General features: G+C 44.3%; 3 protein-coding genes and 1 long non-coding RNA gene across 5 annotated transcripts; 1 reads left to right on the top strand and 3 right to left on the bottom strand.

Annotated features, from left to right (window-relative positions):
• The first annotated feature begins 4,304 nt into the window (after positions 1–4,304).
• Positions 4,305–15,622, top strand: LOC108927935 (uncharacterized). Of its 2 annotated transcripts, none has more exons than XM_018741600.1 (9): positions 4,305–4,378; positions 5,411–5,466; positions 6,521–6,638; positions 9,769–9,842; positions 10,521–10,718; positions 10,903–11,040; positions 11,199–11,288; positions 11,384–11,527; positions 14,221–15,622. In XM_018741600.1, the coding sequence occupies exons 2-9, from the start codon at positions 5,419–5,421 to the stop codon at positions 14,347–14,349; spliced, it is 939 nt and encodes a 312-aa protein (XP_018597116.1). In that variant the 5' UTR covers positions 4,305–4,378; positions 5,411–5,418; the 3' UTR covers positions 14,350–15,622. The 2 variants fall into 2 exon arrangements, with proteins under 2 accessions (XP_018597116.1, XP_018597125.1); XM_018741609.1 differs by having other exon boundaries at positions 4,319–4,577.
• Positions 15,623–18,356: 2,734 nt separating this feature from the next.
• LOC108930862 (uncharacterized) lies at positions 18,357–29,177 on the bottom strand. Its single transcript, XM_018746342.2, has 9 exons — positions 28,990–29,177; positions 27,224–27,369; positions 26,763–26,844; positions 26,461–26,596; positions 26,048–26,250; positions 25,435–25,571; positions 24,780–24,921; positions 21,056–24,515; positions 18,357–20,741 (listed from the first exon to the last, which is right to left on the bottom strand). The coding sequence occupies exons 1-9, from the start codon at positions 29,113–29,115 to the stop codon at positions 20,731–20,733; spliced, it is 4,443 nt and encodes a 1,480-aa protein (XP_018601858.2). The 5' UTR covers positions 29,116–29,177; the 3' UTR covers positions 18,357–20,730.
• A 4,948-nt stretch (positions 29,178–34,125) lies between these two features.
• Positions 34,126–35,568, bottom strand: LOC108929075 (5-hydroxytryptamine receptor 1F-like). The gene has a single exon (XM_018743393.1). The coding sequence runs from the start codon at positions 35,498–35,500 to the stop codon at positions 34,370–34,372; it is 1,131 nt and encodes a 376-aa protein (XP_018598909.1). The 5' UTR covers positions 35,501–35,568; the 3' UTR covers positions 34,126–34,369.
• Positions 35,569–35,577: 9 nt separating this feature from the next.
• LOC108929080 (uncharacterized) lies at positions 35,578–48,118 on the bottom strand. The gene is made up of 3 exons (XR_001965722.1): positions 47,936–48,118; positions 45,386–45,441; positions 35,578–36,048 (listed from the first exon to the last, which is right to left on the bottom strand). It is a non-coding gene; the product is annotated as an uncharacterized LOC108929080 (long non-coding RNA).
• Between the last annotated feature and the right edge of the window lie 23,971 nt (positions 48,119–72,089).

Consider the following 72,089-nt stretch of genomic DNA (forward strand, 5'->3'; position numbering starts at 1 on the left):
CTTGTTAAATTATAGAAACGTGTGGGGGGTGTTTTGTTCAGAAGTATTCTCGAGACTTCACCCAAAAAATATGGTATCAGCGGTGGGTCGCTTCAAAGCCGAATGTCCGGGAATGAAGTGGAGCCTTGACTCTAACGGAGTTTTTTACGCTGTGGAACTAAATAAGTATTTTTATAGCCCTTGAGCAACATGCTTAAATTTGGTCATCCAGGAATTAAGATCAGAACTGGGCCCTTTATGAGAAACACACTGCTAAAGGAAAAGGATCACAGATCAGCAGACGCCAGCTAACGGTATTTCTGAACCTGTGCGTCACATTTGCTGCCGCTGCCAAACCGCTTATTAAAAAGAGGGAAGCCAAGTGCTATAAAGACAGGAGTCTGGTAGCTTGTTATTTTTCTTTCTACGAAGTGAACAGAAAAAGATCAATGGAGGGGGGGTGGCACCACTTGCCACAGCTATGGCGCGCCGAAGCGCTGGAGGGGAAAAAAATAAGTTCCTCGTAATTTGTGGAGCTTTGAGTGAAGCGCCAAGAATAATTTCCCACATGTAACGTATCCTGCCAAAACCGCAAGGGCACCGCATTGTTCTGTCCACCACTCGGCGAAACCCGTCCTCTCCATTAACCCGACGCTCCCTTTATGAACAATAGTGTAATGCCATGTCCATTTACCCTGCTGTACAAATGGGTAACTCATTGGTTATGATAGAACACAACACTGTAAATTGGGATGGATGGATGGACTTGCAAAAACATTTAAATCCCTTAAGTGATCAATATTATCTGGATTTCAAATCACAGTCAAACACATTTTTCCAATGGGTATTTTTATTCTGAACTCATATTCTCTGACACTAAACTGTACAAGCCAAAATACATTATGTTCACAGATATTTTAAAAACAATAAAAACCAAAAATTGTTTCTTCTATAAGCATTCACAGATCTATACTTAGATGGAAGAATGACAGAAAATAGTGAAGGTTACTATAGAACAGGTAACACTGTAAATTGACATAGATATAGATATGCAAAAATATTAAAAACCCCTTTAAAAGTGATCAACATTCATTCATAAACAGACAAATACATGGATATATGCATGTGTGTGTATATAATATATATATATATATACTTATATACATACACAGACATACAGATGGAAGAATGGGAGAAAATAGAGAAGGTAGAGGAGGGGAATTGTGAATTTCCTCTTAATTAAAAGCTGAACAGCACATTGCAACCGCCTGGCGACACCTCTGACAAATTTTCAGCACGAATGTGTTTCTAATAATTGAACAGCCACAACTGAGAGTGCGGCGGCCCGACCCACCAGTGTGTGATAACATTAGAAAGTCTCCTAGAGCGATTTCTTAAAGCTTAATAATATCACTTTAGCCCACCCAGAGGAAATCTGACCAAATCTTATTCTTCACTTTATTATTAACACATTTTCCACAGAGATTTCTTAAAACTAACAGTGAAATCCATACAGAGGAAATCTGACTAATCTCTCGCTCTCCACTTTATTATTAACACATTCACTGTGCGCAGATGACTGAGTGGGAGGCTGTTTGAAGGGCTTAGATAAAACAAAAGATTGGACCAGTATCATCTCTCTATAAAATTTTTCAACAGCCTCATGAGCAGGAGATGAATTGCCGAGGCCAGAAATACTCTGGTGCTGAGAAATGCGGTAGAGAACAAAATACATTCTTCTACTGTGAGAAAGAAATAACAGAAACCTCAGAGGAACAAAAATTAAGTTTCAGATGTGATCTGAACTGGGTCTCTTTTCATTTTCAAGCTTACAAAATCCTTTCAGGCTTGTCTTTGTGTACAATTTTAGTCCTTTCAAATTTTACAGCTTTCATTTTGGTCTTTATTTTTTTATTTTTTTTTTTTAAATTCCACGTGTTTGTTTTAGGGTTTCTTGTAAAGGACATGTGTAATCTTACAGAGCAAGAAGTCAATTACCCTTTGAAGGGGCAGAAAATGTTTACAAAAAAAAATGAGACTCCATCGTTCAACCCTGACTTGTAATACAGCAAATTGATCCATATCAGTAGCTGCTTTTCCAATGCAGGGTCCCAGTGGCCTGGAGCCTATCCCAGAAGCACAGGGTGTTGGGCAGGGTATACCCTGGATGGGACACCAGTCAACTGGAATGCAATCTCTCACATACACACACACACACACACACACACACACACACACACACACACACACAAGAAAGCCAATATAGAGTCACCAATTCACCTGAAACATGTCCTAGGACTGTGGGAGGAAACCAGAGTACCCAGAGGAAAAGAACGCAAAAACAGGGAGCACATGCAAGATCTGCACAGTCTAAGCTGGATTTGAACCCAAAATCTTGGAGCTGCAAAACACCAGCACTATCCATTGTGCCACCCTTAAAAAACTTTGAATTTTCCCCATGTGTTGTGCTTAAAACCTGCAAGTCCAAAAAAATTATGTATACACATACTGTATGATCCATGACAGCATACCATAAATGGTTCTGCTCATCTCAGTGTCGGCTCAGTATGCGTTCAGCTTAACAGGCCCAAGTCTCAAGTGATCCTGTTTCAGAAGGTAACTTGATCCTGACAGTGAGTTCTTGGCCAACCTGAAATATGTTTTTTTTTTTTTTTTTTTTTTCTGGCTGTTTCTAGACTCTGGTCCAAAGGATCCATTGTGTCCAGTGTTGCTTTACTCCAAATGAGCTCTTGATTCTCCACATTCATCATGTTCTCTCATTTTTCCTGTCTTTCTGTTTTGGTCAGTAACTCTCATTTCTTTCTGCTGCTCATTTGTAGACGGAATACGATTGCAAATGGGAAACAGCTGCTTGTCTCAAACTGACAGGCGCATTTTTTTTAACAAACGTTTCATAAATCGAAGGGATTTAGAAATCATACATTTGCATTGTTCCGCCGGGATTGTGGAGCAGCACGCTTAATGCAAAGAATGGGAGGAAAGGTGTTTTCTTGGCTCTTTTCTTAATACGTTCAATAGGACCTCTGGGAAATTATTACAGACTGGATTTACCGCAGAAAGAATGTCTTTGTCCGGGGGTAGAATACAGCTGCACCGAAAACCACCGCGGAGTTCCTCTAAAAACTCGACGTAGTCCTACCAGCAGGAATCGTGGCCTCGCTTAAAACTTCTTCAGGTATCAGGAAACCCCGTTGATTGATTCAACTTTATTTCGTGTCAACAGGCAAAGCAGGGAGAGGGCACAGGAAATAAGTCATTTTTTTTTAGTCACACTTTTTCGTCAGGTTTCTGAAGGCCGCTTGTAACAGCAGCAGCTTTTATGGCACTACGCTGGATTTCCCAGGCAGATTATGATATATGAGCACTGAAACTAAAATACACGTTCACTTAAAATAACCTCTGTAAAATAATTACATTTTTTATTATTTTACATCGAACGTGCTTTGATATTCCAAAGTGTTTGTATTGGTGCAGGTGGCGAGCAATAATACTGAATGCAAACTAATATACAGTAATTGGTGTACTGACACTTAGAAGGAAAATTGTCTTTGTATAAAAGTCAAGTAAGCGGTTTTCTCGCCATGTATACTTTAAAAATCTACATGTTTAAATCTGATGTGAATTTTGCAGACAAACAAGTCAGGAAAATTGTACCCCGCCACCCACATGTTATCAGGCGGTGTTAAACAAGAGGGCCCAAAAGAATTACTGTGAAAAATACATTAACCTCATTTTGCAAACTAGGCAGATGGCAACTAAACACAGTTGATCATGTTAAAAAGTAAAATATAAAATCATGAATGTACATTTCGTTGTTCAAATAATGTGTATGTGGCCTGTGTGAGAGCGGCAGTTGAACTCAATGTTAGGCAAGGAGCAGGATTGCGTTTGATTTATTTTGATTATATAAAGCAGCTTCAAAATTATTTACTTTGCTGACACTTTTACACAAACGGACAATTTGTCAAGAGAATTTTAACGGGACCAATTCAGTAGCCTACAAGGACTTTGCCGGAGGGTACTGAGGAAAATGGAAAGAAACTTAAGGATGGAAAGAGGAGTGGCACCATAAATGTGTGTGTGAATATTCGAAATATTATTGCAAGTGTGTTTTTACATAATTTATATATCATCTTAAATAGCACTAATATAACCGGTATTAGTGAACGCATGAACTCAGTCCAGTTTTATTATCATTATTATTATTATTATTCCTGCAGGTAGAAAGAGGGTAGTGTGGCAAACTGCCACGCTGCAGCAACGCAGCAATATCGCTGCGCGGGCGACTCTCAAGAACTTCACATGTTTTGCTCTACAAACGGCCGCGCGCTGCAGTCACGATGTGGTGAAGTTCATCATGCGCGCGCATAGAGTGCAGGTATTTAATTAATCTCATAGATTAATAATAGTAAGAAAAAATACTGCATGCCTTTTCCCCCCGTCAGATAGCGACATCGAGCGATTAGGTAAAAAATACACATATTTGCCAGCGTGTCGTGTGTGCGGCGTTTTTCTCGAACGGAGCGAGGTAAATTAACTAGCAAGTTTACAAAAATGAATGTGAAGTGAAATTACGGGTAAGTTACTCATTACATTTCTTTCAGCATTTACTGCATTTGTGTCCGTTCATCTGTATTAAGCGACATTATTGCTTCCACACAGCGCTCAAGTAAGGTTTTTGTATTTTCTCGGATCTGTAATAATAATTTATATTCTTGACGGATTTTCCAAGGTCATGCTGCTGGTACTACCGCTCGGTGATGACCGACTGTTACGTAGTGTGTCCTGGCTGTAATCCTTACATGAAATCTTTCTTTTTTATTCGGGACATGACTCATGAACCTAACGATCGGGAGAGATGCGGCAGAGAGGCGCGCGAGCTCCTCCGCAGTGCGAGTCCCGCGCGCGCAGCCCGCTTCCTCTGCGCTTCGGCGCGAGCCGTGTTCGTCAGGGTCTGCGATGAAAATCGGCAAAATCGTCACTAGTCTAAAGTTACACTGATTCACACGGGTGTAGGTTAGTAGCCGTCCCGGCTGAAGAAAACCGATGTTTTTACGGCATAATGAGATGATAATCGTGACAGGGTGCAGTGGAACTGTTTATTTTTTGTTCCTCCCTGTTTTCCTCGTCAGCAGAGTAGTAGAACAGCCGGTGTACTACTGTACTCCACTGTTTCAGTGATTCTTCACAAATGGCGTCTCCCCCTTCATATTTAATTTTTAAAACTTTATTTTCGTGTTTGTTGCTTTCCGTGCTCCCTTAAGACGTTGTATTGTATTATGAGTTACTCGGGCTCAGATGTCTGACACACAATTCGAATTCCACAGCAAAGCAATAGAAAGTTTACTGTTTTCTTTACCGTTGTACAGTATGTAGCACAGTAGCCTATGTGTTTATTTGTCCTTTCCAGTTTTCCTGATGGATCGAACCAGGAAGGGGGGACTGGGGCCGCTGATTTCCAGCAAGGTGAGTGTAATGGTTCACCTGGGATTGGGCTGCTGCAGTGGATTCAGTTTCTGGTCAAAATCAGAATTTTATGGTGGCACGGTGGGGTAGCACTGGTGTGGCATGCAATCCAGAATATTCTGCGTCAAATTTTCATGTTCTCCCCATGGGTTTCCTCCAAGTGCTCTGGTTTCCTCCCACAAGCCAAAGATGTGGTTTTAGGTGGCCTGCTGACTCATGATTGCCCTTATTGTGTGTGTCAGTGAATGAGTGTGTGTAATTGCTCTGGGATGGACTGTATCCTGCCCCCTGTTTCAACACCCTATGCTTCTGGGATCGGCTCTGGACTACCGCAGTCCTGCATTTTACAATCAGTTATTGATGATGGATGGATGAATAGAGTGGGGTGTTATAATTTTACCATGTTGCGTTTGCTGTGGAAATACCTTTCACTTAATGAACATAAACATCAGTTTTGAAAAGAAGAAGGCTGAAATTGAGCCTCTGACTCTAAGACTTGCCATGGCCCCCAGAAGGACCATTAGTCACTCTTACTTGTCATATTAAGGTTTGAGATTAGTCATCAACATCTTATTACTGTTATTGTTAGTTTTCCACCTCTGGCAAAGGCAACTTACAACATCAGATAACTATACAATAATTTACCTATTAGTATAGGTGGGTAACTTTTGTGCTTCGTCAATTAAGTATGCTCATCTAGGGTGCTACAGCGGGAATAGGATTTGAACCAGAAACTTGGATTACAAAACAAAACTCCTAAACACTACACCACCTGCTGGTCCACAAAAATACCTTCCAGCAAAGAACGAGCACACACACACATACAGATGACAACCGCTTGTCTCAAGCAGGATCACGGAGAACCAGAGTCTAACCTGGCAACACAGGGCACAAGGCTGAAGGGGGAGGGAACACACTCCAGGTGGGACGCCAGTCTGCCACAAGGCCCCACATGCAGGATTTGAACCCCAAACCCACCCAGCAAGAAACAGTTTCATGGTTTCCTGGTGACGGGTGACATTATTAGTTGACTTTCTGTATTCCTTTTTACAAGGTGCCAGATAAGCTGCAGTGTTCCATGCGAATGGTGAAGGAGGGACCTGATGACACAGATGTCCCCCCGCTACCACACAATAACCACTTAAATGGGGAACCAGGGAACCAAGGAGGAGGTCAGTATCAAGAGAATTTTCAAACTCTTTATGAAGTATCCATCCATTATCAAGAATAACAAAGTAAAACATCTATATACTGTAGCATAGCCTTGAGAGTTGTACTTCTCTTTTCTGATATTAGACATATCCACATTGGTCCTCTGGTAGTTGGATTCCTAGATGTTTATTTTTTTCCCTTTGGTTGTAATTAGGAGTTCTTGTTTTTTTCTCTGCTGTTGCTAGCTGACTTACTCTGGTATTTATGTTATAACAAATTTTGGATTATTATCAGTAACCTTATTTCAGAAAAATTGGTTTTGAGGCGAGGGGGGCGCGGTGGCGCAGTGGGTTGGACGACAGTCCTGCTCTCCGGTGGGTCTGGGGTTCGAGTCCCGCTTGGGGTGCCTTGCGACGGACTGGCGTCCCGTCCTGGGTGTGTGTGTGTGTGTGTCCCGTCCCCCCCCCCCCCCGGCCTTACGCCCTGTGTTGCCAGGTAGGCTCCGGTTCCCCGCGACCCCGTATGGGACAAGTGGTTCCGAAAATGTGTGTGTGTGTGTGGTTTTGAGGCAAGGTACACACATATGCTCATTCATTCATATTCACACACAGCGGGCAATTTAGAGTTACCATTTCACCACAGATGCATGTCTTTGGAGTAAGGGAGAACACCAGAGCACACAGAAAATACAAACAGCCACAAGGCACCAATACTGCACCACCATGCATCTATTTACTGTTTGTAGAGTTTTGAAGCCCTCCCTCTTTAAGTGTTATGAGTAAAGATCCATAAATAATTTAAGCATGTGTGGTGCATAAGAAAAATGCTAATGAATAAAAGTTTTTCTTATGTCCACTGTGAGTTTACAGTTCATTCAAGCCCAAATGAGAGTAAATTCCTCATTTAATCATTTTGAACAGGTTTATATGTAGATCTTTTTTTGGTGTGTGCCCTTTTTATTATTTTTGTGGAATGGCTGGGCTCCATACATGTTCCAGCATCTACATGGGACATTTATGTGCTCAGCGGAGCAGGTGTCAGTAATAGTGGAAACCTGGGCAGCCTTGTTCTCACCATCGCAGTGGTGTCGCTCTTATCTGTAGACTTTACATTGTGTAACTTACCAACACAATTTGGACCAGCAGTCCTTGTAGCTCATGTCATTTGTCACTTCAAATTCACTCATATCCATTATTTATTAAAGTGAAATAATAAAGATATCCCTTACCAATTAGATTCTGAAATAATTTAGGTATAGCTAACACATGAAAAACTTTGTAAGACTTCTTTGAACAAAGTTTAAGCAGCGGTAAAATTAAAATTTAAAAATGACTGAAAACAAAAGTATGTTCTTAAATTCCTGTTTAATGCCAAATGTTGACAGATTCATCTAGTAGTTATATAATGCTCTTCATCTTCTTATTGATCACAGGTGCTCAGGAACATTGTACACAAACTGTAAAAACAGGGAGTGAGCTGAATTCTGGGAGTTTGAATCTGTCTCAGTGTGATGGAGTTGCTCCACACATGCATAAAAGGTTATGTTGCTTATGAGAATATGTAAAATTAAAGAAAATATTATGGGAAATAGGTAATGCCATTACATTACCCAATATGTATGTTGTAACTGAAAATGTCTGGAAATGTTTTTTTTTTTTTCCCCAGAGAGAAACAAACTCATGCCTTACATTAGGTGAAGTGGAAGCAAAGGGTATGATGGCAAAAGAGGAATGATGAGAAACTGAGTCATTTAAGTACTGACTAGAAAAGTTCATTTGGAAATTGATAATGGGAAGAGATACATTGTTTCCTCTTACCTGAATTAAGTATCTATAAAATACTGTTGCTAAAGTGTTACATTATTCAGCTGTTGTTTTGTGGTATTTTAAATGTAAGGGGATATTTGTTAACATTAACTAGTCAATGGAATGGCTGAGAATGGAACCTGTTGTATATAGTGGCTTCAGCTGAGAGGTGGGGGGGGGGGGGGGGGGGCAGAGGAGATGGGGGGGACTATTGCTGTTAATATTCTTGGTCTTCAGTAGTGGAAGTCTTAAGTTTGTATATAGTGATTCGTGGGATTTTTGGACTTGTAAATGAAGTACTGGGAAGTTGTTGAAGAAAATAAATCTTTGTGGATTCGCACCAACCTCACATTCATCTCATTTATTGGCCAACTGGGCCCTATTCAGTGAATCTGAGGTGCCAAGGAGAGCAGTGCATTCCGTGTAGATCACTCTGACATTTGAAAGGCTTTTTTTGTTTGAGCTGAGGTGGACATCAGGACACAGTTCAAACAGAGTGGGGTGATTGGCAGCAACAGGTGGGGTCTCAGGCTGTTCGTATATAGTTTTGCAGGAATAGAGCTGATGGAGTTGCTGAAGAGAGAGACAGAAGGGCTTGTGTGTGTGTTTGTGTGTCCCTCAGGTCTCTACCAGGATACAAGCCATGGGAGCCATGTCCACCTACCTTCTGTCACTTCTCACATCTTGTGTAGATCTACTGTGTTTACTGTGCAGGTGTAAACCTACTAGAGATTTTAACACTATGTGTATCAGTTACTGCAACATGTAAATAATTTACTACTTCATTTGCATGCAGTAGCAGTCAAAAGTTTGAGGGTACTTGCATAAAAACCAGACTTGTCCTCTGTGCCAAAAAACACAAAAACAAGATTTTGAGGTGCATAAGGTAGTCTTGTGGACCAGTGAGTGAACATTTTAAATATTTGCATCAACCAAATACATTTAGAACAGGACCTAAACCAGAGCTTTTTCACAGAGATGTTTTATGGCGTGGACCTCTAATGGACCAGGGTCTGTATGCAGTAGGCATCTTCTGTCGACATTGGCTACAACCCAACACCCAACACCTCAGCAATAAGAATGCTCCTAATGCCTGTGCATCTAAGCTCAAGTGTTTTTGAGGGAGCATCCTTCTTGTGGTGAGGGGTAAACAGGAGCTTTCAGAAGGTTATTCTTCTTCCTTTTGCTGCTGTTCCATCACATCCAAGAGGGTATTCAGACTTTGTTTTGCTCCCTGGCTATGGGCACAGTGTGTTTTAGTCTGAATCGCTGCAGCACAACAGCATCCTTGTGGATGTGCCTCTGATGTTTGTTCATGTCTCGTGTGTTTGGCTCTTGCATACAGCTGAGCCCCTCTCCGAGGTCCTACAGAACACGGTGCTGAGGCTGTACTCTGACCACCTCTCCCCCGATGGCAAGGTATTGCAGTACTCCAGTCTCTTTTAAAATTCTTTTTTTGGATTCCGTTTAAGTCGGTCATGTATCTGGAACCTGTACTAACAGCGGTCCCATCTGGAATTTTATTAGAGCAATTGCATTTATGTTCCAAACCCACTGGGAGGAAAAAAATTGCTGTGTTCTGGATGCTGTCTCAACTTTTATTTCACTATTCTACTTTCCCTACTGTAGTTCTTTTCAGAACCATCAGATGCAGGCACTTGTTGCAGATACTGAACTCAACATGGAAAAATTCAATAAATATTACTGTATATTCAGTGGGTGTGCGGTGGTACAGCGGGTTTGGCCTGGGTCTGCTGTGTGGTGGGTCTGGGGTTTAAGTCCTGCTTGGGGTGCCTTGTGGCAGACTGGCGTCCAGTCGGGGGTGTGTACCATCCCCCTCCAGCCTTGTGCCCTGTGTTGCTGGGGTAGGCTCCAATTTGCCATGACCTCGCTTGGGACAAGCAGTTGTAGACATTGTGTGTGTATATTCAATGACTTAGAAGCAAATTGTTTAAAGTATAAAAGTTTTTAAAAATTTGTAGTTTTGGCTAAAGATATCTGCTAAGTATGTTATTAATATAATACATGTGGTGAAGCTGTCGCATGTTTTATGTCTTGTTACATGACCGTGCACCCCTCACACCTCCACCCCTCCAGTCAGTGGATTACCGGGGCATGTCCTGCAGCTCGGCTTTCAGGAGATACTGTGAGCTGACTGTGCAGTTCCAGAGAGTTCGTCTGGGTTCGCTGAGTCGGGAGGAGACACTGGCCTTCTTCATCAATATCTACAACACCCTGGTTATCCATGGCACCCTACTCTTGGGCACACCCAAGAACCTCTGGCAGAGATACCGGGTAAGGGCACACTGGTATTCCGATTACATGATTCAGAGAAGTATCTCAATTGCATTGTTCCCTGCTGCATTCCTGGAATGTAACTCAAAGCAGTGTTTTACCCATCTAAATAGGTAATGATATATTACACAAAGTATGCTAAAATTACACATTGCTCACTTATTGCCTATTGTGTGTTCTGCAGTTTTTTACCTATGTAAGCTACATCATCGGGGGTGAGGTGTTCACACTACAGGATATTGAGAATGGGGTGCTGAGGGGGAACAGAAGGGGTATGACACAGCTCCTAAAGCCCTTCTCCAAGGACGACCCACGTCTCCAGGTGATTTTAAAACACCAGCTTATCTCTTCTGTATAGGTTTTACTCATTTCTATGATTCATGTCTTTTTCCTGCAGTTCAAAATTAACAGGTGTATCTAGTTTTAAAATGGCTATAGTAGCATTTAATCTCATTGGCTTTGGCTTCATTTCTCCACTAGGCAGCGCTTCCTGATGCTGAACCACTGGTTCATTTTGCCTTGAACTGTGGCACAAAGAGTTGCCCTCCAATCAAAACCTACTCAGCCAAGGTGTGGGTCAAATGGACATGTTGACATTGCTCTCTTGCACTGTTGTGTTGTGCTCGAACCTGTGCATGAGTACTGACACAGACTTTTTTTTACAGGACATTGACATACAGTTGTGCACCGCTGCACAAGCCTTCCTGGAGACTGACAACAGCTGCATGGTGGACGTTGTGAAAGGGGAGGTCAGGCTCAGCCAGATCTTCAGGTGGTACAAGGAGGACTTTGGTGGCACAGACATGAAGGTACTATAATTCGTTTTGTGGCAAGTGTAGAGCTTCGGAGAGAATATGCCATCATCTCTGCTCACATGCATATACAGTATCCATCCATCCATCCATCTTCCTCCGCTTATCCGGGACCGGGTCGCGGGGGCCGTAGTCCAAGCAGAGCCCCCCAGACTTCCCTCTCCCCGCACACCTCCTCCAGCTCCTCTGGGGGAACCCCGAGGCATTCCCAGGCCAGCTGGGAGATGTGGTCTCTCCAACGTGTCCTGGGTCTGCCCCGAGGCCTCCTCCCAGTGGGACATGCCCGGAACACCTCCCCAGGGAGGCGTCCAGGAGGCATCCAGAACAGATGCCCAAGCCACCTCAACTGGCTCCTCACGATGTGGAGGAGCAGCGGCTCTACTCCGAGCTCCTCCCGGGTGACTGAGCTCCTCACCCTATCCCTAAGGGTGCGCCCAGCCACTCCACGGAGGAAACTCATTTCTGCCGCTTGTATCCGCGATCTCATTCTTTTGGTCATGATCCAAAGTTCATGACCATAGGTGAGGGTAGGAAGGTAGATCGACCGGTAAATTGAGAGCTTTGCCTTACGACTCAGCTCCTTCTTCACCACAGCAGACCGGTACAATGACCACATTACTGCGGACGCCGCATGGATCCGTCCGTCAGCCTGCCACTCCATTTTTCCCTCACTCATGAACAAGACCCCGAGATACTTAAACTCCTCCACTTGAGGGAGCAACTCCCCCCTAACCCGGAGGGGGCAATCCACCTTTTTCCGACTGAGAACCATGGCCTCGGATTTGGAGGTGCTGAAGACCAGGAACAGGTCTGACTTACTGCCGGAATTGCAAACCAAGCTCCTGCTCCGGTCATACAGGGAACGAACAACCCCATAATCCCGAAGTACCTCCCACAGGATGCCACGAGGGACACGGTCGAATGCCTTCTCCAGGTCCATAAAACACATATGGACTGGTTGGGCAAACTCCCATGAACCCTCCAACACCCTAGTGAGGGTATAGAGCTGGTCCAGTGTTCCACAGCCAGGGCGAAAACTGCACTGCTCCTCCTGAATCCGAGGTTCGACTATCGGTCGGATTCTCCTCTCCAGTACCTGTCAGCTGCTTCAGCAGTCTCATGAGCCAGCCAGGCCCGATAGAACTCCTCCTTCAGCTTGATGGCATCCCTTACCTCCGGTGTCCACCACCGTGTTCGGGGATTGCCTCCACGAAAGGCGCCGGAGACTTTATGGCCGCAGCTCCGAACCGCCGCCCCAACAATGGAGGTGTGGAACGTAGTCCATTCGGACTCAATGTCTCCAGTCTCCCTCGGGACCTGGCTGAAGCTCTATCGGAGGTGGGAGTTGAAGACCTCTCTGACAGGGGCCTCCGCCAAGCGTTCCCAACAGATCCTCACTATGCGTTTGGGCCTGCCGGGTCTGTCCAGTTTTTTCCCCCGCCATCGAATCCAATTCACCACCAGGTGGTGATCATTTGACAGCTCAGCCCCTCTCTTCACCCGAGTGTCCAAGACATATGGCCGAAGATCAGAAGAAACGACTACAAATTTGATCATCGACCTCCGACCTAGGGTGTCCTGGTGCCAAGTGCACTGATGGACACCCTTATGCATGAACATGGTGTTTGTTATGGACAAACCGTGACTAGCACAGAAATCCAATAACAACTCACCATTTGGGTTCAGATCAGGGAGGCCGTTCGTCCCAATCACACCCCTCCAGGTGTCACTGTCGCTGCCCACGTGGGCATTAAAGTCCCCCAATAGAACGACAGAGTCCCCAGTGGGAGCGCTTTCCAGCACACCCCCCAGGGACTCTAAAAAGGCCAGGTACTCTGCACTGCCGCTAGGCGCATAAGCACAAACGACAGTGAGTGATAGTTCCCTGACCCGAAGGCGCAGGGAGATGACCCTCTCATTCACCGGGGTAGACTCCCAACACATGGCGGCTGAACTGGGGGGCTATTAATAGCCCACACCTGCCCGCCGCCTCTCACCCTGGGCAATGCCAGAATAGTGGAGAGTCCACCCTTGGTCGAGAAGAGTGGTTCCAGAACCCAAGCTGTGAGTGGAAGTGAGCCTGATTATATCTAGACGGTATCTTTCAACCTTGTGCACTAGCTCAGGCTCCTTCCCCGCCAGTGAGGTAACATTCCAAGTCCCAAAAGCCAGAGTTGGCGCCCGAGGTTTGGGTCGGCCGGGCGCTTGGCCCCGACCACCGCCCAAATCACAACGCACCGGCCCCTTACGGCCTCTCCGGCAGGTGGTGAGCCCACCGAAGAGCGGCTTCACATCTTGGCTTCGGGCTAAGCCTGGCCAGGCCCCGTGGGCATAGACCTGGCCACCAGGCGCTCGCATGCGAGCCCCCCCGACGCCTGGCTCCAGGGTGGGACCCCGGTGACCCCATACCGGGCGGGGTAAACGAGAACCTTGATTTAATGGTCATCATAAGGGGGTTTTGAACCGCGCTTTGTCTCGTCTGTCACCCAGGACCTGTTTGCCATGGGAGACCCTACCAGGGGCATATAGCCCCAGGCAACATAGCTCCTGAGATCATTCAGGCACTCAAACCCCTCCACCACGTTAAGGTGGCGGTTCTAGGAGGGGGCATATACAGTATAACTACAATAACTCGGATCAGTATTTGAAAGTGGAAAAAACTTTAATTTTACTTGATGTTGATCCTGCAGGTGCTCAGCTGGATTGTGACTCACATGAATGAGTCCCCAAAGAAATCCAGTCTACAGGCTCTCCTGGCAACAACCAACTACAAAGTGAACTACCTGCCATATGACTGGTCCACAAACAGTATGGATTGAAGCTACAAAACTAGTGCTGTGTTGCTATGAATGCGGTCCCCCTACACAAAGACTTTTTATTGATTGGTTCCCAGGGAAAAAGCACAGTGAAAGAGGTAAGTGAGTGCACGCCTTCCTCTGAGCACGTTTCTTTCATAAATAGGTGTTAAGTTCCTGTTATCCATTTTGTCCGCACACTGGGTAACACCTCAGCTGTTACTACTCTAAACAGATGGAGGATGACCGTATTTACTGGATAGTCCTTTAACAGTCCACATGAATTCTAATGCTTTGAAATAAGGGACCTTTTTGTCTATATTTTTATTTATATTTCATCTAGCAGGCACTTTTCTCCAAAGCAACTTACAATTCAGGGTATACAGAGGTCTTTCAATGAATTTAGTGGTATTGACATGCATTTTCTACTGGTTGCATAATACATTGGACTCTTCAGAATTTGCTTTTCACTTTCACACTCTGTATGATTTTGTGACTCACCAAAAATATGAAATTCAAACAATTATATCCTGTGAGACAAGAGTGGAATGGCTCGGTTGCTAGTGAGGTAGCTGCTTCTAATGCTATAATAGTTCAGTGCAGTAATGAATACAGGAATGTGCCACAGGGATCAAGGGCAAATTCACCCTTTGACTTAAGACTCAAAGCAGGAACTTGGGCAAAAAGCTTACTTTTCATACCTTTTTCTTAACAGTGTCCCACACAGCTTATGAAACTACACTTCCTTTTTTCATCATGTGGGCTTTTTATTCTTTTACTAGAGCATTTTTACCAGTTACAGTTATTTCACATCAACAGGGGGTACTTTATTCTGTGCAATGTTTGTATCAGACATTTGTACCAGACATTTTGGAATATAAACACACACTTGGTTTCAAATTAAAAAGGTTTTTGTCCCTCAGCGGCATCACGCTGCACATTTTCTGGCTAAATGTAATCTATTACTTTCTACATTACCACGGAGATAATGGCCATTGTCACAAATAAAGCCTTAATCCAGCATTCAAGTGAAGATCATCTAATGTCAGACATTTGTTAGTAATGTTACAGAGCATCCAAGTGTTTTCGTGCTTTGCAAAATGATAGCCATGGCCATGTGAACATAATTTCTTTTAATGCAACAAACATCCGTGAGCCAAATGATGAAAATGTCTTCAAAAACAACGGCCGAAAGGAAAACGCAAAATTCGGTGGGAAAGGCTGCAATGGCAGAGCAAGGTAAATTGAAACAAAAATATAATATTGAAAGATGTTAAAAATAATTTTTTTTTTTTTTTTTTTTTTCAGAAGAAATGATAGTATATGGTAATGGACAGGTTTATATTCATACATGTATTTTATAGGAATTGACCCAGTTCCCAACTAAAGGAAAACCACTTGAAATTTCTTTTCCCGTCCACTGTTTGTTTGGATCCTGGTCATTTTTTAAGAGGAAGATACATTTTATTATAAAACTATGCACTCTTGTTGAACCCTTTGTGGGTGACAACAAATTAATATTCATCTTAATGTGAATATAGTTTCATAAATTTGAATAATACATGTTGTTTTATCATTTTATTTTGTTGTCTAATAACTTATCTAATCTTATACAAACATTGTCTAAACACTGATAGAATATCTGTGTGTTAACTTCTGGAGCATCCATGCACTATGAGCACAAGTACTGTAAAAAAATACTGACTAGATTCCCTGAGTACCAAGCAGATTGGTAATCTAGCAAAATGCCCATTATCACAAGATGTTTAAATAATAACTAACTTTCATTATTCCAGTTTACATCCAGATTATGCTAATTGATTTACAAAATTCAAAAAGGCACTTTGTTTCTTACTATCAGTTCGTACTTAAAATGAAAAATTTGTAAAAAAAAAAAAAAAAAAAAAAAAAAAAAATTGGGAATTGCACTACTGATGAAATGGGTTGTGCAGACAGGCTTGATATGCAGTTGTCAAAAAACCATTTGGAATTATCTGGATTTCAGTATGAAGGGCTCTTAAATACATGATAATCTAAATCATAATAATAAAGTTTTATTTGTGCATGTCTTTTTTTGTATGGTAGGGCAGGTCAGAACCACACCTGCATTGACCTGAATACATCTCCGATTACTCTCTTTCCAAGATTTTATCCTAGAGGTTTACATACTTTTTCCATCAATGACCGTGACTTTCAGCTATTTGTTCAATAAAGATATGGTAATCTTAAATGTTCTGTGTTTGTTAAATAAGACGGTCTTTATTACTGCAACGTTGATGAAGATGAAGATCACAATTTAGGAGCCATTTATGCAAAAATCCAGGTAACTTTTTTCACAGCTTTATTTATTTTGCTATTTTTTTCAGTTAACATTGCAGACTGAAAATAGCTCATCTGTTAGTGTCGACACACTGAGTATAAACCTTACATGTTGTATTAATGTGAGTTTACTGTACAGTCTGTAATGAGGCATGCAAAGCACAGTGCAAACTAGAAGAAAATGCTGACCTGTCCTAACGCCTGAACATAAAATTTCCTGGGCACGGTCATCCGGTAGGTCTTTAGGATTTTGCACTTCGACCCGTTCATATAAGTAGACTGACTTGCATGTCTAGCTCTGACTGGCAGTTGTATGTTGCATGTTATGACCTGCACTGTGGTTCAGACTTTGACCTTTGCGGGATCTCAGACCTGTTTACCAGTTTGTCGAACAGTGCCTTTAAACCCTGCATGACCAGAGCATACCTCAGTAGCCCTCACCTTGTTAACGGTTATGCCACTTGGTTACTTGTTCTATTTCCAGCGATGTCTTGTATTAGCCCTCGCTGATATTTTCAAGAACTATAAGGTTTTGGCTATTTCACACCATGGGTAATTGCATTAACTGATGAGAAAATAAATTCCTGTACTTTGCAATAATATTCAATGTTTACCTCATTTGTATTCTTTTATCAGGAAAAAGTGATGCAAACCTTTTAAAAAAAAATGTATAAAACTCAAAACATGCACTTGCATGGACTTTATCTTGTAACTCCCGAGCAATATTTTTATGCCTCCCTGGAAATGTAGAAATATACACTGAATATCTAGAAATAAATACTGGTTTGATCAGTGGGGATGTATCCATTATTTGGTGTGTGTGTGTGCGTGCATGCGCGCTTACATGTAAACAGCAATCCAGTAGTCCTTGTTTAGTTGTGGCAGGTGCTGGTTCGATCACAGTACTGTACTCCTTTTCATCTTAGTTTAGACAAACACGGAGTCGCTGGTGTTTTGGATGCTACAGCACACAGCCAAGGAGTTCTGAATTGTAGGTGTTGTGAAACTGTAACCACAACATTAAAAATGCAGTAACCTGAAATACTGTAGGGGGAGAGGTCTGTTACTTTGGTTACACTGGACAAAGGAGTCAGTCATCTTTTGCACAAAGGATAAGTAGATTTTTTTTAAAACATAAGAATGTAAAAACTTACTAGTTTTCCTGTGTAGAAAAACAGAAGATGTGCTCAAAATAGTGTAAGAATCCAGTTAAGAGACTGGGTGCTCAGAACCTCATGGTGTGTATGAAACGGAAGCAAAGATGGGAAAGCGCACACAAGATTACCAAAACAGCCATATTTCTACATCAGAGACATCCCAGCAATCACAAGAAATACAGTATGATTATTTTGGTAAGCTTGTGTGTCCTCTGCTGTCCTTGCTCCTATACTTCATGTGCGCAACCTTGATACTGTACAGAAGCCCTGCTGAAAAGCATAGAATATGTACAAATCCATTTTTAATGAAAGTCCTGAATCCACAGCTGAAAACCTTTTATTAAATGCAGTGAAATACAAAACCAGTTTTTTGTTGTAAAATGCATGGATTTTACTTTTTTAAATCATACTGCAATCGTATTGCAAGTCAATGGCTCAGTCTCAATTTAGTGCTAGGACAAAACATCTGAAAAAATATTTTAAGGAAGCACAAAGCCTAATTTCTCCAGAGACAGCGTGATAAACTGGGGGGGGGAAAAAAAAAAAAAAAAGACCACACATAACTCTGCTTGAAGAGCAACTGACTGTCATAACATTCAGGAGGGAATAAATCTTTATTTCACAGCCAATTACAAGTGCTGTTCACATTTTTGTCTTCCTTGAAGTTATTCAGCAATGTCAATATTCTTCATTTCTTTCAGCTTACAAAAACAGCTTAAAAACATTTCTCTGTAAGAAAAAAAAAATACAGAGGTGTATGATCCATCCATCTGAAATATAAAACAAATAAATATAGGATATTCTATGTACAAACTTGCACAAGTGCACACCTTTATACAAAGCCGCTACGCCACAAATCGCAGCCTTAGGTTATACTCCACCAGTTTATACGCTGATCCATGGGACCCGTCCCAACACCATTTACACCCAGGAGCAAAAAGGCCAGCGACATGGGCTCTAGATACAGTTCATTTACAAGCACCATCCAAGGCCTGTCACACAAACACCCCATTAAGCAAACAAATGTTGACAACAAAAAAAAGTTATTGCTGGAACTAAAACAAAACAACAGTACACAGAAGGGGACATATGGAGTAACAGAAAATACCAGTACAACTAGAAGTTTTAGACCTCCAGTCATTGGCTAATTGCACAGCCACCCCTATACACTTTTAATAAACATTTGAAATACAGTGAGCTATGAATAATGCTTTATTTCTCAAATAGGCAGAGCTCACCAAAAGTCTGCAGAATTACTCATTTCATTACTAATGCTTTTTCCAAAGCTACTTACGATGATTTACCCATTTATACAGCTGGGTAATTTTTACTGTGTCAATTCAGGGTAAGTACCTTTATCAAGGTAATATGGCAGTTAACAGGGTAGACTCTGAACCGACAACATTCCGGTTACAAATCCAAGTCCTTAACTGCTACACAACATGGGTCTTTTAATTGCAAGGCAGTGGCTTTAACCCCTACGCCACTAGCCACATGCACAAAATACACACAACCTTTCAGCAGCAGTTTTATTTAATGCTTGAATAGTCTCAGGAAAATCTAAACAGCCATTTTTCATTGTAACGTATAACTCCAAAATGTGGCATTCAGTGGAAACATGAGTGTTTTGTTCTAAAATAAACAATTATAGTGATTAATCATAAATCACTGCTTCGCTGATGTTTTTTTTCCAACGCAACTTACAATATCTCACCCATTTCTTCAGCTGGGTAAATTTTATTCATCTATCCAGGGCAGCTACCTTGGTCAAAGAGAATAAAGTAATAAGGGGTAGGCTTTGAACTGACAACCGTCAGGTTACAAAAGCCATGTCTTCAACTGCCACACAGCTAGTTAGAGTAATCTATTTTTCCCCCACACCCTTTCTATAGCAAGACTAATACAGTTGTGAAGGAACATATTCAGTTTGTTTTTATGCCTGTTTAAAGACATTTAAAAGGATGAAATCAATCATTTAGAAAGACAATACTTACTATAGTTAAGTACGAGGAAACCCTCATCCCATTTAATGCATAGGCCCTTCTGCAATACTTAAACTGCTTTCATTTCCTGCATATCTGCATCGCAGTCCCACTTGGACCAATAGGCCTCGACATGTGGCGCTCTTTTTACAGTCAAAATTGAACGGTGACTCAAACATGACAAAAGGATGATGAGATTAGGATGGCTGTGTTGAGTACTGGACCATTTACAGTGCCATTTGTGTGGGGAAAAGGGAATTACTGTACATGCACACTATGTTACCATAGGGCTAAAATGCCTTTGTTTTTACTGCCCTTAGTAAATTAGTTTACATTTTAGCAATTAAAAGTCTAAAGGCAAGTATGTCACCTATAAGCAGTTCTGAAGGTGAAAACATTATTAGCACTAAGTGAGTGAAGTCTGCAAAAAATTTACACATATCAAAGCAGAAAAGTGAAATTCTTTGATTCCACTGATTACAAAAAGTAAAATTAAAAATATAAAGTCTGTATAAAACTGCCCAATTGTCTTTACAAGTGAGTCACCACAGCTTCTCAAACGAATCGATGACTCGTTGACCTGGCCGCATTCAAAAACATTTACAAAGACGAGCTGCGAAGGTGAACATTTGGGTCCAGGCACTTGTTAGGATGGCCTTGTGTCCCAAGTGGAAGTCGCTGAGCCAACACAGAGGACATGTTCCTCCAACACTCCGCTAAAAAAAACCAGATCACGTGTGTAACGGGCCACACGGCAAGTCACATCATACTTCTGGGTTCCCCTCCTGTCTATACACTCTCACAGTGAACCTTGTTCTCTCTGTTCCACTGAACAGAAGTGCTCCTTAGTTGTTTCTTCTTTGAAGGATATCGGGCGGGAAAATGTCCCATCATCAGCGAGCTCAGTCTCCATGGCTTTTTTTTCTTCTTCTTCTTCTTTCTCTTTTCTACCAGGCACCTGTAAAAAAAAAACCAACAAACAAGTTCTTTATCTCCCAAGTCTTTCACACATTATTAGCCTTCTACCCTAGTCTACTTTCATTGATTACTCATTTATACAGCCGGGCAGTTCCCAGCAGCAATACTCTAAGTACTGTGAACAACAATAATATAAAGATCAAACCCAGTCCTTTTAAGTACAAAGTGGTGATACTCACTCGTTCACTACTGACTATTCAGTTTTTATATCATTTCCAGTTGCAGAGGCTGCATCAACTCAAGTCGACAGGCACCAGCTAAATAACCACCCGGCAAGAAGCTGAAACGACGTACCTTCTTCATCCGAATCGAAGAGGGACATGCACTTGTTGGAGGAGAGGTGCTTCTGCAGTTCCTCCGTGCTGCCGAAGGAGCAGAAGCACTTAGTGCACCGCTGTCTCTGGGTTCCGGCATGCGGCTCCTTCTGCTCTGCTGGAGCTGGGCTGGGATCTGCCGAGGGCTTCCTGCGCTTGGGCATGCTGATGTACTTCTCATCCAGGTAGGCAGAGGGTGACAGACGCAGGAACGGTTTGTTGGACGTCCCACCATACGGAGGCCGTTCCTCTTCCCTGGCTGCTTTGTGCCCCTGGGCAGCAGATCGCCTTTGGCCTGTGCTGCTTGCAGGTGTGACTCTCATTTCCAAATCCGTCACGCCTGCTTTAGTTTCCTCTTCATCTTTTTGTGGACTTCCAGACTCAACAGAAGCTGAGATAACCAGACCTCCCTCATGTTTACTATGTCCATTGACTAGCTGCCTGTCAGAGAAACACGATTCTGCAGAGTTTGCACATTCAGCAGGTTCAGGTCCCAATCCTGCATCTGCTGCTGGAGAAACTTGTTGTTCACTGTTCGATGCAGCAGAGTTTGTGGTCCCTTTACCACCCCCACTTAGCACGTAGGTCTTATGGTCTGATTTTTCCCTCCAAACGAAGCTGTCGTCATCCTGATCATCTTCCTGGTCCTGTCGTCCTGGACTGCCCTGAACCTCCGAGTCCCTCTTCACGGAAGAGCTCTTTGCCTCGGGTGTCAGGTAGTGGCTGCTCTCATGGCTGAAAAGCTGACCAAGGTGGTTAAAGCGCTGGTGACAGCCAGCAAAGCTGCACTTGGCTTGGAAATGCTCGTGGTTCCTCATGTGACCCCTGAGCTCCGTCTGGGTCTTGAAGCGCCTTTTGCAGTCATGATGGAGGCAGGGGTGCTTGAGTGGATGGTTGTGTTCCAGGACATGGTCCTTGTAGTGTGGCAGACTGAGGAACACCCTCTTGCAGAAGTGGCACTTTCCTTTTCTCCAGTCGAAGGCATATTCCTGGACTTTTGCATCATCAGGATGGGATTTCATGGCATGCCTGATGAGGGACAGCTCCCTGCGGGGAAACACCATATCGCAACCATCTGCAGGACAACAATATCCCTCCTTTCCACTCGGAAGCTGTCCTGCCTCTATAAACCCGTTAGCTTTCAGCTTAGCTCTTCTTGACTCAGTCATTTTTTCCTCTTCTGCATGATGCACATCTTTTGGCTTATTGTTTATCTTCCTATTGCTAGAAATCGTGTCCCCAGCACCGACTCTTAGTGCCTTTTTATCCTCATCATCCGCAAGTGACAAATTCGCATGGTCCAAAGCCTCACAACTTCCACTTTCCCGGGTGCTGTTGCTAATAAGGCTATTCCTCATTTTAATTTTTTCTATATGTTTGGTCAGGTGCCTCTCTGCTATATGACGGCGCTTAAATACTTTTCCGCAGAAAATACACTTGAACTTATCCTTCTGAAGATGAGCTACTGCATGGCGCATAATATTGCCACCGCGGAACTCCTTGCTGCATTGTCTGCAACGATACTTGAGAACAGAGCTCTCAATTTTAGGAGGGGCACCAGGCAAATATCCTGCTGAAATATCATCTGAGCCTTCAGTCTGTAACAACACAGCAGGCTGCTCCTCGTCCAAACTAGAGTCCCAGCCACACACTATGACATCAGAGACAGCGGTGACGTTTCGTGAAACACAACCAGTACCATCAGCAGAATTCGCTGTGATGTGTTTGGATGCACCAATTGCATCCTCAGAAATGTCCATGTTATGTGGAGAAATGATCGCAATCTGAAGATGACTGTTCAAACCGTTTGGAGCGTGAGCCTTCTGCTCAGAACCGCTAGTGCAGTTATGAGGAACACTTGCGTCTAAAGGAATACAAAATTTATGCGGGTGTCTCGACTGGCGAACCTCGTTTTTAGTTTCTACTACAGTGATCTGAGATGTTTTATCTGGCTTTGTAGCATCAGCTGGAGAAAGTGTATTGTGCTCCCCTGAGGGACTTTGCTTTGACTCTTTAATTTCACACTGATTCTCCTTTTGCATAGGGGGTTCTAGTTCCAGCACTGACCCTGAGGACTGAGGATCCATTTCTGTGTTGTCCACAAAAATTTTACAATAGTTGTGCAGTTCATGTATGTTGGTGCTGCGGATCTGGATGGTCAACTCCCCACAGGTCTCAGCAGACGAATGGGCAGAGGACTCAGATTCATTTTGTAACTCAAGAGCAGTATGAGTTTCCTTCTCGAAAGGTTTGATAAAGGGGTATTCCAAAGGAACGTCCTGGAGACCAGTAGTCTCCTCCTGATTCTGCAGCACCCTGTGCACCTGCAGTCCCATATCATGCTCTGCGGAGAATGAATCCATGACCTCGTTGTCTGGGAGGGAAATTTCAAGCAGGACACCAGTGACAGCAGTGACCTGTGGGTCTAGGAGGGGTAAGGAAGGCATGGCAGAAACTGCCTCCTGAGATACTACATCCTCAGTTTCTGTATCTACTACTGCCAGACGGGATACTGGAGTGTCATCACTTCTGTGCTCTGAAGACATCTTACATCTTTCTTCTGTCTCTTGGCCAGTATCACATTCAGGCAATGTCATCTCTGTAGGAAGATGCTGCGCCTTCTTCCCAAAATGTCTCATTTGTTTGGGGGCGCCGCTGTCCTCCTGCCTAGCTGTGTCCTGCAGCAGCCACCGCGGTTTCCTGCCGCGCCGTTTTAGAGTCTTTTTCTCCACCTGTCTAGCCAGATGTCTCTGCTGCCTGCTGCCACGTTGCCTGTTTGAACTCTCCTGAGCCATGTCCAACTGTCTGAAAGAGCGCCTCAACTGGCAGGTACCAGCTACCTTCGGAAAACGTGTCCCGGGTTTCCTCCCCCTTCTTCTGGCAGGGGGCGTCGCATTTGCCTCAAGTGCTACGCCACCGCATTTGGCTTCTGGTTTATTTGCATCTTTTCTATTGTGTGTCGCTGCTTGGTTTGCACTGCAGTCTGAGTGAAATTTGTATGGCTCTTTCATGCAGTAATTTGGTATCCATTTATCCTCCTCCATGATTTCATTTAGAGCAGCTTTCATAACTTTTTCATTCATCAACTTCAGACAGTTTCTCCTCAAAGTGATAAGGTTCCAAAACTCGGGATCAAAAAAGAGTCCCTTTTTTAAAATCTGGAGGATCTCGAAGCGAATGTCATTCTTGATCAAGCTGGAGTCCACGTGGTACTCTTGGTCGGGGTGAGTGTAGAGAAGGTACACAGTTTTGTAGGACTCCACGGTGCGCTCCAGGAAGAACACCAGCAGAGCACAAGCACGACACACCTCCAGGTCGTTGGGCAGCAGGAAGGCGATGGTCTTATAGATGAGTGATTTGGTGACAGGATCATGATGGAGGTCCATCTGGAGAGCACGAGCACACAGCTCCACACAGAACTGCAGGCCTTCGTTCCCCATCTGTCAAAAACCAAAGCACAAAGCATTCAACTCAGCTGCCTGTACATCACAGAAGAAACGACAGCTCAACTACCAAAATGCGCAAGCAATAAAACCAAAGGTAAATTGATCTGTCCTTCAAAATAATAACAGAACATAAGCAACATGTAATTCATCAGTCAACAACATTTTAAGTTGTGTCAGAACATATCCAATGGTTTGGTCAAATTGGTGTGACCTTGAATCCCATCAGTAAAACTCAGGAATATTAAGAACCATACTCACTTCATCAATGATAATTTTCATGAAAGGAAAGATTGACTTGACGTTGTTGGCGCACATCATCAACTGATGACATTCTTCCATGAAGTCCTGCTTGGATGGGTTTGCCCTGAGGTGCAGCTTGCTCCAAATGAAGACCAGATCCCTGAAGAAGACAAAATTGATTCATATTCTTGAACACAGTGGATATACTAATTTGACAGATGAATTGCTCACAGGCCAATAAGATTTCAAATGGAATTACATTACATATTTACAATTTCATTACATGGAATTCTTAAAAATGTCTGGAGGAAGTCCCGGCTCAGTGGTTGCAAGAGTTGATGGGTTAACTAGCATTTCAAAGCCCTACACAAAAAGACCGCAATCAAACAACATCATTACATGTGTGAATGAAAGTTTCAGCCAGAACAAAAAAATCCTGTTAGGAAAAAAATGGAGAAAAGCATCTGCTGAATAAATAAATGTAAATGACACAAGCAGTATTTTGAGAGCATCTGTAAAACAACCCAGAGCACAGAAGGAGATAATGCATATTTTTCCTCATCTGGACTCCATCCCACATACTATAGCTGTCAAAATTCAATGCAAGTCATCTGCATAAATGACACAGAACATCTTTTCATATCAAACAGAAGCATCTGCACTTCCAACTCACCACATGCAGTACATATCTCCACTCTGCAGCTGCTGTGTGAGGAACTCCTTGCTGAAAGCCAAGAGCAGGTCATCCTTCTCCTCCCTCTCAGTGTTGCAAAGAATTTCCACAGCGTCTCTGCCGTCAATCACAGCCATCTGTGAGAAATCAAAAGCACCCACAGAGCAATTACAGGAGACATGTGGGACATTTTCAGATGTAGTACAATGGAAGGACATCCTTCTATCCATTAATCCTCTCTTCTGCTCGTTCAGTTGACAATCTTAGTGGAGGGTCAAATTTAAAGTTCTGCAGAGTTATTTTATCTATCCAGCCATTCATTATCAATGACTACTTGTCGAACGCAAGGTCACGGTGGTCTGGAGCTTATTTCAGAAGTGCAGGATGTGTGCAGGGTGCACTCTAGACAGGATACCAGCCTGTCATAGGCCAGCCACATATTCACATTCTCTCACACACACACACACACACACACACACTTGAGGCAGTTAACCTGAAACGCATCTTTGGACTGTGAGAAGAAACCAGAGTACCTGGAGGAAACACACACAAACTCAGGTTCATGTTAGCTTAATGTCTTTTCAGTCAACACCAGGTAGTAGTGTCTTCTCACCTCCTTCCGCAGAAGATCGAACAGGGATGCTTTCCACAGACACGTGAGGTAGACCTGATGGAAGTACAGGTGTCTCCTGGCCTCAGGGTGCTCTATGCAGGTCTTAGCCAGAGCTACGGCTTCCTGAATGCGCTCACAGGCCAACAAGTAGCGAATCCTCAGTTCAAAGAAAACAGGTACTTCCGAGCTCAAATACTGTTTGACTGTTGAAAAAGTTTTTAAAAAAAAATGACCGTTATTGTTAACTGTTGAGACACAAATGTACAAGTTCAAGTCTCCAAAAGAATCAGCAAAGACAGTTTCAACTACTCAGAGCTGAAAGTATTCATAAATATATAACTTTTTTTGCATAAAGGACAGGCGGTAATGGTGCGTGAACTAAGTGAACAAGCTCTGTACATTTCCATGCCAACCTTCATCCTGTGACTGAGCAGACTCCTTCAGGATCGCCTGCAGGATGGGGTTCTCCCACGGCCCGCCATCTTGGACTATCTGGTTTACCAGCTGGAGGTGCATGTTCTTGTGCCTCCCCAGGCACAGAAAGCAGTCCTGAATGTGAGAAGGGGAACAGGCCACGTTACCTGGGGCAGTTTGCAATATTCCAATTAACTAGTCACTAAAGTAAAAACAATGGCACACAGATAGCAGCCACCTCCACTTTGGAAGTCATTGAAAAATGAAAAAAACTGACATTGTATTGTTACTGCAGGCTCACCTGGAAAGAGAGAAGTATGTCTTTCAACGGGTCCTCCAGGAACTCATCTTTACCAAAAAAGAGGAGGAGTTCAAAAAAGCTCCTGCAGGGAAAAAGATATTCTCATATGACCGTAAGCTTCAGCTCAACTGAGCAGAAAAATACAGATGCAGTGTCATATTGTATTTTTAAAGGAATTCCGAGTTAGAGAATTACAGTCACATGAGAAAAAAAAAAATAAAAACAATCCAAACATAAGACTGTTTGCCATATACACAATCACACTGACCATAAACTCACTAAATATTTATCTATCAAACAGACATTATGCTTATTTATAGGAAGTGTATAAATTATTTATCATTATATAAATACAGTAAATTATTTACATAAAGAAGCAACTTTCAGCTAAGTGCCTTTATCTCTGCTGTACCAAGATACCAAACAACTGCACCATCATAAACAGGGATACAATGACGTACAAGGCGAGGCTGCTGAGGGCGTACTGCACGTGTTCACAGCCACAGGGGAAGGACGCCGTGCTGTGGGTGAAGTAGCAGAGCGCCGTCCGAAGAACTTGTAGCTGGGGCAGCGGCACCTGCCATCGCGCAGTGTGTTCCTCCACCAACTTTAAACAACACAAACAAACAATTTACCAAACACCACCCAATCAAGATATTAAAGTAGGGCATAATTATATGTCGGAGGGTGCGGTGGCGCAGCAGGTTTGGCCGGGTCCCACTCTCTGGCGGGTCTGGGGTTCGAGTCCTGCTTGGGCTGCCTTGTGACGGACTGGCGTCCCATCTTGGGTGTGTCCCCTCCCCCTACAGCCTTGCGCCCCGTGTTGCCGGGCTAGGCTCTGGTTTGCCACGACCCCACTTGGGACAAGCGGTGTCAGACAGCGTCTGTCTGTGTGTGAGATAATTATATGTAATCATAAATTTCCAGTAAAATCCCTCCTGTTCCACATCACACAATGTTGGTGTGCAGCGCGTACGACGAAAAATGCACGTGAAAAAGGCAGGGCGGGCCTAAAAGCAGAGACGGAAAGCACGCGTCCCTCAGCTCATCTCTGCCCACTTCCAAGACAAGAACCGGTCCTCGTGCTCAGCGGCGCAGCAGAAACTTGGAGGTTGTGCAAGTGACAATACATTTACATTTATTCATTTAGCTGACACTTTTTTCCAAGGAGACATACAATGTTAAGCTACATACAATTATTTACCCATTTATACAGCTGAGCAATTTAGGGTCGGTACCTTGCTCAAGGGTACTAAGCCAGAGGTGGGATTGGAACCTGCAACCTTTGGGTCCAGAGGCAGCACCTCTAACTACTACACTACCAGCTGTCCCCCAAAAATGGTCTGTATGTAGAAATGAGCCATAAGTTTATCGATCTCTTGCCAATGAAACAATCACTCTGAGACCATAACCACATTAAATGCGAAATGCGCTACGATGTACCAATATTATACCAGTGTATGTACCAATACCAATTACTTTTATACTTCACACACATAAAAACAGCATCGATGCTGTCAGGAAAGTGTTTATATCACAGGTACCGAAAGAATCTTAGAGAGATGCCAACTGACTGCTTATTTGTGACAATGTAACCCTCCAAACAAGCGATGGATGGAAGCAGACAGATGATCACATAAGCAACGGTAACAAAATACACTCACTGGTGCTGCTGTAAAATAAGTGCTCAGTTTCAACATGACGCCTGAATAATTAAATAACAGCTTCCTCCGGCCAGACAGCAGCAACAGCAGCAGCACCTTTTTTGTTACACGAGCTGTGGCCCACGGAAAAGCTCGTATGAATTTACAAAGAGAGTGGAAATAAACACTAATTAATTACGAATGCTAGTACTAGCAGTAATAACACTAACTAACAAGCCTGAACATCCCGTCCCTGAGTGAGACACTCTGTCTGAGTCTGACTCTCTGCCTGCGCCGGTGGCTGATCATCATCATGATGCTGCTGAAAAACGCGACCTCCTCTTCTTCGTAAACAAACAGAGGGGGGGGGACTGGTGTGGCGAGTCCTTGTGCGTTTACACACATTCGGGTGGGGAAACGAGACGGTTAAGGAAAGTAAACAGTGCTCGTACGGCAGGGGCTGCTCACACAGGAGATGGTGGTGGTGGTGGTGGGAATAGTCAATAGAATAGCTAGCTAACAGGCTAGCATCCATACACACACTCCTCTTTCTACACCGCTCCCCTTCCAGCACCCCCGCTCACCTCGCAAAACCTGGAACAGTAAATCTTGCTCTTCACGCCGTGCTGGTCGGTCCTGGTGAGGTCCCACAAGCTCTCCAATTCTTCCTTGAGCCTCTCTGACTCCAAGTCGCTCTCCTCTTCCGCCATACTGCCTGCCTTACCGTGCGCGTACGACCGACACTAGCAGGCCCCCAGTGACGCTCACTTCCTGCACGCCCCGCTGTCCCGAATCTGATTGGATGACAGCATGTCAATCGTCCTGTTCGTCCGCGAACTGGGCCTTCTTATTGGCCAAACAAAACATCAATCACAAGCGTAAGGAGGACTTTTGCACATGTTTATCTTCCCTCTATCTGATTGGACACATAGAATCCCGTAGGTGGAGAACAGTTAAATGGAAACGCCAATCGTAGCTGGCTCCCTTGGTACTAGATTTCAATTAAGCCAATTAAGGCATAATTGACATTGATTGTCCAATCATGCTCTATCTGCATATTAATTTCTCCGCCGCAATATTTATAGTTGGTAATTGATCTCACTTTTTGGAGCTAATTCAAGTGATAAATTCTGATACAGCCCAGGAACAAATGTTGTTAAACTGAAGGAAATTGACTTTAAATAACTACAGTAGAACACGTTTTAATTAAAAATTTTGGGTGAAATTCTGATTCAGACGCAACACAGACTTGGTACATCACCAATATTGAAGTAAATGTGAATTATTACCTCACTAGGTAGTTTTACAACGGTGTTTACTGTGTCTCCGTATATTTATAAAGAACAGTAAAATAAAACGTATACAGTAGTGTTTCGCGTTGGTTTTTATAATGTGCTCTAATTATAATGGCGTTTTCGTTCTTATAAAAATTCATACCGCATCACAGGGTTAAAGATGGAAGAAATTCTGCACCTTTCTACTGGAACTCGTGGTCAGGGTCTTCCGGGTGAAGCTCTTCATTTGGGAGGGCAGGACAGGTGTAACTTCACACCTGGGGGGGGTGTATTGTTTATTTTATTTTATTTTAAATAAAATCAATAAACATTTTGAACCTGTCTTTTAAAGTGCAGTTAAATTCAAGTTAATTTTAAATTAGATTATAAACTCTGTATTTGGAAAGCAAAGTAGTTTACTATGATTTTGGTAGCTTTTCATTGTAATTTCTTAAGCGTGTAGAAAGTGTGTGAGTGTGTGAAAGAGAGAGAGCTATAATGTTATGCGGTGTGAAAATAAGCACCGCGTTCTTCATATCTATTTTCCAGATTTGCACTGGAGCCCCTCCCTGATCATGGTGTCCACGGGGCTGCGGGTCGGACTGGATGTACCGGGTTTACTGGGAGCCGTTGTGTCCGGTGCTCTGCTTCCCCGTCCTGTCACAGCCTTCCTGGGAAACCACATTGTGACCATGCACATTTTGTGGGAAAGCCTGTGGCTGAGGTGCAGGGTGCAGAGCATGGGACAGGTGCGTTGCAAAGTGTACAGCTCCACGCTGGCCCTGACCCATGCCCTCCTGGTGGTCGGTGTCCTGCTCACCATCGCCGCCCTGCTGGCCAAGGTGTTGGAGGGCAAGTGCACCAACTTTGTGGAGCCAGGCTGGGCCAAGGCTCAGATCACAGTGACAGCCGGAACTCTGTTGGTCTCCGCCGGGTTCCTCTGCCTTATACCCCGCCCCAGCTGGGCAGCCCGTGTGGTCGTGCAGTATCAGAGCTGGCATGTTATGGACAGAAGGTGGCAGTATTCGCAAATATTCACGGCTGAAACAAGTCTGCTTTACAGCGTAGTAATAATAATAGTATTGAATCCCACCACATGGGAGTGTTGAGTGTTTCCGTCCAAGTGAATGTGAAGAGTGTGGCTCCTGTGTTCCGCTCTAAAAGTGAACATCGATGGGTTCGCACTATGAGTTTTCTCCAAAGATAGCGGCGGAGCAGAACTCACCAGGTTACGACGCTTGGTCATCCTCCAGATTCATGTGCCGTAGCTGATGACGTTCTCTGAAATGTTTTACCGCTTCATACAGCTGGATAATTTGTACTGCATTAATTCGGGCTGGGGGGGGTGCGGTGGCGCAGTGGGTTGGACTGCAGTCCTGCTCTCCGGTGGGTCTGGGGTTCGAGTCCCACTTGGGGTGCCTTGTGACGGACTGGCGTCCCGTCCTGGGTGTGTCCCCTTCCCCCTCCGGCCTTACGCCCTGTGTTGCCGGGTAGGCTCCGGTTCCCCACGACCCTGTATGGGACAAGCAGTTCTGAAAATGTGTGTGTAATTCGGGCTGAAGCATTTTCCTTTAATTGTTATCACATTTTTCACTTGCGTTTCAGCTGCTATGTATATTAGTTGGTTTTGTCCAAAGACACTTCCAACGATACATAATCAGCTTTATAATGATTTATCCATTTATATAGCACTCCCAATGCAGGGTAAGTTCCTTGACTAAGTGTACCACAGCAGGACTGGTATTTGACCTAGCAATGTTCTGTTAGTTGTTAAATTTATCGAGTCACATGACAGAGAATGTGCCTGGATGGACAAGGGTGGGACTGTATGTATTGTAATATTTCAGTATTTTAATAGACCAGTGCAACCATATCGCCTTATGACATGTATGAACGAACCCTAAGAACATTGTGTCCTGTGATCGCCCTGCTATTATTTTCACAAACAAAACATTTTGTGTTACAACACGTTTAAGAAGTTTTAGCTGCATGCATTAATTTTTGGAGAAATGCTCTTCTATTTAGAGATAGATGGAATCTAGATTCTATCTAGAGATACGGGAATCGTACGAGCCGACTCCACCAGACTGCGCAACAGCTTTTTCCATCAAGCTGTCAGGATCCTGAACTCTCTGCACCACCTTTAACCACCAATTACATACCAAAATCCTGCTGTATTTCTTTAGTACATTCCACATCGACCTGCGTTAGGTCACACTAATCCTCTTTTCCAAACAATTATTGCACAAAAAACTCACTCTGTTTACACTACCACCTTTAAATCTGTTTACATTTCTGTTTATTGTACCGGCCACACCACTGCACTTCATTCCATTGTGTTCTTGCTCCATAGTGTCATCCCATTGTGTTCTTAGTTTAGTAGTTAGTGATTGTGAATTACACTATGGTAATAATAGTATATGTTGTATATGTTGTCCTCTATGTCACACCGTGGTCCAGCAAAAATGCTATTTTACTCCCATGTGTGTTCTAAACATATTGTGGAAGTGACAATGAAGTTGACTTTGACTTTTCTCACACCCCCTCCCACACACACACACACACACACACACTGGCTGAAACCACTCATCCCATGCAGGGATGCGGGGAGTCAGAGCCTAGCCCGGCAACACAGGGCGTAGGGCTGATGGGGGAGGGGACGCACCCAGGATGGGATGCCAGTCCATCACAAGGCACCCCAAGCAAGACTTGAACCCCAGGCCCACCGGAGAGCAGGACCCAGTCAAACCCACTCCGCCACCGCCCCCCACACTCCCTCCCAACAAAAAAAAAAAAAAACATTGTTATTAGGGACTTCTGGGACTTCCTTTGTCAGCACTGTACTAAGCATTTAATATCCTGTGTCATTTTTTCCATTCCATTACCTCATTGCAAATGTTAGAGTGGCACAATTACATAATCAAAGGAAGATGGGACTGATAAAATGTCTATCATATCATACCTTCAGGCTCCAGTTTTATTTATATAGCTGTTCACATCTGGGAGGAATAATTTGCTTAGAGATGGTATCTCTGCTATTAAAGATTTACTCATTATTGTACTTGTCATCTAATACAACATATAAACTCCCATGGAAGATTAAAACATCTTTAAGAACGTAAGTACAGATTATTAATACTAAGATTACCAAAATATTGTATTTGTAATATTTCTCTAAAATAGCATGACATATATTGCCAGTTTTCTGTTCCTTCTTCTAGCAGTGCATTCATTTGCATATACAGCTTTTCCTACTAAACGTACAGTATATGCCATTTATAATCTTGTTAAACGTAAGTTTTAGACAAAATACATCTCTATACATCTTGCATTTTATTAATTCAGCTCATAGACCATTTCAAAAAAGGTGTTACTATTATATACACATGTAGACAAAACAAAGTTAATACATGATCTGAAATTCAGCTCATGTTGTGCTTTACACTAAAAAATAGTAACACTGATAGCAGTAATTCTCAAAATTAACCACATTTCACTGGAGCTCTGTAAGTTGCAAATACTTCCTTAACTCAAACCACGAAGCGGAAAGACACGAACCCATATATTTTATAAACATACGTTACAAAGAGATCATAGCAACGGTAACACAGCCCATCCTTGCTAATTTGGACCTCTTTTATTAGGTGATCTGTAGCAGCCCAAAGAGATATCAACAATATAGTACAGCATTATGTCATTTTATAACATTGTTTTATTACTATCATGTATTAATTAATAATAACAAATACATGTGTTTGCATTTATTAGCCAATAAGAAAAATTGAATGAATACAGAAGCTTGAAAAAAGGCTTACAATGGCTAAAGTGTGTTATAACGGTAGAAAAATAAAACAGCAGTGCGTGAATAGAAAAAAAAAAAACAAAATGTTCTTCACACTTTACCACAAGTGGCCTCTATGAGACAGGATGAATATAAATACCCCAAAATTTGCATTCACTTTCATTACCCACTTTTCTGTATTACTGTACAGAATGTGATGGAAAGAATGTCTACAGTTTTTTTTTTATTTATTTCAATTTCGTTTTCATTGCAGTTTTTTAAGCTATATTCCATTTTTGTACAAATGACATAATTATGGTTGTATTTATGTATTCTATAGTGATATTGCCGTTCTTTACAGAGTTACATGCACATTTGAAATTGGAAACTGCACATAACTACTATATTATGAAAAACAATAAGTTTCACTATCAGATGTATCAGACCCCTTCCCTGTGAAACAGTCCAAAGTAGCAAGGATCAACTGTACAACTAACATGTTCGAAAAGTCATTTTGATTTGGCAAAAGTAAAAAATTATATGTTGCATATTATTGGATACTTACAATACAGTTAACAAGGGAAGGTTTCAGTGTGATACCATTCAATGTGAAATCAGAAAGCTAATCACACATCAGCTTGTTGAAAAACTTTTAATACCCTGCATACTATTATTATTTTTTATTTTAATTTTTTTATTAAATAAGTTGTGTTTCCGCATCAGTGCAGAGGACATGACAACACATTTTGATAAGTTGATATTCCAGCCTTGGTTCAAAGTGCATGTTGAGCACATGAACTTTTTAACTGTGTCAAATATAATATGAATTTTGATTCAGTTGCTGGTTCATTAGGGCAGTTCCTTGTGGGATCAAAAACATTATTGTCTCTCTTCAGTTCTCACATTCCATCACATATAATGTCCACATTTGATCAGTTTTTTGAAGGCCTTCTTGAAGTCCTCGTTGAAGATGGTGTATATGAGCGGGTTGATGAGGGAGTTGAGATACCCCAACCAGGTGAGGAAGTCCGCCACAGCCGCAGATGTCCCGCAGGTGGCGCAGGTGTTGACGATCACCTCCTTCAGAAAGAAGGGCAGCCAGCAGATGACGAAAGCCCCCAGGATGAGGCCCAGCGTGGTGGCTGCTTTCTTCTCCCTGTTGCCGGAGATGCGTTGCTTCCTGCTGGACCGCTCTCGGCGAGACCCCTCCTGAGGGCTCTTATTTGTAATGCGCACGCGATCCCCTTCCGTGGAAAGGTCAGAAAATGATTTCTCCGGCGGGCTGAGAGTATCTGGGCTCTGGGGGTCCCTGTCGGAGCACAGGGGCAGCATGGTGCCATTCATAGTTTGCTTGCTGAGCTGGCTGGCACCTCGCTTGACATAGAGACTCTTGGCAGCCCGGTAGATCTTGTAGTAGAGGATGAGGATGAGTGCAAGGGGAATGTAGAAGGCCCCAAAGGTGGAGTATATGGTGAAGGCAATGTGGTCGTGCTTGATGAGACACCCCTCGTCATCACTTGCTTGGTGGTGCCTCCACAGCAGCGGGGGAAGGGAGATGAAGATTGAGATGACCCAAACGGCTACGATCATGATGGCTGCGCGACGGGACGTCCGCTTGCGGGCGTACTCCACCGCGTCGGTGATGGCCCGGTAACGGTCCAGGGCGATGGCGGCCAGGTGGAGGATAGAGCAAGTGCAACAGGTGATGTCTACGCTCAGCCACATGTTGCACACCACCTGGCCCATAACCCAGGCCTCCTTGATGATGTAGACGATGCTGAAAGGCATCACCAGGATGGCCACCAGCAGGTCGGTGAAGGCCAGCGAGCAGATGAGGTAATTAGCAGGATGGTGCAGTTTGCGTGTGACGATGATAGCCGTGATGACCATGGAGTTCATGGTAGTGGTGATCACCGCCAACAGGGACAGTGTCAGGGACAGGAGAATCTTGCTGGCGGTGCTTTTGCTATCGTCATCCAGAGAGAAATCCAACGCGCTTTTGTTAAACGCATCCATGCTGGAGGCAGGAACACGACACATTCAGTAGCGGTAGCTACTGAAACAGCTAGCCATGTAGCTACGTTAAATTAGCAAGCAACAAGCTCTGTTGCGTGCAGCATGGCTTAGCTTCTCACTGGGCAGTTTGTCACGGTCTGAACACCTCAGATTTCCTACAAAGCATCGCATTAGCGGTGTCCACGTCCTCCTTTCTGACCGGCGCGAAAAAAAACCCACCGAAATGAGATCGCCACTAGGCTCAGTCTTCTCAGTGTTTCTGTTCTGTTCAGAACACCTGAGACGCACAGAAAGTCAGTGTGGTTCCAGTCAGTCGCTCTACTTGGGAGTCCAGTCAGAGCCCAGCTGGTACCGAAGGGTTTGCACCAGGCCATTCATACCTCTCTGGTGAGACGGCTTTCTCCATCGCGTCTATTCAGCAGCCATCCTGCAGCTGGGATGTCTTGACCGTTCGTGCTGTCCCTGGGATGACTCATGGTGCGAAGAGGTTCGAACGGCAAACACAGTCCTCGGGTAGGTGTGAATTTCTTGGGTGGCTAAGAGCCGGTCACCTGCCAGTGAAACATCCCCATCTGCGGATAGCAAATCAAGACATGTCAGTGTGTGTTAGTGTGTCAAGAAGGGACTTGGCAGGCAGCTGAGTGACTGTCTTCAGCTCGCACGACTGGGAGGAATATTGACACCTTAACTCCTGGCATGACTACTGATCAAAGAGAGGGCCATCACGGGCACAAAAAGCCGACTCCTCCGCGTATCTTTGAAAAGGAAATTGGGACAGATACGGCCTAGGAGAGCAGACAAAAGAGATGATAAGGCATTCATCGCGATTCCCACAGAACACAGCATTTGTTTTTAATGAACCACCCGTACTTTTTTTTTCGTCTGCCCACAAACATCCGCTTGGAGGTCCCCTTTTAAAATGTAAATTACATTTTTAGGCCATTTTTTTCCTCCCCGCTCTCATGGCAATTTTCCACATCGCGAGGGAAAGCAGTCTTTGTACCGTTCAATGATGATTCCCTCATTTGTAACTGAGAGCTAAACGGCACAATTTGGAAACACGAACGCCAAGCTGCCGAAGGTCCCCCATCGCCCCGCACCACCGATGGAAAACGAATTTTGGATGCTGAAAATCGTAATTTCCAAACAACATCGGCTTTACACATATCAAGTCTGGGCTTCAATCAGTCCCTGAAATCACAGCAGTTAACTGTAAGGATGTATAACAGGCTAACTGACAACCTCTTCATTTAACCATTATGTAAAAAGGTCCACTTGACGATAAGGAGATGGTGTCCTCCAGCCGCAGTTCTCACAGCTGCTGTCTAGGTAAAGCAGTGCAAGGCAGGAGTGCTCTCTCATCAATTAAAGAACAAGTGCTGTTGTGCTGCCACCAGGTCACCGAGTAAGGCAATCAAACAACCCACGCAGTTCACTTCGCTGCCTTCTGAGAATAAGGTACCACAAATATTTTGTACTACAATGCACACAAGTGAATGGCACAATACATTTAGCTGATTAAAGAAGAACACGAATCATACGACTTTTAAGGTGCCCGTGAAATTTGTCTCAGCACAGCACACTGTTCACCGGCACAGGTTTGCTTAAAAAGTCAGAATTTTTTCCAAGTTTAATGTATTGCAATTTTTTTCTATTAATCTTCTTGTGAGCGCTGGGATGCTGTTGTCATGGAAACTCCTCCTGACTTTTTGTTTTGTTTGGCAAGGAGACGATCGTGATGGACAAAGAACGTTATGCAAATTAAAATGTAAACAATCGAGTGAGAAAAAAAAGATCACCATAAACACGTTTCATGTTTTTCTCAGGGGGGATGTTCTCCTATGGCGGTTCGGCGGAGCTCTTGCATTCCAATGCTGGCTTATTTTCAGAAAAAACAGGAACAATTAAAACCAGGATAAGAGGACAAGCTTTGCATCGCTGGAAATGGGTCGGATAACGTGAACCCAACTTTACAAAAGAATTTGTTTTCTCATTTAAATAATTTCTAAAGAAATGTGCTGGGCATATGCTGAATTTGTAGCTACGCAACTCTTATTTTAGCACGTCCAAAGTCGAATACGGTATGATTTTACTGTAAATGATGCCTCACGCCATGAATGGAAGGAACTGAGTAAATTCATATGATTATTTTCAAAACTGCATTTGTACTGAATTGAAATGAAATGCGAAGACACTGCTGTACAAAAACTGTAGTGGATGCCAAGGCGACAACAATGACACCTGCGCTGTACGTTACAGCATGCAATACAGTATACATTTAACCGCAGGTAAGAAACCACACTTGTTGCTGACAGATCAGGTTGCTCTGCAATTCATATAATAAAATAGCAAGGCAGATTCAGAAAGGATTCATTTTCTGCTGAGATTCCAGACAACATTGGGGAAAAAAAAAACCTGAAAACATCCCAGGTATTATGGCAAAGACCATGAAGAAATTCTTATTTCTACATTTTTTACGTTAATAACAGTGTACATTAAAGAGTTAGGAGATCACAAGCCCATCAGATTTGCATTATTTATTTGTGGCATAAACAGAGCGAGGTTTCCGTACCTCCTTAAAACTAGACTATTTAAAAGATATTTCATATTGTGTTATTTTCTCGGCGCCACTGGATAACTTTACAAAAATGATAAAACCCACAGAAAAAAGGGTTAAGCTGAGGAATCAACAAATGCCATTTTTTCCAGCCTCCACCACCTCAGAAATGTGAAAAAGGTTGATGTGCTGCTTCTGATCTTCTCCATTTAAAACCGCCTGTTTTTGACAGTAATGACATTTTTCCCTCTTATTCGAGTCTCTTTTCTAAAGCCTCTTTGTACAGCTTGTTCCCTTTATTAGTCATAAGTCAAACCGAACCGCGGTTCAACACACAGCAACGAGGCAAACACCAGTCACCCTATTATGTTAAAAGGAAACACTTCTGGGGTGTTGTGCAGAATTCTGCAAATGTTAAATCAATATTAACCATAAGGGACATCTTCCTACATTGTATAAATAATTAAAGGGATATTTCATGACTGATAGTCTGCTGTGAGTAGAAAGTCAAAATTCCCAGGAACTTCACACGAGTGAAAGCATCTCAGCAAAAACTCCTCGCTGACCATCCGCTGCAAACTTTAGACACGGCAGATGAAAAAGCAAATACTTTAGAGGAATTTTTTTCAGTTTCTGTAAGCGAAAACTAGGACAGAGATTTGCTAGTGGGAAGAAAGGCGAGGAGCTGAAGAACTTTGTTGGAACTACAGCTGCAGTTGGACTACAAAATTCGGGAGAAGTAGTAGTATCATAAGTAGTAGTAACAACAACAACAACGATAATAATAATAATAATAATAATAATAATAATAATAACTTCTCCTCCATAGTTTTGCATAATTGGGCTCACTAGTAGTATCATAAGTAGTAGTAACAACAACAACAACGATAATAATAATAATAATAATAATAATAATAATAATAATAATAACTTCTCCTCCATAGTTTTGCATAATTGGGCTCACTAGTAGTATCATAAGTAGTAGTAACAACAACAACAACGATAATAATAATAATAATAATAATAATAATAATAACTTCTCCTCCATAGTTTTGCATAATTGGGCTCACTGATCCTGTTGCCAGAAAACTGCTTGAAATGGGACTCTTGCATTGTTCTAGTGTTAAAAAAAAACCACAGTGTCCACTGGGAAAAGGCCACTATAGGGCAGAATGGCAGCAGAACGTGTGAGTCACTTTTCCCGACTGTAAATGTTTGTCGGAACGCCTCCAAGCAATGAGCCGCCCGTTTCACCTTCGCCGACAAAATAGATGATGTGAAGAACAAAGGTACGGGCACTTGGGCATCTCAGTACATCAATTGGACCAGGAATGGTCTCCAAGGCAACAAAGGACGAGAAGAGTCATTATGTACAGATCCAGAGTGCCTTTAGAATGCACAAAACAAGCCGGATGTGGCGCTTAAAAATGAAGCCCTTAAGCCGAATTTCCGCAACTGCGAGAGGAATGAAGAAAAAGCCCCTTATTTCCAACGTTTCTCAGTATAGGGATCTCTTTACTTTTCAAAGCTTGTCACCGCAAGGTTCCAATGGGATCTTTGCTCGTCTTCAGCCTTGTGCACCGTCTCCCGTACGTTTTCCTATACCTTTATCCGGCACGTTCCCCAAATTAAATTAATTGATTCATCGCAATCGGATCCAAAGCAGAATCACCTGAGTTTACTTTTACTTTAAGTTCATTTGTCAGTACCCACAACTAAATTATTCTGTTCCAAGCTCAAATAGAGCACAATATTTCACAGGTGGCTGAATCCTAATGAGCCTCCCCTGCATAGTTCTTTTCTGGCATACCTGTATATATTCAGTGCCTCTGCCTCCAAGAGCATAAAGGATTGCAAGTGTCAAACCCTCATAAAATTCTCCAAGGACGCCAATGTGCAACGGCTCGTCCTCAGCCTCAAAACCCCCCGGTCGTCACTGTAGGAGATGAGCCGGCGATGGGAGCATGTTCCATAAATATATTATGGAGGCTTCAAACACTTTCTCGATCGCATGTTTCACATCCCGATGACCACCTGCCGAACACATATTGATGCCAGAGGGAGGAAAAGAGACAAATTAGCAAAACAATCAAGGCAGGGAAACAAATATCAAAACAACGCCGTCTTCCTCGAGGAAACGTCTTTGCCCACGAACGCCTGGCGCGCCGAGGTGTAGCGCCGTCCGGGGAGATGAGCTTACAACTACCCTTGCAGCCATTTGAGATTGAGCCTAATTAAGCGCGTACCAGGAGGTGAAACCAGCAGAAGACCTTTGGACTAGAATCAAGGTACCAGACTGAAAAGGTCAAAAGTGGATTCCTTTCACTGTTATAGGCAGCATTTGATTTAATTGCTATGAGTTTGAAAAATGACTGTTTTCATACCCCTCGGCGGGAGTTTCCTCGAACAACGTGCTGAATTTGGACACCCATTCGAACCGGTGCGATCGATAAAGCGCCGATGTTTCGTACAGTCCTGACATTGCAATAGCGTATAATGACAATAATGGCTTTGATTTTGGTTTCTGAGTATAAAAGGCATCAGCTGCACTATGCTCAACTTTACAGTGGCTAAAGCAGTATGCTTAAACCCATGTTCCTCTTAACAGTGCGAGGGCAGTGTTTTATGGCATTTAATTGCTGGAAAAAACGTCCAACCACGATATGTGTCTGGCCGCAATGCTTCCTTTCCAGAAGAGGGATATGAGTCACGGTAAGGCTGGGAAATATGGACACCGCTCATTAGCTCCGTTTATTGCTCTTGTAATGTTCCTCGGCCCATTTCAGCTGCTCTGTTAGCGGTTCAGCGGGAGGGCCGATGCCCCTGAAAACAGACGCGGGTGCGAAGATGCAGCAAGGCCTCACAAATACAATCGCTTTCATCTGAACATTCACTGCGCCCTTAAGATCGAACGCACGTCGGATCACTTTATATGGCCCGTGACTTACGGAAACGCGATTTCAACGTTGGTGCGCATGGGCGATGTTTACACACACACACACGTACGTCAGCAGTGGCCACGGCAAGATTCATGCAGCAGCACAATGCCAGTGTTTTCCCAGCTCTCCCATTTCCCTTCCAGTTTTCTCTTGCCTTCAGCAGCGTACATTAATATATCCATGCATGCAAATGCAAACCGGGCGGCACGGTGTCACAGCAAGTAGAGCTGCTGTCTCACAGCGCCTGGGTGCTGCGAGAGGATGTGGATTCGATCCTTGCAAAGTTTGTGTGGAGTCTGCATGTTCTCCCCGTGTCTTTGTGGGGGTCCTCCGGGTGCTCTGGTTTCCTCCCACACTCCAAAGAGATGCTGTTCAGGTTCACCCATAGTGTGTGTTCCACTGATGTATGGATGAGTGACCCAGTGTAAGTAGTGTATCTAGCAGTGTAAGTCACCACGGTACATAAGGTGTGTGGGCTGATAACACCACATAGAGTTCTTTGGATGTTGCTTTGATGAAAAGCATCTGCCGAATAAATAAATGTAATATAAAAAAACACACTTTTTGCCAGAAACTTCTCAACAGTAGTAAATTCAGCATTAATATTATAGAGGCGTCAACATTTGTGGACATTTAGCAACGGTGATTTATGAAGGTAGCATCTCCATCGTGTTTGGCCTCGATGCTGAGGTCAGAGGTTATGAAATGTGTTATGGGAATTATATGAAGTTATAATAGGAATAATACAAGCGCTATTGTCACGTTCAGTCTGGGAAAGAAAAAACAGAGATCCACCTAATTGCAATCTTTCAGTTAATTACAGGTACTCTGACAAAAAGCATCGAGGATAATCAAGCTCGCACAAAGCCAGCCGCACAAAATATCTCGCACAAAATGACAGCAAAGTGACACAGAGGCAGACAGGAGCGATGAGAACGGAAACCGGAGGACTGCTACACAATCAGCATTGCCTGTTCAGGGAAACGGTGGCGCTCTGAAATCTTACCCATGACAATAACAGCGTGCTTTTGCAGCCCGCTCTGCTTCCAGAAAGGTCCCGGCGAAGGCCTCGGAACACGCAGCGCGGCGTGGCACGTGCATATGCTTCTATGATTATGCGCGCGAAACGTGGGTCCGGGGTGAAATTGCAAAGAAACCACACATCCAAGTTCAGACTTAGCAGGTGGTGCTATCAGACAGCAGATGCTGTAATGATTAAGGACCTGGAATTCTGACCGCTAGGCTGCCTGTTCAAGTCCCAGGTGCGGCTCCGGTGTGTCAATATCGGGTAAGTCGAGGAAGCGGAATTGCTACGAAAACAAATACCCAACTGCATTAATGTATAAAGTCTATATCTGCATTCTGTGCAAGTCACCCAGGGCAGAAAAAAAAAAAAAAAAAACATCCGCTTGGAATCAGAACGATAATTTACACACAAATATCAAGTTCGTCACATTGCAGCTCGAAGGAAAAAACTATTTCTGTGCGGAAAGCAAAGAGGAAATGACTTACAGGGAGGGAAAATTAAGTTTAATGAGAACTGGAGCAGATGCAAATTGCTAGTTTTTATATTTTATTTTTGTGTGTATTTTCCCTGTTCTGTCAATCATCTCTGCACACACACACCACACACACACAAGCTCAATACCTGGCAGATGGGGGGAGGGGGGGAGGGGGGGCATGGCTGTTTCATACACACCCCCAGGATAGGGGACACCTCTTGCAGCCACCTGGCAACTCATGGGTGTCCAACACCTCCCTCCTGGCAGGGTCTGACAGAGCAGCAAGCTGAGAACTGTGTTGTATAAATATATCATGGCTGGAGAAAAAAATAATAAATAATATATTTTAAAAAATAGCCAAGACTTCACAATGCCTGCAAGGCAACTGCTGTCTCCCTGGAATGAAGCCAACACTGAGCAAACAGGAGCCCTTAGACAAATGCCATTTCCTGGCAAGCAAAAATACAGTAAAGATGGCTATATTAATATTTTGAACCATTAGCAAAGAGGAGGATGAAAAATGGCCTAAGCAAAACAGCTGTACAAACACCGGTCATTCTCTTTCCTTATTCATATTCTCTTCCACAGTATAGCGCTTACACTATGGCTCTAGTTTTTGACAATTTGTTTTTCCCTCGGCAGGTGATAAGGCATGCTGACACTACCGAAACCATTCATTTTTCCAATTTCTCGGCTGTTTTCACTGAGCCACGGTGCTATTTGTCATCTCGCCAAAAAAGAAAAAAATTATCAGATAAAATGACCTATGAAATACATTTTTTGCAGGGTATACAGGAGTGCAAAAACATCATTATTAACCTCTGTCCAAGCCGACTTACAATGTTAGACAATCACTTTTACACTGATTTACCAGTTGGTAGCATAGTGCTTGGAGCTGTTGCCTTTGGGCCCATCTGTTTCCTCTGACCTCCACCTATAGTACCTTTGAGCATGGTACTTGCCTTAAAAAAATTCCTGTAGTAACTACCTGTCATGTCCATGCCCACAACTCAACCGACAGCACCTGACTCTGCTCCAGCACCTGATTAACCGCTCACCCTGTAAAAGACCCTCTTCAGCTCCCATACCTTTGCGGAATCTCATCGGAGACAACCGCCCTCCTTTGTGACGTCCAGTGCACACTCAACCCTTGTTCTCAGTTCTCGTTCTCTGGTTTTCGTCTCTTCGCCTTGTTTCCCGACCACGTCCACGGATCTTCGTTTCAACGTCGACCGCCGATCGACCGACTCTTCGCTTCGTTTCCTGACCTCACCCGATGGATTCCCGCTCTGACCCCGACCGCCGATCAACCGACCATTCGCCTGTCCCCGACACCGAGAACTTGCCTGATCACCTGAATCCAAATGAACGACTCTGCACTTGGGTCCTGCTGTCCCAGTTCTCTCGGCCGCCCATGACACTACCCAGCTGTATAAAGGGCTAAGCCCTTAACATTGTAAGTCACTTTGGAGAAAAGCGTTCACGTAAATGAATAAATGTGAATATGATCAGTTCAGGGTAAGTAAGTCGATCATGGGAAATGCAGCAGGAATGGGTTCCCTTTGGTTGTAATGGTCAGATTCCAAAGGAACAGTTTAACCACCACGCCCCCCTACTGGTCCTCTATTAGGAGGTGAATCCAGACTAGGTCTAAAACTGCACAATGCAAAAAGGTTTTTGAAACTGGAAGCGAAATAGCCAACTGTCGGTAGAACTGAAAGCTCTGCAGATGAAGCAGATGAATGACTTGGCACCATCCCTGCAGGTTCTGCTTTGGGTTTTAAGACATAATATAATGGATGTTAAGGTGGCTGTCAGGGAAGCACATATTGCAGCTGAGCCCATGCGTACAAAGTGATAGGAGGAGGATGAACTTTCCAGCAAAGCAACAGGGTCCTGAGTAAAGGTTGAGGAAGCATCCTGGGTTCGAGATGCTGGGGTTCTCTGAGAACTGCAGAGACTCAGGCCATAACACACACCAGGATGACACACGGTGCCGGTGATCGGCAGCAGGCGCCAGCATTTCTTCCAGCCCTCTTTGAGGAACCGGTCACACATGAATAGGCAGATAATTATAATAGCTGACTTGTGAAAAATCACATTGCAAACTTTCTTTGTGGCCAAAATGCTTGGCTGCGTTCGAGGCATAGCTCGGTATTACAGTCTGCGTAACCTGGCAATCACCCGTCAGCATTAGGCTCTGAGGTCACCGTTCCCACGAGAGCTTGCAGCCTTCGTCACTATAGTCCAGCATTTAGGTTTTTAATAAAAATATTCGAGCTTGCAAAACGTCATTTATTATGCCCAAAGTCTACTTGATGCAGCAGGTGGGTAGATGATTAAGGAACTTCTGGTAAAAAAAAAAAGCAGCTCATTCTAGAAGCAGCTTTTTAAGGGAAAAATAATAATGTACAAATGCAATTTTTAAAAAAAAAAATACAAAAGCTCAAAGTTCACCTATACAGTATGTGTAAATGACTTTTTCTATTAAATGTGAGGTGGATTTATTGCAAAATTAATTTCACCGCACTGATAATAATAGATAAGCCTTGAAAGGGTGCTGCACTAATTTGTTAGGAAACTTCCAGATCTCGCCGAGCGGCACAGAACGTGGGCAAAGGCGACAAAGAGATCACAAGGGCCTTATCTCTGCTCCAGGTGCGATCGATCTGAGGGAAAAGTGACAGGTACTGGGTTCGTACGTGAAGGTCAGCAGTCGCAGTGATGCGATCTGGAGCACCACTCAGAGCAACGAATGGGCCTAGAGCATTAAAATGGCAAAAAAAAAAAATTGCGCGCGAATACAGGGACCAGGAACACGTGTTCAGTCGCTTCCGCGGGCGACCAGTTACTCGGATGCGACCAACGGAGTGCTATGAAATCTCGTTTAGTTCCAGCCGAAGAGACCTACCTTTCCAACGGTCGTTGAATATCCACCGAGCCTTTAATTCCTTTGGTCAGAATTAGCTGAAAGACACAAAAGCGAGGTAAATTAAATTTCAGACCTACGACCTGGAGGCACATTTTTGCCTCTTTCAAGGGAGCTCCGCCGTCGACTTTGCGTCGGCCCGTATTGAAGGCGAACAATGAGCGGCGCCGCGCGCAGGCCTTCGCTCGAGCCACGGTCGCCGGGATTCACGTGCAATTCCGCCTTCCCTCCCACTCAGCATCAAAGCACAAGGCGCTCTATGCGAAGCGAGCAGAAAAGACCGTGAGAAGGTGCTTCCGCCTCTTAGAGCGGGTGACTAACCCCTTATTGTTGCTTAGCTGTAGTCGCATCGCTGCACTCGTTGACATCAGGGCCCGATTTTGACTCATTAGCGAAAACTAGCGCTTAGCGTTGGGCGACCTGTGATTGATAGAGCACCGGGTCTCGAGATTTAGAAAACCCCCTCAGTCCTCTAGGAACAAAAGCAGGTGATCTGAGACAAATAAAGGAACTAGGAAACGCGTTTGGGGCAATAAGGGCTCTTCACACGGCAGCAAATTATCGGAATGCGTTTTGCTTCGCCGTTCCCCGCTACGCTAATTGGCTTTACCGCGCTGCCCGTTACTGGCGCTTAAGAAGTGTAATTGCACTTTGTCATCTGCGATCTCCTGTTAAAGAGCACGGCGACCGCCACGCTCATCATCGCCGCTGCAGCTCCGCCAGCGACCTCTTCACCTGTGCAGCCACCGTTCCGCCACACCGATGCCAACTAAACAATCATTGACCCAACCATTTACATCCTTTACCTTCAACTCAACCAGTCTCTCTATAAACTGGAGTGGCACAGCAAGTAGCACTGCTGTCTCATCACCTGGGTGGTGGGAGAGAGCACGGGTTTGATTCCCCACTCAGCCTGTGTGGAGTTTGCATGTTCTCCCCGTGTCTGTGTGGGTTTCTTCTGGGTGCTCTGGTTTCCTCCCACACTCCAAAGACATGCTGTACAGGTTCCCCTTTAGTGTGTGGGTGACAGAGAGAGTGTGTTCCACTGATGTACGGATGAGCGACCCAGTGTAAATAGTGTATCTAACAGTGTAGGTCACCACGGCAAATAAGGTGTGTGGGCTGATAACACTACATAGTATCCATTGGAAGTCGCTTTGGATAAAAGTGTCTGATAAATAAATACATGTAAACTTCCATCCCCAATATTAAACATATAAAAATATAGAAAAGGTATTACAGAAGGTTCCTTGCAATGAGTTGGTACCCATCCAGAGTCTACCTTGCCCTGTACCCGATAGGTTCTGGACCATTAGGACGTTGCTAATGAATTGATTGATGCTATACATGTTTTCTTTACAGTATTAGAAGCATCTTTAAAGCAGCTCAAATTAGGCCTCTTGCTATGTAAGGGTCTCCTGTTTTGGAGGCTCTGCTCCTCTTGGTTCGATGCGTAAGGAAGACAAGCTGGAGAATTGGAGAGGGAGGGATGCGGGAGGGGCGAGACCGAGCCTGGAGACGTCGACATCCCTCGCTCTGCTCTCACCAGGCAGCCGTTTACAGCTGGAAGTGGGGACATGTCACAACAGCCATTAGCTAGCCTGAACAAACAGCAAGTAACCCGGGATGCGCGCAAACCAAACAGCCACAGTAATCATCGGCGATCCGCTCTCCCATCCGGAGCCGTGTCTCGAAAAGAACTATTCCCGGACCTTATCAGCAAAACACACGATTTCTGACGATGGCAGGAAGGCATCTCCAGAAAATGATTTCCAGAGGTCAACATCTGCATGCACTGTCAGGATGACCACTTACCTGGTTCTGCATGTGCAGGATGCATATGTCTTTTTCTTTTTTTTTTTTTTAACAAATCTAGTCATTTTTTCATTTGGCTGGCTGATCTGACTCATTGATCATGAGAGATGAAACACTACTGCAGGGTCAGAATTTTTTGAAAAAGATGCTGCTGGGATTTCAGTGGTTAAAATGATGTGCATCAAAAAGTTAACAGTACATGCGTAGGAAAGGAGGATCTGTGTGCAGAACCTGTTTCCTCCCTGTCTGGTTTTAACGCCGAATTTTTAATAAGTCATCTGAGCAAACGGCAAAGCACAATATCCTTAAGTTAACACTCCGTTCATACAGGTCCAATACACCGCTGCGGAGTATCGATCAACGTGAGATAAAGCAATACGCGTCTAAATAAATCAAAGACGCTTCGATGCAAGCAAAGACAAAAAACAGCGAACACTTACAACAAAAAAAAGCTGAATAAAATTCGAGAACATCTGAATGGTAACGAAACCAATCCGGCAGTCATCGATCCTAGAACAACCTGGTATTTCGACTGAATTCTACACACAACTTCTTCACTCCTGGACTGAACGGGTTAAACATGATCTGGAACCGAGGGAGGTCATGCCGTACTTTTATTATTATTATTATTATTATTATTATTATTATTATTATTATTAAGTCCAGTTCAAATAACGATTTAAGTCCAGCAAGGAACTTCAGTTCATGCCGACTTACTTTGATCCTCACAGTCCAGTGCCGATCAGGTGTTGATCAGGTGTTGATCAGATGTCAATCGGGTTGTAAGTAGGTGTCGATCACTTGTCGATATCTGATCGATCGGCAGGCAGTCCGGGGATCGGGTCTCCCCTCCCACTGTGGGACTGGTTGGTGTCGCCGGTCCACGCGCTGTTTCTGCGTTGCGACACGACGACGGTGCGCTGCAACCGCGTGTCGAACTGCCGCGCGATTCGCGCGCGTGGAAACCGTGCCGGTGCAGGCGCTCGACACCCGCGCCCCCCCCCCCCCCCCCCTCCTCCACCCGCCAACTCGAGACACGCCAGTCTACTTCATCAAGAAATGTTGATTTTGAGGAAGACTGTACCGGGAGAAAAGTCAGCGCTACTCTCTAGCAGCAGACTTGTTGTGTGTGTGTGTGTGTGTGTGTGTGTGTGAAACGTGTCCTGTATGTCGCTGTGCTTGTTACCGGCGCGGTGTATTTGTGCGTCTAGAAAGAGCTCTTTATTCAGTTTTCATTTTTGTTAGACCTGCTTCTAGTTCTAGAGGACGGTGTCTCCCTGTGTCTGTGTGGGTTTCTTCTGGGTGCTCTGGTTTCCTCCCACAGTCCAAAGACATGCTGTTCAGGTTCCCCATAGTGTGTGCGTGACAGAGAGTGTGTGTGTGTGTGTGTTCCACTGATGTATGGATGAGTGACCCAGTGTAAGTAGTGTATCTAGCAGTGTAAATCACCCTGGTGAATACAGTGTAGGCTGATAACACTGCATAGAGTTCACTGAGAGTCGCTTTGGAGAAAAATGTCTGCTAAATAAATAAATCTAAGTGTGGCTCATATCTGGAAAAGTGTGCCGCACATGTTGGGTGTTTGTTATCTCATGTGCACTTTTCATGTTAAAGTCCAGTCAAAAGTCAGGTGAATTGCCTTTGATGAAAGGTAAATTGCCCTGTGTGTGTGTGTGTGTCTGTGTGTGTGTGTGTGTGTGTGTGTGTGAGACAGAGAGAGATTTCCCACTGATGTAATAGCATCCAGTCCAAGATGTTGCCTGCCTTGCACCTTGTCATGTCCACTCCCGCATCACCATCGGCAGCACCTGACGCAGATTAAGCACCAGACACCAATCCGTACACGCACCCATAAAAGACCTTCCTCTTGCGGAATGTCGCTGAGACGACCGTCCCATCTGCGCTATGTCCTGCTCTTCCTCACCCCTTGCTTCTGTCTCCGTTCTCCGGCTTTCGACCCTTTGCATGGTCCCCTGACCCCATCCATGGATCCTCGCTCTCACTCTGACCGCCGATCGACCGACTCTTCGCCTGTCCCCAGCATCGAGAACTCGCCTGACCCCTTGGTTCCTGACGAACGATCCTGTGCTTGGGTCAAGCCACTCCAGCAACCTTGGTTCCTAGTGACACACCTTGCACTTCCTGGATAGACACCACACCACCATTAACCTATATTAGGACCAGCACCTTTCTGAATGAATGAATGAATGAATGAATGAAAGTTTCGGCTTCTTCATAATCCAGCTCATTCATTCAGCACTATTGATAATATTTTGTAGTCCCTACAATACACTACCGATCCTTCTGCCACTTACACTCTGTTGCTAATCTTATGACTAAAGAGTGAAAACAAAATAGACTAGTTTATTGTTTGCTGTGCTTCATTTTATGTGTTGCTGTGTTAAACGGGGGGGACACAGTGGGTTTGACTGGGTCCTGCTTTCCAGTGGGTCTGGGGTTCAAGTCCCACTTGGGGTGCCTTGCAGCAGACTGGCATTCTGTCCTGGGTGTGTCCCCTCCAGCCCTGCGCCCTGTATTGCTGGGTTAGGCCGCGACCCCTCATGGGACAAGCGGTTTCAGACAACGCGTGTGTGTGTTAAACAGGCTTTGTGTATGTACTTCCATCAAACAGCATTCGGCCCTTTCTATCTACAGTAGACATGTGAAGCTATGACAGCCTGACCTTCTTGATGCTTTTCATCGGCTGACTCATGGATTTCTTGCATTCCTTTTTATTTCTCAATTGTTTTTTTTTTTTTTTTTTTTTTCCTTTTTACACAACCTGGACCACTTGAACCTAGAAGGTGACAACAGCGAGGCAATCAGCAGTCCAGCATTCTGTAGCGGCCTTGACCATTCAGCTGATGGACATGTCAGCTGCCACGGTACCCAGGCAACAGGGAAGGATGGGGTGGGCATCTTACGGAATCTAAGACTCGGCATGGGCGTAATTCCACCAAATTTAACGCTTTTCCTCTCACATAGACACACACATACACACAGACACACACACACCAGCTGACGCAGACTGGCTCCCAGCTGATTCCAAAGAGAGACTCCCAGCAGCTGGCATGTGCATCTCACTTTTGTCTACAGTATTGTGAGAAAACAAATCGGTCATTAAAGACCAGCTTGATCATCCGTTTGATTTAACGGTCATTTTTGTAGGCAAAACGCAACGGGAAGCCTTTGTTCCCACAACCCGTCTCCTCGAGGACATCGTCATTACTAACTGCGCCAACTGAAGGGTTGTCTGTTTTTTGTGGGTTTATGATGATGCAGATTGTTAGCATGCATCTTCTGTCAGAAATGGCACTTCGTTGCTGTGAATTCACGTCTAGCTGTTGGAATGCACTTTAGGAAGTTTTATAAATCTTATACTGTGTCCCCAGCATGTCATTGTTAAGCATCAGGCCTCCAGAAAAATGGTGAGAAATTGTTACTGTTACAGTGTTTAATTTTGAGGAGGCTTTTAATGAGCTTCAGTATCATTTGCTACCTGCAGGTGAGGTCTCTGCACTTCTGCAGGCTGTCCACGCTCGGATGACCACATCTCAATGTCGGCTAGAAAATGGGACAGCAGCTAGCAGTAAGACCATTTGCAAGCAATCAAAGGACACGGGTTCGAATCCCTGCCCATGCTGTACTACACTTGACCAAAGTATTTACCCTGGATTCCCCCAGTAAAAATTAGCCAGCTGTATAAATGAGTAAATAACTATAAGTAGCTTAACACTCTAAGCAGCTTTGGAGGAAAGTGTCAGCTAAATATTAATAAATTTTTTTCTTTGCCGGGAACTTTTAATGACCATAGCCTCTTATGTCTTCGAATTGAAGTGGGTTGAATGTCTGGCTGAAAAGTCACTTGACAGCATCATCCTCACGTAAATAATACCTGATCCCATCCGGATTCAGGTGCGACCGGAGGGGTTGACATTTCGAAGAGATATATACCATATAATTTGCCCTGACACTGGAACAATTTAGCATGACTATTATATGCATTAATAGCGCATCATGATACCAAAAATCAAGTGTAAACACTCCATGAGTGTTGGCATTAGTTTAGTAGAGAGTATGAAGCTTGAGCCCATAGTGCAGAACACGCTGTAACTGTGCTTCTTCAGGCCTCAAGAATGAAGATTCACTACATCTGACAAACTAATAGGCTCTTCTGGCACTGCAAAATGAGAGAGTTTTTAGTATCTGAATTACTGTGTTCTTTAAAGAAAAACAGATACCAGAGTTTTTAGGCTCCTCTCATTACTCTTTGCAATTGGATTTTTCAAAGTCTTCAGTACTGGACCTTCTCTTAAATGAAGGACTCGTTTAAGTCTCTCTGCATTTATTTATTTGCCGGACGCACCAAAGCGACGTAAAATTTAGGGAAAACAAAAAAGTGCATTTAACGACACACCGCGAGTTCAAATATAAGCATGCAATCAATAAACATGCAGTTATTGTGTTATGTATGGCATTCTGCTATTCCACACGAGATTGATTAATAATGTCAATGAAAGAATATAGCTCTGCTTACACCAGTGGCCTGAATTGCCAGCTTGTGCAGTGTGGGTGTTTTCACAAAGCTAAATCAAATGCTCTGCTCTGTGATGGGCAGACCGTGATGAAAACTCACTATAGCAACGGGCACCTTGCCCGTCTAGGCAAGAAACACTTAGCTACCGTAGGGCCTGACCCCTCATCTCTCTAAGTACCAGACATTTCATGTTCTCGTTCTGCGGTTCCCTTCGCTTCACTGGTCCTGCCTCCGCGGACAGGCCCATGCTCACCTCTCCCTCAACTGCGGGAGAGAGCTGTAAGCACTGCCACCATGACAAGCCATTTCTGCCCCGGCCCTCTAAGCTGCTAGTGGGCTTAGGCTCAAGCCAAGCCTGGCTCCGTTACGACCGTTGCCGTGGCAACGTCGCATGCTGTCCGGCTCGCCGAGCCGTGCCGAGGGAAGTGCGGTAAGACGTCTCTGACAAGATGTACGTCTCCTCCTCCTCCTCCTCCTTTCACAAGATTGTACAGTATGTCAATATCACATACTCTGAAAATGAAAATATGAAGAAAGATTAATAATTCTTGCAGAAAGAGTAGCTGATCAGCTTACTTTTGACTCCAGTAATGTCTGCAGGCAGCCCGTTTCTTCTCCTAAAACGCAGTACAATTTCTGTATGTCAGTATTTGTTTTTTTCACCGATAATGTCATTTGTTCTGCAAATTTGACTGAGGACGAATAGGCGCTGTGTGAACGTCCACACTCCCTCGGTGATCTTCACACCACCTGCGACGAGCGATGCTTGGGAACTCGGAGGATTCTTCGCTTCATCCGGCCACCTGTGGAGTTTGCAAATTGGCGCTTGGCGTTCGTGGGCAAATTGAACAGAACCAGCGGGATGATGAAAGCACAGCCGATCATACTTTAAAGTGCTCCCTTTAAAAGAAGGACATGTGAAGAGGCTGAATTAATAACACAGGTGTTATATGACAGGCCTGAACTCCAGTTATGGCTCAGTAGACCAATGGGTACCACTAGGAGGTCTTTAGGAAGTTAGTAGCTGCTATTTGTTGTTACTTTTACAGAGATATTCAAATCACTTACTTCATAGCAATTCAGAACATCGTGTTCCCCTACGGGTGGTGGCACAGTGGGTTGGACCAGGTTCTGCTCTTTGATGGGTCTGTGGTTTGAGTCCTGTTTGGGGTGCCTTGCGATGGACTGGCGTCCCATCCTGGGTGTGTCCCCTCCCCCTCCAGCCTTCTGGCCTGTGTTGCCGGGTTAGGCTCTGGCTCCCTGCGACCCCGAACGGGACAAGCGGTTTCATACAATGTGTGTGTGTGTGTGTGTGTGTGTGTGTGTGTGTGTTCCCCTACATGTGTAGCTGGGTGTGTACAGAAGCTCTTAAGCAGAGATCCAAAACAGAATTTATTATTCTGTAATTCTGTGTCAGCTGTTTGTTGTCTGTAAATACTGGAAGCATCTGGAACCACAGTAAATTCCTTGCCTGAGTCAGCTCACTTGGCCAATTAAACTCATTCCCATTCTGAAATATGACCCTTGAAAGTTGAGCCTCTTACTTTTTCGTTACTTTTGAAGGCTGCCTCCATCTACCAGAACGCCGCTGTCATCTGTGTTTTCACATCCTGTTGGCATGAGACATGATGTTGAAACACATGACGCTGGGCAAGCAGGATGTTTTGGTTGAATTAAACTCTTTTTCCCTCTAAGGTATGATGCCAGTTATGTATTTCAGCTTTGGGTCACAGTGGCAGGTGGCTAATCTCCGATTGGTCCATGAGTGCTGACCCGAAGGCTTCGGCCGGCACATGGGACGAGCGCTCTTCGCCGTGAGTCCCTCAGGGGATCGTGATATGACAATCAACCAGTTTGTAGGCTACGGAGCCACATCTGCTCTCCATGCAGAAGCTGCGAATCACCAAGAAACGCCTTCAAAGTGGACATTTTACCAAGGACATTGTCTGGCGCTGCCCTCGATTCCATCACTGTTGCGTTTCAGCGGGCCCAAATTTTAAATGTAATTAATTTAAGAAAGGCTTGTTTATTACAAGCCTATTTTCCTGCCGTCCCATGTGCATTTTTCCTCTCCACGCAGATTGCAGCCTGCCTCTGCCGTTCCGTTCGCACATCATTCCTGGCCGTGACGAATGACAGTGACGTGACCGCTCCCGAGCCCCGGCGACGCCGATGATGCCCGGCTCCCGCAGGCACGGACATCCAGGCCAAATGAGGGGTCTAAAACGCTGCTGGCAGCTCTGTGCGCCTGTGATGGGCAATTAGCACGGCGGCGATTGCACCCAGCGCCTGTCGAGATGCCCTGTCCGCACAGCTTGCGGACTGCTGGAAATAACAGCTTGCGGCATGGGAAGTTTCCATATACTGCATTCAATAAAGACATAATCCATAATATATTAAATACGTCTGTAACCTTTCCAAACAAGTATTAACAATAAAAAAATTCTGCCTGTATGTCACATGCAGCTGAAGAAAAAATCTTTTCTGCTTGTAAATGGTCTTTCTGAGTTATAAACACCCAGGGTGTTCATTCAAAGATAGACAACATAGGGGTAGCTGGTAGCGTAGTGGTTTGAGCTGCTGTCGTTGGACCCAAAGGCCACCGGTTTGAAGTCCCCTTCCAGCTGTAATACCCCTGAATAAGGTACTTACCCTAGATTGAGCTAGTAAAAGTACCCAGCTGCATAAACAGGTAAACATAATAAGCCACTTAAAATGTATCATTTTTTGTAACATTTCTTAATGTCAATATTTTCCTTAATTCCAAGCGACATGAAAAATGTTTTAAAAGATTTAAATTGAAAATACAAACTCCTGTTTAATGCTTACCGCTGATCAGTTAATTCCGCAAGAATGTGTCGTGTTCCTCGTCTTATTACTGACTACCAACACTCAGGAACAGCAGACGTGAATTGTAAGCGTCGTGAAAGTGAGTTGAATTAATGCGATTGTACACGCTTTCTTTTTGGGTATTTTTTACTGGCAGCTAAAGACTTGGCATGTAAATACAGCTTGATCCGCTGCGCTCGAAGCAGAAATTTTTGAAGAGTTGAGCGAGGAAAGTCCAGTTACAGTAAATGAATATAATATAAAATGTTTGTGTCTTTAAGAATCCATAACTCAAAAGCTTGTATTATGAGGAGTTATTTTATATACATAAAGATATGTGAACCTGACATTGATCTTTCTTGGATACGCAACACAAGTTCGTACCAGAGCAGCCCAGGGTTTTCAGGAGGGAAGGTCATGTGGAGAAGGAATACAAGCAGAATTTTTTTCATGGGAGAAAAACGTTTTTCGACTACTGCATCATCTCTGGGGTCCAGGATTCCAGCAGAATTACTTTAAAAAGTTACATTCTCGGCTTTTACGTAACTTGGCGCAGGTCCGCGTGGGTCTGGCCTTCAAATTGCCTCCCCTCCGACTGGGGACTCAGAAGAAAGCAGTTCAAGCAGAAACATCGGGGGGCGAAGGTCTCATTACTTCACCACAGTCCGGCATGAACCCCAGTCACACACGGCTCCAGGTAATTGCCTTAAGACACCAGTAGAAGGACTATCATTTCTCTTAAAGACCAAAGCTGAAGCAGAATCCAGCCCTTTGCAGCCCTTTAATACACACACACACACAGTTTCAGAACCGCTTGTCCCATACGGGGTCACGAGGAACCGGAGCCTACCCGGTAACACAGGGCGTAAGGCCAGAAGGGGAGGGGACACACCCAGGACGGGACGCCAGTCCGTCACAAGGCACCCCAAGCGGGACTCGAACCCCAGACCCACCGGAAAGCAGGACTGTGGTCCAACCCACTGCGCCACCGCATTCCCCTCTCTCCTTTAATACATTCTTAGATTATTGTTAACATCGGTCCTACGTCCTCTGAGGCTGAGATCGTGTTTACCGAGCTTAGGTTTCCATATCCTGAATGATGCATTATCTATGCAGCCGTCTGTTTTTAATTAGCACTTATCTAGCAGGATGGATGTGGCCAGGAGCCGACAATCGCAGCGCAGTCTGACCATTCTGTCCTAGCCGCTAAAGAAGGGTAGAACCCGTTCTTTCCAAAGGCAAAGCTGGCCACCTTCTGTCCTTACCACGGTAACAAGCCTAGACAAACCTGTAGCACCGGGGTCACTTGCTGACCCAAGACCCTGGTCCGATGAAATGAAGAAGGCCACCCACCATGACCTGTACAATTTTTTTTATATATATATATATATATATAAATATAGGGGTGCGGTGGCGCAGTGGGTTGGACCGCAGTCCTGCTCTCCGGTGGGTCTGGGGTTCGAGTCCTGCTTGGGGTGCCTTGTGACGGACTGGCGTCCCGTCCTGGGTGTGTCCCCTTCCCCCTCCGGCCTTACGCCCTGTGTTGCCGGGTAGGCTCCGGTTCCCCGTGACCCCGTATGGGACAAGCGGTTCTGAAAATGTGTGTGTGTGTATATAAATATGCTTTTTTATATTGATCTCTCTATTTCCTTAATCTGTCAATTCAGTCTTTCCATCCTTTTTCGCCCATCATCACATTTTTCCATGTTCTCTGTTTACCCTTATTCAACTCTTCACCCATTCATTTCACTGACACTTTTCTGCAAAGCAACTTACAGTTATTTACCCATCAGTACAGTTAGCTAATTTTACTGGAGCATTTTAGGCAGAGCGCCTTGTTCAAGGGTGCCATAGCTGGAGGTAAGATTTAAACCTGCAACCTTTGGGTCCCAAAGCGACAGCTCTAACACCTATACTAACATTCTGAAGACTGGTGACGGAATCTCACCATGCTTTTCTTCATTGCCACTCCTTTTAAAACATCCCCACTCAGAGACCTTGAAAATCTGAGCAATTTACACCTTGCCCCGCTGCACCTCCAGAATACACGGTACACCGCCTTAGAGAACGTGCCGGAAATCTCGAGAGAATCGATCCACAAATTGGTCTAAAAATAGAGTCAGAAGGAAGGGTGCGACCCCTGGGATTGCTTTTAATCACCTAACACACTTCCAGGGTGAAGGGAAACATGCTACTGAGTCACACAGACCCAAAATAACACAACAGCTACGAGAGACCGCGTGCAGCATGGCGTCTCCGAAACGTAGGAAAAATAATAGTTTTCCACCCAGGGGGAAAGCACGACTGCCGAGAAGCTGAATAAATCACCTAATAATTAGGCCCCAATTAGCTAAATAATCACACTGGGTAGTTTGCTGTACTGCTGATCCACCATGTAAAGTTTCAAGCACTAAATACAGCACAGTCCTTAAGCCAATTTCAGAGGATCAGCACATCCAGTGGTTTTTTAAATTATTTATTATTATTTTTTCCCCAGTTATGACTCACGAGGTATTGTGGCTGCTGTCAGCTGAAAGTTTCAGCACTGCTGATACAATACATTCCTGCTGGGCTTTGTAACTTTTACACAGCCGAGCTCGTATCTGACAATCCACTCGCCACCTCTGTGGGTTTCCTCTTCTCGTGACATTTAAAAAATGCCAATAAATATTTTAACTGCACGCGACTGATGTTGCTACTGGTGCTACTTGTTGCAGGTCTCCCTCTGATTTTCGTACCAGGATTTGCTAAGCGCTTTGGGGCGGCCTGTTGGGTAGAAATTCCATTTGAACTCACAGTTTATTTACCTGGGAAGACAGAGCTGCTGACTCAGCGGGGAGATGTGTGGAGGAGACACTGTGGAACTGGCAGAAACGGTGGAATCGTGCATCTCCCCGTGCTCCTCCTCAGGGTCCTGGGAGTGGGTGTGTGTGTCATGCTTCAGCACTGATGTCCTCAGGGAATCTCAACTCTACAGTCTCACGCTCAGGTTGCAGACTTCACTTCCAACAAGATTATTATTAACATTAATTTAGCCGGAGTCCGCTTGGGGATCTGCGGATGGGCTTCCAGGGATCTGCAAAGTGTATATTTACATCAAAGCATGCTTATTTATTGATGTATCTATTATCTCTTTAATCTATGTATGTATCTAGAATGTTAGATGGATGGATGGATGGATGGATGGATATCAAATCTGTGGTGCATATCTATCTATCTATCTATCTATCTATCTATCTATCTATCTATCTATCATCTCCTTCATCTGGTGTCCTCAGGAAACCTCATTTCCACAGTTTCAGGCTCAAGCTTCACACTTCACTTCCAAACTTGATTATTGGCCTTTATTTATCATAGGGGTTCCTCTTTTGCTTTGGAAATTGCACTAACAGAATGAGATGAAAATAAAATGTAAAAATATTCCTATGCTATTGCTGTCGATGATATAATTCAGTGTGAAGGTAATCAAATTGCAGTGCAATAAACTGAGTGCAGTATTTTCTCTAAATTTATTTATGGTCATTATTCTAAGAGGGGTCCTTAGCTTTCAAAATTCTCAAAGGGGTCTATGGCCTAGAAGAGGTTAAGCAACTGTGGAAAGCTCTGAAAAGTTCATCTTGGATAAAACCCTGGTCAGTTGAGCAAAACATTTTCTTTGAAGAATTCTTACTTGTTCTGTGTAATTAGTCTTGCACATAGTTTATCTTTGTGGGCAGCGGTGCCAAGATGCACCCGAGATCAACTCCATAACCAGCTCTAAATCATTCCTCTATGTATCCTTGTTTGGCCTGATAGTGCATCTTCTAGTTTTCATATTTTATTTGTGTTTTTTTCTTTTGTCTGAAACCTGATCGGTTCGTGAGCCCGGATCATGAGGTGGACATGGACTTCTCTGGACATAAATATCTACCCTCTTCGAAGGGGGTTCCTTTGAGCACTTTGTGACTTCCAGTTGCTGGCAGTATTCTGTGTAGCGCCTTGGCTGAATCTCAGTTGTGCTAATAATGTTTTAATTTAACAGTCACAAGAGTCCTTGCTGTTCTTCCACACAACTCATTTGTCTGACACTTTGTCCAAAGCATCTTATAATGTTAATGAGCTTCACAGTCAGTCTTTATCCATTTATACTGCAGGATTTTCTTACTGTATCAGTCTAGGGTAAGTACCGTGCTCAAGGGTAAAGTAGCAGGAGGGAGATTGAAACCAGGGACCTGCAGGCTGCAAGTTACCAAGCCAAACCAGTACATCACCTGCTGCCCCTGATGGTGAGACACCACAGCCCTTAAGCTGCCAACCTCACTGATCCTGCCAGCAGAGCAAGTCCCGCGGAAAACAAAACAAATCTCCTGTATGCATTTTAAAAAGTAGTTTGCTGCCAAGTGATTTCAAGTACAAACCGTTCCCTTTAATTATTTTTGGACAGAGGTGTCAGCTAAAGAAATAATAATACATTCTGAAACGCCCAACTTTTGGTGACAGCATTTGTAATGACATCCAACTAACCTGAAAGGTACATTTTACTATAATGATGCTCATTTATTCATCTGGGTGTATGAACGGTGGAGAACCGATTCCAGTAGCTGTTTCATTATATTTGCAGCACGGGGGGTGGTTATTAAACAAAACTCCTCACTATTTATTTACCATATAATCAGAATTAATGTGAAAGTAAGGCACCAATTAACACCCCCACCGAATGCCAGAGGTCTTTTGAGGTGGGGGGATTGAGGCACGGGGGCTTCCATAGAGGCGCAGCTTTTCTCACTGTCAGCCTCCATACCTTCCCACGTCATGGAAGATCTGAGGTCGCTTCCATCTTGTTACCGTGCTACACACCGCGGCACAACAGCTCCAATACACACCGTTAAAAAGCCACGGAAAGTGGATGTTCTCAGTCTGCTGTTGTTCCACGAGGCTTTGCGCTCCCCTTCTAAAGGCATTTTCTGCTCTAAATCATCGTCCATCCACTGACAAATCCTTTCGCTTTCGTACTCAATCAATTGTTTTTTTTTCGTTCTCCCAGGAAAATCCCCCCTCATATGGAGGGGGATTTGACAACTGTTTTACACAAAAGTGCTAAACTAAAAAAAATTTAATTTACTGATTACACAAAACCCCACAAACAGCTTTCAAATATTTGCCCAGCAGATTTATACTGTAAGCCAGTGGGATGTATTTACAGAAGACCATACAATGAGCAGGGGGGCATGGTGGTGCAGTGGAGCAGAGGGTTTGGTCAGGTCCTGCTCTCCGGTGGGTCAGGGGTTTGAATCCCACTTGGGGTGCCTTGCGGCAGACTGGCGTCCGGTCCTGGGTGTGTCCCCTCCCCCTCCAGCCTTGGGCCCCATGTTGCCGGGTTAGGGTCCGGTTCCCCGTGACCCTGCATGGGGCAAGCGGTTTCAGAAAATGTGTGTGTGTCTGTGCATACAATGAGCTTTTTACAAGAAAATAAGAATATCAAAACACCCCCACACCAATGTTCAACGCCTCTTTCCTCATCCCCCCTCCCCCCCACGATCCCATTCCCCCCCCCATCTCCAGTTCATTTTCTTGTTTATGACAGTGCTGCACTCTGGCATTCCATAAGTCAAACCTACTTTCCATTTTGTTATATCAATCTCCCACGCTTCACAAACTCACACGTATAACTTCTGAACTCTCCGCAGACGTGTTTGCGTAGAAAAACATCCGTGAAATTTTATACCTCAATGTCAATCAGTGCAGTGCCCTTGACTGCTGAAAAGGCCCCAAACTGACCCCAGTTGAGTTTCTGTCTTTTAATAACACTTTTACACAAAAAATTTTGGAACCAAATATTCATTAATTCTGCACTGCATTTAATTTTACTCTTTTTGACTTACAATGGATGTTTAGCTGCATCCAGAAACATCAAACCACAGAATTATTTTATACTGTAAAAAGGGTGTAGCTACGAATTCTGGATCCTGAAAGAATACTGAGCTGCCCCGCACCATTAAATAAAAATAATTCATTATTACTAGGATTTTTGTGAGCTCTCCGGTGGGTCTGCGGTTTGAGTCCCGCTTGGGGTGCCTTGCGACGGACTGGCGTCCCGTCCTGGGTGTGTCCCCTCCCCCTCAGGCCTTACGCCCTGTGTTGCCGGGTTAGGCTTTGGCTTCCCACGACCCCATATGGGACAAGCGGTTCAGACAATATATATATATATATATATATATGTATGATCCATCCATCCATCCAATTTCAAGAACCGCTTGTCCTGAACAGTCATGATAAATATATACTGTATATACATATATATATTCAACTCAACTTATTTTTATAGAGCACTCTGCTGACACAGTGACACAACATACATATATATAGTGTCACTGTGTCAGATATATACAGTACATGTATGTATATATACTGTATATACTGTACATATATACATTTACTGTATATATATATATGTATACATATGTGTACTGTATATATCTGTACATGGACTATCAAGTCCTCAGAACACACATTCTTATACCTCAATATGCTTTTCTGAAGGTGTGTATGAAGGTACTATAACATCTTTTCCCATTCTGAGCCATGCGTGTGGAAGGCCTGTACAGACTGCAGAGACTGCACCGTTTGTTCACTCGTAACAGCTTTACTGACAGCAACACGCACACAGACACACAGCTGTGCGAGACAGGAAACCTTGAACACGCCGCTCCTTATGTCTTTTTATGATGCGGCTTCTTTCTGTGCAGTGGTTGCTATGTAAATCTTACGGCAAGAAAGAGTTTCTTTGTCATTCCTTTGTTAACGAATGTGTTTTTACTGGAAAAAGACACCTGTTTACATGCTTTTCATCGAAAATTGTATGAAATTGGAATGGCCGGTCGTTACATGGGCCTGCGATGCAATTTTACTGATGAAACGTGCGAAGAATTTAGTACACGGAAGCATGCATGGAGAGAGGGAATGCTGATTTCGTGCTAAACCCAAAGTACACATGCCCACGGATATCCTATTTCCGCTTCCTAGCCCGAGTGCAGCATCATCAGATACAGTAATATACATCTAATTACGTGCCCTTGCTGTTCAGACTGCGAGATCCTCTCCCTGCCACCTCTTTCATTAGCACGGCCCCCCTCCCCATAGAGCGCCACGCATTGAGTACCAGCACTCTGGGCCCACATCCACGTCCCACTCTGCGTGAAACCTCGATCAAATGCTGACGATGATAATGTGGCTCGGTGTACCTCTTTTCAGGTGGCCCTTTCACACCAGTAATGAAAAGGGATTTCAATTATATTTGCACGGAGCTTGCTCCGCGGTCGGTGGGTAGGATGGTGGGGGTCTCAAATCTTTTTTTTTTTTTTTCAAAGAGCCGCTGCTTTTTACTGCCGCAAACCATAAATTGGCCTTTCAAATTCTCCAGCGCCGTACGACTGCTGTCTGCAGCAATGACACCGCTGCGAGTGCCGTCTCAAAAAAAATCGCGATCGGCTGAATTGACGGACGCGTCTTTTTCCTTTTGAGGTCTGACAGTTAGGCCTTTGAGCGAGTTCCGCTTTCGCTTGCGAACACTACGCGCTTTTGTCGCCAGATCCGTTCTTCTCCTTTCTTTTCCGTCCTGGGTCTCAGTGTTGGAACCACTTGACATGGCTCGTATCGCTGGGGCCTTGCTGGAGGGCCTCACACACACGCAAGAGCACAAACGCACAAGAATCTTGCCAAGAGCACCCAAAACAAGAAGCGATGATACGTCGCCCTTCAAGTATCACGGGTCGGCGTTCATACAGACACATCGCTGTACAATGATTTTTGCATGTTAGCGCGTTAGCTTTGGCAGGTTTGTGTGTTAGCATGTTAGCTTTGGCATGTTTAAATATTAGTGTATTAGCTTCAGAATTTTTGTGTGTTAGCGTGTTAGCTTCGGCAGGTTTGAGCGTTAGCGCATTAGCTTCAGAATGTTTGTGTGTTAGCGTGTTAGCTTTGGTATGTTTGAGTGTTAGCTTCAGTCTTTCTTGTTGTACAGAATATCACATCAAGCCTTTTCGGTGAAAAAGGATTGAAAATGGGTTTACCTGCCACCTTACCTTTACCTGCTTGCCTTTATAAATGATTTTGTGGGTGGAAAACAAGGGATTTTGAATTTGGACTCTTGACCTGATCCAAAAACAGCGCTAAGCAAAGAATTTTCCTCCCGCTCGTGGATTTTCCACTCACGTCGCAGGTGAAGTGCGGCTGTTCTTAACAGTTGTGATTTCCTGTTGGCATTTCAAAGGAGATAGGTGCGAGGTAGACAAACTCCTCCCTTCCCGAGCCTGCGGTTGAGAGTCATAAAGACGGGCGCCGGGTTGTCGGTTTTCATAAAGTTTGAGTGAGTAACAAATGTCGAGACGAGGCGCCGAAGATGAAAGCGGATTCTTCCAGTGACATTTACCGCAGTGCTGCTATAGCTCTGGGATCGGGTGTTTCCGTCTCCGCACAAATACCAGTCGCTTCATGAATTTCCAAGAGATAATGACTCTTACATGTTCCTCGAAACCTGCGTAACAAGATGCCACCTTCAACTGGTGTTTTTTACACCAGCTTAGACAGCTTGGGAAGGAAGATGAATAGGATTCATTTATTTAATGTATATCTTGGAACTAATGTTCCAGTTTTTCCAGACAGCTCTCTAACACAATAAAAGAAAATATGAAAAATAGCTTCATGAGTTGTGCATAGGTGATGCAAACATGGTCGTAAGGCACCCATCTCCAGAAACAGACACTGTCCACGAATATATACTTTGAAAAATCTGCCCCGGGGCTGTTTATTACCCTTCTCTTGGCGAAAAGTATATTCTGCTTTCATGATCTTCATATCCTTTATCACTGTATTTAATGTGTGCTTTAGAAACATGGTCTTTATACTGCTAATTCCATAAATTTGCTCATTTTAATGCTTTGCATCTGCCAGTGGTACAAGGGCTACATGATGGCAAGACTACAGACTGAGATCACATTCAAATTTAAACCAGAACTCCATGCTTTACATCCATAATCCGTCAGTCTCTTATCAATAACCGCTTTGCCTAATGCAGGCTTGTGGTCCGAGTCTATCCTAGAAATATAAGGTTTGAGGCAGGGTACAACCTGTGGATGAGGCACTTTTCTATCGCAGGGCTGTCACGGACGGGCATATGCTCACCAAAAGACACTGGAAGGGCAGATAGAGTCATCAAATCACTTAAAACACATGTCTTTGGATAGTGGAGGGAAACCAGAGCATCCTGAGGAATCATGGGGAGAACATGAAAACTCCATGTCTCAGCTAGATTCCAACCCATGTCTGCATGCACAGCCCCAGCACCGACAAGACATCATCAATATCCGGTGCAAGACCATGCTGCGTGCTTTACATATACAACTGTGTAATGCAGCGGGGAGAGATATTTACTGCTATTTAATATATGAAACAGCAGTATGAGGGTAAAGCAAGGCAATGTCTAGTTCTGCCCAGTCGCATGGGTACAGCTTTGGCTATTCAGAGTTTTTACAACATCCTCTTCAAGCATCCCTTAACATTTAAAGTCAAATCATCAGCCATCAAACAAAATGCCAAAAAATGTATTGAAATACCTGGGGACATCACAGTAGCTGCACTGAGGTCCAGCTTTGGGTAAATGCAGGATATGGGCCACCGGCTGCCAGTACAGGTATACCTCTCGGCAAGGACCCGTATTAGGACACATTTCACATTGAAATGCAAAAATATGCAGCAGAAAGGTGAGTTTCGAGACCGGCGACCAATAATTCTATGTGTTATTGGCACAGCAGTGGATGCACATCCAACTGTTGAAAATATGAAAGAAGAACACACAGAGCCTGCCGTGATATTAGCATGAGTCACTTGAGGTCGTGGGTTTGCTTAGCAACAGTTTGCAGTGGCTGAGCCCACCCGACAGCAGATACACACACACACACACAAGTGAGCCTGCTCATTGTAATATTTTTATTGTCATCATTTGGTTGCTTTTCCAGCACTTTTATCCACTGCAGTTCAATATTTCACCCATTCCCTATAGCCTGATGTTTTGCTGGGCCCTTGATCCAAGGTCCCTCTGGGACTCCAACCAGCACCCACATCCGCAGTGGGGCTTCACTTACTAAAGCGTCGCATGAGGGGTTAAGTTCCACCAGCCACTTCTTTTTCCTCTTTCAAAATGTGTAAAGTGTGGAAAAAATTGTGTTAACGCAATATCCTGAAAAAGCACGGCGAGTTTTTCGCACAAACAGAGCAGGGGGCGGCGATGGGCCCCGTGAGCAGCGTGCGACCCATCTTCTTAATTGCACCCTGTGTCTCCTGGCTTGCATGTACCGGTCAATCAGCCCTTATTGCACATGACGTCTTTTGACAGATCATCTCAGGATCCGCAGGGATGCGTTTCGGGTCGGAGGTGCGAAACGCCAGCGGACGGTGCCAGTTCCTCTTAACGTCTCCAGGAGGACGGACGCTGCTGGGGAAGAGCCCAGACCCCTCTCAGAAGGTTCTCTTTGCAGGGGAGCAGCAGGAAGGGGGCAGCCCTTCCCCCACCTCGCTCGAAACTCAGCCGGCGGCGGATGGACGTACGTTTGATCGCGCTGTCCCGGAGCTCGGCACAGGGGGGCAGACCTCTTTCATCAGTGGCACATGGTCCTCGTCCCCTTTTTTGATCTTGAGCCCCGTGGTCCAAATGAAAGGACCACTGTCCAGCCTGTTATTAGTTCTGCCCCTTTGATCCACACACAGGGCATCAAACAGGCCCATCGACACACAGCTCACACCACCATTAAACCGCTGGCCTCCTGGGCTGCACCACAAGATGCTGGCAAGAGATACAAGTTCTGATCATGTCCAGGTGGAGACCGCACATTGACCTTTAATCAGTTTTATGGATCATGCAATGGGTGCATATTGTCAGGTGGTTCAGTAAAGAGGATAACTGCTCTTCTTCATTGCCAACTGATGGCACGAAATTACTTGTATTTACCCATGTAGCTGATGCTTTTCTCCAAAGCAACTTAGAATGTTAAGCTTCTAACAACAACTTAACCATTTACACACTTTTTTTTTTTTAGATTAAGTACTTTTCTCTACGGTACTACAGCTGGGATTCAAACCTATAACATTCAGATCCAACAGCAGCAGTGCTCACCTCTCTGCTACCAGGTGCCCTCCTGTTTTTTGCTTTGTTTCAAAATGAAGTAAAGTTACCCTGTTTCTTATGCATTTTTCATGTAGATGACATTGTCTTTCTTAGCTGGGGCATTTTTTTAATCATGTTAATAGGATTTTTATCATAAGACCAGAAAACTGTAGAAAAACTGGTGCTTTTTTGCAATATACTTTGATGAACTGTGAACTATAATAATGCACATACATACACACACACACACACACACACACACACACACACACACACACACACACACACCATCTGAACAGCTTGTCCCATATGGGGTCACGGGAGCCGGAGCCTAACCCGGCAACACAGGGCGTAAGGCTGGAGGGGGAGAGGACACACCCAGGACGGGACGCCAGTCCGTCACAAGGCACCCCAAGCGGGACTCAAACCCCAGACCCACCGGAGAGCAGGACCCGGTCCAACCCACTGCGCCACCACGCCCCCCAGTAATAATGTACAGTCTATTTTAATAATAGCAACAACTGCATAAATTATTGCAGATAATAGCAGTTTTCTGCCACAACGTGAACCCTTTCGAGCCCCTTCCCCCCAATCACACCTCCCATGTGCCTCCGCACCACACTGCCCCCTAGTGGTGAGAGCAGCTTCCTACAAGGTCGATCCACTGCCTCCCCCCTCCCCCCCCCCCCCCCCCCCCGTAGTATATTTACATTTATTCATGGGGGGAGATCCTGCTCTCCAACTCAAAGTATATGAAAAGTGCAATAAATAACAGACAAAAAGCATAAAGGTAGTTTTTTTACAGTAGTCCACTGCTCTTTGGCCAAAAGAACCTAAATAATGTAGTGTACTGATGCTTATTTAATTTATTTAACTATATTAACTTTTTTACAATAACTATTTTTTATATTTTACACTGCAACGGGCTCCTATTATGTGTGTTCATCTACATTTTCTGTTTCTCGCAACTGTCTGTCTACTTACTAGCAGTCAGTCAAGCTCTTAGTCACCATTTGATATCAGTGCTCTCATTAACTGCCTAAATGTACCTCATATCATACGTTCTTTTTCTACGAAGAATCTGGTAAATTCTAATGTATCAGCAGTTATTTAGTGACATGCACTCAAATTAGAATAGTGAAATCATACATTCCCATGCTTTTCAGAAATATACATGTCATGGTACTACTGGCTTGGAATAAAATTTCACTTGATACATTAGAAGTTATTTATTAGGCTTACCATTTACAGCAACAGTCTTATCCAGAATAAATCAACCCTTCCGACAGATCCCTAAAGAACTGTTTCCCAATCTATCCTTTATTGGCACCTGTTTGCCCAACACGCAGCAATCACACACACTCGTACACTCAGAGATACGCACGTTCTGGGCAGCATTGACTCATTCATTTTATGTCCTTGGACTCTGGGAGAAAACCCATTTTAACTCAAGATCATACAAACTCCGCACCGACTGCGCCACATTCGAACCCGTGTCTGAACCTAGAGCCCGGGAGGAACAATTATTTGCACCACCACAGAATTTCGCTAATAGACCTTAAATATTGCTAAGTACACGCTGCACGAACACTGTTGCGGACTTATGTTAAAATAGGCACCAATTAGTTCTGCTTTGTAGATCAAGTATTCAGAGTTTTCGGCTTTGGGTATTGGTTTTATTATATATACATTTTTTATGTGTCACCCCGTATGGTTCCGAACGCTTTAGGTTCCGCAATTAACGTCGTGGTTAAGGACCCAGGCTGTAAGTTGCTAGTTCGAGTCCCACTCCTGCCCTGCTGCAGGAATACAAAGTAAAGCAATGAACCCAGGCGGAATGGCTCCATGTCACCTATAAGTCATGTTTAATAAAACTGCTTTCCAGGCTAGTATGAAAAAAATGAAACATATACTGTATGAATGGTGGTAAATGTGGTTCAGTGATGAAGAGAAGTGACGAGGAGTTTCGTTCAAGATTTCAGGTCCCATTATCTCCCTTATGGGTCATCTGAGGCCGGGTCACCAGCCCACCCTCGGCGTAACTTCATAAAGTAATTTTCTCCTTGTTCAGCCAGATATTTGGAATGGGGTGCAGGGAGGGGGGGGGGTGATGGGAGGGAACCGTCTTCATTAGCGATAACACTTATCTGTAAGCCGTGAAAACAGTTTTTCCACTCCGCCAGTTAATCGCGACTCGTAATAGAGCACCCATGTAGGGGCCACACAAACCTGCCTCCGTCTTCTCTCCGCACCTCCCGTCCTTCCTCTGCGCAAAACTACACGCTGCTCTCATTCCGGGATTATTCCGATTTAAAATCCAGGCAGGGAAATTATATACTGCACATGATCCATGTATGATCTCGGCAGTCTTGGCACGGCTCGCTGTATTTCTTACTTTATTAAAACTCGTTGACAGCTCTACAAAGCCGTGACAACTGAAGGGTGCCTGGGATACCGGGGGTGGAATAACATCAGCGAGCGCTCCTTCGCTTTGTGGCTGCTTCGAAATGCAGCAGGATGAGATGCGTGTGGGCGGCAGGGTAGCCTTCGGATTAAAGCGCGGCGAGCTGGCAGGAGCGCCATCGCAAAACTGGCGCCCGCATTGGCTGCCGGCGACACAGCCTGTGTCAGCGCCTCCCTACAGTAATTCTATTTAAGCCACACTTGTCAGATGTAATATTATTGTTTTCGCCTGTTCATCCAATGGCCACCGACGGTGTCGCTGTGGCCCGGGAGCTCATCCGGCGCCGCTCAGCCTCTCTTAGGCCCGTCTCGAGAGTTTGCAGCGCGACAGCGGCTCAATGAGCGCCGCTGTATAATCATACGCCGTAAAGATGCCTTTCTGTGGGTCCGCCGAAGAATATTTCCGCTCGAGCGTTTGTGAAACGTGGAGTGCCGCTCCCGCACCTTTTCCCCGAATCCACGGCACAAATGCGGATTAGTTACGCCGACAAAGTCGTTATGGTAACGGCTGTCGCCGCGCCGCGGTTTGCCCAGCCTGCCTCCCAGTTGCCAACTGTCGCTCCTCCACTTTGGGCCCCACTTCGCCTATGACACATCTTCACGGTTATGTTACGCCTTTGTCTCCAACTTAGAAGAACCGAGGAGTAGAAATGTTGAGTATTTTTAGTCAAGGAGCTGATGTTTTTTTCTTTTTTTTTTTCCCCCCTTCCCTTCTGTGTTTCTCCTGCTCTCAAAGCAAAAGTTAAAACAAAGCAGTTTTTTTTTCACTTTCCTGCTCTGGTATCTCTCTGTAGTATCTAGACTACATTATATTAGCATACATCATAGTATGGAGTGAAAAACATGAGCTGCATAATACTGTGAAATTTATGAGTGACTTATTGGGTGATGAAAGCCGCAAAAGTAAATACTGCTGTCCTGACAGCTGTAGTACGAAAAAATAAAAATTATTATTTAAGAAGTATTTCACTGGTTGAGACTATACATAGTTGGAAAGTTTCAAACGGAAAAGAATACAAATGCTGTACCGTGGAGCAGAAGGCAGGTGTAGTGGGGGGGGGGATGTTCCTGCTCCTATTGTGTGTATTGAACTTCCACTGGGCACAGTTATTAATGTCTACACGTCCCCCAATACTTAACAAGTTATAATATCACAGCAGCAGACAGATATATCTGCTTAACATGGGTACTTATCCATCACAACATCCCCACCTTTCCTGATTACTTATTTGTAATGACATGTATAATTACCTTTATTTATATAGTAGACACTTTTCTCCAAAGCAACTTCCAATGAACTCTGTGTAGTGATATCAACCAAGACACCTTATTCACCGTGGTGACTTACACTGCTAGATACATTACATCACTCATCCAGACATCAGCTGAACACACACACTCTCTCTGTCACTCACACACTATGGGTGAACCTGAACAACATGTCTTTGGACTGTGGGAGGAAACCAGAGCACCCAGAGGAAACCCACACAGACATGGGGTGAACATGCAAACTGAGCGAGGATCAAACCCACACCCTCTCGCACCACCCAGGTGCTGTGAGGCAGCAGTGCTACCCGCTGTGCCACCCCTAGCAGTTACTTATTATTCTTTATTTCCTTGAGTCCCATATTTTTTCCATATTAATTCCATAGTCCAATTTTTTTTCTGTTGGGAAGACCTGGAATCCTCATGTATAGATTCGCCAATGAAAAATGTTAGCTATGTCAATTACGGAAATGTACGCTACATATATGATGTAGCTGCTGTTTTCCTTCAGAGAATACGGCTTATGGAATAACTGTGGAGATGGCGAGAGGAAAAAAACCTGTGGGGGAATTCATTTTATACTTAACTAATCGTGAGGGAAGGACCGTCCGCTCGTTTGAGTGTTGCTAAGATACCGAGTCTCAGCCTCTACAGCCGTACTTTAATAGGTTTAATGGCAACGGAGATGAAAAGGCAAAGATCTGTCAGCAGAGAGTTTTAGGATGATAAATTAAACCCAGCAGCGGTGAATTTGTGAACCTTTTTTCGGATTACGTGACGCGAGCGCGGCATAATGGAGTGGAAAAGTTAGCGAAACGCCGTCGATCAGGGGAACGGATAGCGGATATGGAGGATGTGTGAAAAATGAGGTTTAAGTGCATGTTTCTGTTTATTCCAGCTTGCCTTCGCCGCCCCGTTCGTTTTCATGCTCCGATAACGAAAAGTCAACGTGACGACCCGAGAGCAATTCTTTGACCTCTGCCCAAATTAAGGCAGGTGAAGGGAGGCCGCTGCCGTTCGCATCTCTCCCCTGGTCTTCGGCCCCGACCTTCTATGTCAAAAAATCTTTTATAGGGAAAAGCTTTTGCCTTAATTGCATAACTAACCATTCCGAACCAACCCCCGCTCCGCCATTACTATTAAAAGAGGTGAAACTCAAACACTTCGGCAGATGTACATTGATAGTAATAAAAATCTCTTTAAACATGCAGCATAGAGTTCAATAAATGTATTTTGTCGGTGAAATAATGTATATTAGGCCAGGATGCGGGCAGAGACGGCAGCGTGGGCAACCGAGAGACGACAAGTTCGGCATCGACAGACAGGATGAGCGAGCAAAGGCAGAGGGGATGTTTGGGCAGATTGGTACGTAACTTTAAGGGACTCTTAAAGGTCGTTCTTAAAGCCGTTGATATGAGGTCCATTTTTCATTCCAAGGTTTGTTCAAATTGTCCGTTAGACGAGAGAGACGCAATCAAAAGTGATCGATGTGTCCAGTGTAATTTTAACAGTTGGTGCTGTGCGTCAGCTCTACGCTTCATACGTACAGGCGATTAGCTGGGTTATTCAAACCGCGGCCGAAACTCGTTTTTTTTTGAACGGCCACAAGATGATTTCCTTTGAAATTTAGGTAAAACCTGGGGGGAGGGGTGGGGGAGCGCATTTAAACGAAGTAAAATTCTCACTTTTTGTTCTCGTGATTGTGCAGCACGTTGACATGTGGGGTTTGTACGCTGACGGACTTTTCAATGTGGGCGATCTTGGCATTTGGTACACAGAGTCGCTCTTTGTTTGTTCAGTTGACTGTTTCACTCCTTCACAGTCAGGGATGCCGAGCGCGATGCTGTTTATTGACTTTTAACCCTAGAGGTTCTTCACCCAGGGACGCAGGGGAGGTGTAAGGCGCCTCCGAGAAGATTTATCGCTACTGATACATTGATTAATTTGTGGAAGAACAGGAGGCGTAAGAGGTGAAGCGTGAGGGGGGAATGTTAGGAAGCCCTGCTGTACCCACCTATGTTAAATTTTGGTCATTTTGCTGTGTTCTGCTTTATGAGTGATGTTAATAACTTTGAAAAAACAAGTTAGGCATGAAATTTACCATTTTTGCCATGTTGCATACTGTTGAACAGTGTCAAAAATGTTCCGCTATTATCCTAAAATATTCCAACTATATGGCTACATTTTCCATTTTTGTACTGTTTTAAATTTAAAAAAAAATAAAAAAATATATGGTATGATTTTCTTTTAGTACGAGCTTCCTTTGCTCGGTTAAACTCTAAAAATTATTAACGTGAAAACCATCTGTGAAAGTAAATTCGGAAACGTATTCAAGATGCAAAAATGCATTTAAGGAAAAGAGCTGAAATGATTTAATTGCAGAATATAAATTGACTGAGATCAGAAAACCATGGCTGTATTTCCAAGTAAACCTTTCAGAGGCAGAGATGTTGAATATGTTGATAAAATTACCTTCATTGGTACAGTTTGGCCTGGTTATGCAGTGAAATCTGAGGCTCTCGACCTTCCAGATGCGCTCGGGCTGGAAAATAAGGCCCCTTCAATATTCATGGGTGCCCTGAATTCTGAAATAGTTCAGGTTTGAATAATGCCCCATGAAATTAAATCTCAGCCTGCCT

The sequence above is a fragment of the Scleropages formosus genome, chromosome 12 (assembly GCF_900964775.1).
Source record: "Scleropages formosus chromosome 12, fSclFor1.1, whole genome shotgun sequence".
Lineage (NCBI taxonomy): Eukaryota > Metazoa > Chordata > Actinopteri > Osteoglossiformes > Osteoglossidae > Scleropages > Scleropages formosus.

Coding starts and splice junctions, on each gene's coding strand:
- LOC108927935 (XM_018741600.1), top strand. CDS start 5,419: ATGGATCGAACCAGGAAGGGGGGACTGGGGCCGCTGATTTCCAGCAAG. Junction 5,467..6,520: donor GGCCGCTGATTTCCAGCAAG/GTGAGTGTAATG, acceptor CCTTTTTACAAG/GTGCCAGATAAGCTGCAGTG. Junction 11,041..11,198: donor AGGACGACCCACGTCTCCAG/GTGATTTTAAAA, acceptor TTTCTCCACTAG/GCAGCGCTTCCTGATGCTGA.
- LOC108930862 (XM_018746342.2), bottom strand. CDS start 29,115: ATGGCGGAAGAGGAGAGCGACTTGGAGTCAGAGAGGCTCAAGGAAGAA. Junction 26,845..27,223: donor GCCCTCAGCAGCCTCGCCTT/GTACGTCATTGT, acceptor TTTTCCCTGCAG/GAGCTTTTTTGAACTCCTCC. Junction 25,572..26,047: donor TCGATCTTCTGCGGAAGGAG/GTGAGAAGACAC, acceptor GATTTCTCACAG/ATGGCTGTGATTGACGGCAG.
- LOC108929075 (XM_018743393.1), bottom strand. CDS start 35,500: ATGTGTCGTGTTCCTGCCTCCAGCATGGATGCGTTTAACAAAAGCGCG.